Below are 72,089 nucleotides of genomic sequence, written 5' to 3' on the forward strand. Positions count from 1 at the left end.
TTAATATTAACAAGAAAGAATTAAAAATCAATTCCCAATCAATGGCGCCAAAAACTTGTTGATTTCTTACGTAAGTGCATGCATCGCAAACAAGTAATATAATGATAAAGTAGAGTATCGTTCTCGCAGAGAATTGTTTTAATTCTTATTTGTTGATTACTAAAATTAATACACCCTAATTTTATTCAAACAATAAAAATTAAATTTAACAAACTTCAAAACTAAAAGTAATCTAAAATTACTAAGCAAAATTACTTTATTAAACTTGATTGACTACCAGACCTAAGATTATAATTTCCCTCAATACTTCATCTGAATATTCTCTCTCTCTCTCTCTCTCTTTTTCTCTCTCTCTCTCTCTCTCTCTCTCTCTCTCTCTCTCTCTCTCTCTCTCTCTCTCTCTTAACTTAGTTTAGTAGATTAAGTTGCTAACCTAGAGTCCTAATTTATTTACAAGTCTCTATCGAGTTTCTTATAAAAATATCTCTCCCAATTAACTTACTATATGTCTATGCAAATAAAATTGAAGAAAGACTAATTCATTAAGTTTGTGCTCTAATCCTGACTATGTATGGCTTATAGGTGCATGTCTACCCTACATGCAAATCAAACCACCTAATCAACTATATACATTTGATCATACGCTATTCTATTCAAAGTTTACCTAAATCTCCTTTGTCAAGTTTCAACCTAAGTTTCTAGATCAATCTAATTAGTGATCAGGCAATTAGAAGCATTAAGTGCTTGTTTGGCCTGGCTTTTTTTCAGTTTATCTATCTCTTAAAAGTAAAAGCCAGACCAAACATAAATTTTGAGAAGCTCTAAAAAAAAGTAGTTTTTTTTTTAAAGAATAAAATTTTTAAAAAAAGAGCTTCAGGAAAAGCTTTTATGAGGAGCTTTTTCTTCTCTTCTTTTAAAAATACAAGAGAATTTTTATTTTTGTTTCAAAAATATCCTCATCTGTTAAAAATAATTACAATATTACCCTCTCAAAAAATAGAAATATCTTCTATGATAATTTTAACAAAAATTATAACTTATAAAAAAGAACTTATAAAAAGAAATTTACCAAAAAACTTTAACTTAATTTTAAAAGCTATTATTTTTCATAAGAGCTTCATAATAGCTTTTAAACTAGAAAAAAGCCAGGCCAAACAGGCTCTAAGAATATAATAGAATAAATAATTTAAAACCATCAAAACATAAGCAAAAGAGAGATAAATAATTCAAACTCTGTATTAAGTTCAATCATAATCTTAGATAACTAAATTAATTCACCATAATGTCACAAATCATCATCAAATAAAGTTGAAATATTGAAACCAAACCAAGAAAAATAAAAGAATAACAAAAAGAATAAAGAATCCTAAGAATTGCAATCTTGATCTCTAAATCTTTTTGCATCACTCGATTTCTTCTTAGCTTCATAAAGACTTTTTCAATGATTTTGTGGGTAAATCTTAGCTCTAAATCTAGCATTTCGTGTCTTTAAAAGTCCTCCAAAGTGTTGCTTTTATAAGGCTTTGAAGTTGGGCCAAGTTAGGTGAAGAAAGAAGTTAATTCTAATCAGGATTTCCTCATCAGACTATATGAGCCACAGCCTACCTCCACCAAGGTTGCGACCTCGACCATTTAATTGTTAGTTTAAGCCCGACAAGCCAATCTGTGGTTGTATGGGAATTGCAATTTTGAGATATTCATGTATGACATTTTGTTATTCATAATAACATTGAGGTAGTTCTTTATCCATAAGTTTGTAATTTAATTACTTTTTGTACTTATGTAGATAAAGCCCATGGAACTATATATGCCTTGCAAAGGAATTGTATTGGGATACAATTGTGAGATCCTTATGCATTAAAGCATTGTTCTTAAAAGTTTCTGATCATTGTATTATTGAGACAAGGCATCAATAATGCTCAAAGATTGGCACATGTTATATTCCTTACTTGTGAAGTAAGCAATCGTTCTCATAGGTTGAAGTATAGAGATACTTGGAACTAGCATGTGGGTGCTTGTCGTGGGAGAGCGAGTTCACTGAATATGACCCGCCATGAGAAATGCATTTGGTACCTCACTCAAGTGTCTATGCAATACTTCTCATGTGTCAGTTGTGTAACTACTCCCTAGACTTGAGACACCAGGTTGTCTTGTATGTGGAGTACTATGCTTTAATTTCATCCTTATGGGTGCCTAATCAAGGATGCCAAAACAGAATGTTTTTTGGCATAGTATGAAGCATATGAAGGCAAATGAGTAGTTAAGATAGGAATCATCACCCCAAGTGATTTGAGGGGAAATATCTCATTAGTTCTTGGTTGACATTAGCTTAATCAAATCCTTGGCCAAGGTACTTAGGAGATTTGAAATGAGTTTCATAAGTCTCTATAAAACTAATGATCTAACTGCAAGAACAAATATGGAGATCAATAAGAGTAGGCACTGCACCAAACTCTTATCATCTTCGGGATATATGATGAGGGAATGAATTACACTAAAAGGTTGTCAAAAAATCTTTTGACTCTTCTAACAATTGGGTGGCCATGATGCATTGATAGATGTCAATCCTGGTCTATGGAATTGAATTAGTTAATTTAAAATTGAATATGATTCATTTAAATTAATTAATTAATAATATTATAATTCAATTCCATTGCCAATATGTTAAGAACCTAATGGGTCACACACAAAGGTTGCAATTTGGATTAAATTGAGAGTGTGATGATTTAAGTTAGACTTAAATCAAATTCTAGGTTTTAACTACTAAGGACCTAATTAAAATAGTTTAATTAGGTGTTGGTTAAATATTATATTTGTTATAATATTAAGGACTTATTTTGCAAATTTTAATAAGTTAAACCTAGATATAAATAGTAAAATCTGACCCTATAAACACATGTCATGACATACATGCACTGAGTAGCATGTTATTATGCTAAGAAAAGCACCTAATAATAGATGAAACTCGGTATTGTACCTAATGGTACACTCGAGTTGATTTAACCTCGAACTAGTTCAAATAGGAATTGTAGGATGAAATTTAATATTTTATAGTCAAGGAATGACTAAAAATGATTGTTCGGAGTTCGAGGGTTCATTTGGGGTAAAATCGAAAATTTTGATGTTTAGGGGCAAAAGTCGTCATTTTACCACCTAAGATAATAATTTGATCAGGGAGTGAAATTTTTTATCAAGATTAACTATTTGGAGTATAATTTAATGATAAGAAGTGAAAAAGTTTAATTCTGGTGATTTTTGAAGTGTAGGGGCAAAATCGTAATTTTACCACCCGCAGACAAAATTTAAGATTTTGAGAGAATTTAGATCAAATTTGACAAATTAGAGAATGGTATGAGTATAAGGGATGAAAAATATGTCTATGGGCAATTTTTCAGTTTTTTGGGCAAAAATGTAATTTTTCACTTTTACGGGGGCAAAAGTGTAAATTTCAAAAATTACTCCACCGAGACTTTGGATAAGTCTGAGAATTTTATCTAAGCTATGGATATGTGGGACAAGTGTATGGTGAAAATTTGAAAACAAATGGATGAAATTTTAAAAATAGGCCAATGGGAAAGTGACACGTGGCATTTTTTTAATGAAATAATATTATTTTAATGAAAAGTCAGCCCATTTAAACCCCATTTTAAGTGCTGGTCGGCCATAAGGAAGAACAAGAGAGGAAATAGAGAGGAAAAGAAGAAAAAAAGAAAAACCAAAGAGAAACAAGAAAATTCAAAGGGGAAATCGCGAATTTCATCCATTTACGCGTCTAACGGTAAGATTTTTCGATTTTAGCTTGATTTCTACCTTTCTTATGCCTTTATTTCCATTGGGCATGCTTGAGGAGAGAGATCAAAGAGTGACACCATGTGCTGGCCGAAATTCAAGGGGGGGAATTTTAGAATTTTTAGGTTTTGATTTTTAGTTAAATTAATAGTTTTAGTTAGTTAAATGTGTATAGAAATTAAATTTGGCAAGAAAGCATGAAATTTTCACAATACCCACTCTTGGCTGGATGCTCAATGTTGTACAATGATGATGAATTGATTTTATTCTAAGGGAAATGAAGAGAAAATGATGAAAAAAGATTAAACGTGATAGAAAAACAAAGTAGAAAATTAACCGAGTTAATGTCCCATTTTTGGCCAAATTTTCCAAGAAAAAGAGTGAGCTGATTTTGGTGATTTTAGAGGGATATTGGCTGATAATTAATGGTTAGAAATGTTGGAGAGAAAATGGGACAATTTAGAGCTAAAATGGAGCGCGTTAGCAATTTATCGGGTAAAGTGCAAAAAATAGGTTAATACCGCATTTAAGCCGTTTTTGGCTATTGCATTTCATATCATGCATTAGTATAGGATTTAAGTCAAATATATAGTGATTTAGCATTAATGTGATGAATTGAGTAAATTTTTGCAATGTCTAGGAGGAGAGCCTTCCGGTAAAGGTAAGGAAATCGTACCCGACGAGTAGTTATCGGGGCACCTAGAAAGCTTTTAGTTTGTACAAATGGTGAGTAAACTTATTATTATTGTAAATTATCTAGAGTTTATTTTTAAATGCCCTTTATGTATTTTATGAAATGAAAACGAGATTAAAACGAGATTTTTGATGTTTTAGGAATAAATGTGACAAATAAAAATATATTGTATTGATTATGAAATTGAGTAATTGGAGGCTGCAAATTGACTTGAAAAATATATATTTTCCTAGGAATGGCTTATGAGAAATGAGTATATGTGGCTATATTTTGTGAGTGCATTGGGAAATTTATATAAGTTGTTTTTACTATGCAAGCTGGATAAATAAATAAAAGCCACGTTATCCTGTCGAAATTTTATTAAAATTGGTGGGTTAGTCACTGCAGTGACGAGTTTCCGTGGACTGCCTATTAGAGGGCCACTATAAACCCAGTTATATAGTTATTCCAGTTGTAGAGGCGAGGAGGGTAACTCCCGGGGTAGTATTAGAGCTCACTTCACGTCGAACCCCCACGTGAATGTGTAACTCGGCCAACGCCAAGGGACGGCTTGTTTTAAAAATAAAAATATGTTTCACGTGTGAATATTTAACACCCTTGGCGGACTCGGTTAGATGCCTCGGCCAAGGTATCCCCGAGGATTAGTTTTGGCTTGAGCCTTGTTTTAATAAAAGACATAAGCCTTAACAACTGTTTTGGTAAATTACAAATATTTTATGGTTTAAGAAATAAATTGAAAACATTATGAAATGGGTTGAAATTTGTTGTTTAAACTTGCCTCCATTTTACTCGCCTTTAGATATTTATGATAATGTCTGTTTATTCATTGGGATTTTATAATCTCACCACCCTCCTTTCCACCCATTTCAGGTTCAGTATAAACTGTAGATAGCTGATCTCATCGAGGACTACCATTGGATCTGCGTTTTCCAAATCGTAGGTTCACAGTCCTCTTTACTTTTGTTTATTCGGGGGCCCTCTTGTTATTGTAAATTAAATTAAATATTTTGGCTTACTGTATTTCAATATGTATAAATTTATTTAGCTTTTACGTTATAAAAACTATTCACGTATAACTCTATAAATATTGTTTTATAAGAAAATAGAATATTTCCCTTAATATTTCTTTTATTTTCTTATCATATTCAAATAACCGTAATTTCGTTTTAAATGAAGATTTTAGACTTTTAAACTCATCTTGAATATGAATTATGTGTTTTGTACTTGTATATTACGTTTTAGCCAGTTTCGAAATTTTTGAGAAAAAATGACCAAAATACCCCTGTGTGGCGAAAATTTTTTTTTGATTGTATTTTATCTAAAATAGTGTATATTCTCTAAAAACTTGATATTTAACAACGATTGCTCACAGGAAAGGAAAGAAACTGATATGTAAGCCATTCGGGGTTCTGGTTGGCATTTCGGATAATGAGTGCAATCGGGACGTCGCGGCGATTGTCATGGGCCTGAAGGAGGTTCCGAGTCGTGACAGAAATATCACGTTATAGCCATTCTTTTTTTCTAAAAAAGGATAAGGAAACAAAAAAAGGTTTTTTCTCTTGAGTGCTGCACTCTTGAGAAGTTTTTTTTTTTTTATTTTGAAAAACTCCTCCTTTGATTCTTTGCTGGAAATCAAATAAGAAAAGAGGACAAATCGTTATCCACTTGCTAGCACAAGCCCGTGGCATAAAGCTCTCTCCTTGAGAAGGATCCGTTGCAATCGTGTGTGCATCATTGGAGGCCAAGCGATTAAGTGGCTGGGATTCTTTCACACCAAAGTTGTTCATGTTTTATCACCAAAAGGAATCCATTTGATTACGATATCACTTGGAAATGTGCATTCTTTTTTTGATTTTATGTGGTACATAACTTTGCATTAAACAACCAAGGTGATCCAAAAGTAGGAGGCATGCTTTTTTTTTATTTTATATCAATTTTTTTATTCCGCTGCTTTGATGCTCTAATCATGCCTTTCCTAGCATTAATTTGCAAAAATCGTGATCTCTCTAGGGCTACTATAGTGTTTCAATTTTGACAAGGTTTTTTAGCACCTTTTAGGTGAAATGGGCAAAGTCATAAATATGAAAGTTGTAGTTTTTTCTCTTATCTTTCCAATGGTTCAAGAATCATCTCATTTGAAGTTTTTTAGAGAAAGTAACTGTCAAAATACATAGACATGTGTAGTGGAAGTCTGATAAATCAATAATAACTTATCTTAAACACATAACCATCAATTTAAACACACGATTAACTAAGATTATATTGACTCACCTAATTAACTAGCTTAAAATAATTGCATAAAACTTAATTAATTTCTATACATTAGTGCAAGAACTAAGCTAAATTACTATCAAAATTAAGTTCAAATAACTCCATATCATAAAGTTATCATGTTGCATCTATATGATAAATAGTACCCGTAAATTAGAATGAAAAGAAATATATGATAAATGTAAAGCATCAATAACACAAAATGAATTGATACAAAACTGATCCTATCATTTGAAAAAAACTATGAATATTGTTTCATATTGTTCAATCTCCAAATAACAATATTGGACCATGTAATTGTACTTTTGTTTTTTAATTGTGTTAATCATACTATAGAAATAAAGTTTAATGTTAATATAAAAATCACCCTATACAAGGAAAAACAACTTTCTGTCAAATTAACAGTTTCAATGTCTTGGTATACTATTCCTTCACATTACCAATATAACATGTGCACCTTCGTTCAAGAGCATAACTATAAATAAACCAAACAAGCATGTGAAAGTGTCCCAAACAAATTTGCATGTACATAAGAAAACAATGGCAAAATAAAAAAAAAAAAGGGTAAAATCATTCACATAGAATAATGCATCTTAAAAATAGAAAAACACACAATGACAACTTTGAAGTTACACCTCACAAATTGTACTTAATTGCAAACTCCTCAATAGTTGACGAACAGAACTTAACTACTATCAACAGTAACTCAAACAAATTGCAACAATAAAAGAACAAATTGAAATGATGCAACACAAATTTGGAAACCTTTACCGCAACTGTTTGAAGAAGAGACAATATGAAAGTTAAAAAGAATAATCTATGTTAAACACCTAAATACTGACATATATAATACAACCAAGTCAAATATAATATTGTACAAAGCTAAACCTAAAGCATCGAACCAACAAATACGAACATGAGGATGCTATTCAAAACCTAAACATGTAAAAACAAAATCAAACAAACAAATATATGGACATACTGTAAAGAACTCAAAACACATAAGACCATCAAAACAAAATCAACCAAAGTAAAGATAAAAAAACATTATCTTACTGTTTCAGTAACTTTAAAAATATAAGACAACACTAAAAAAAAGGAAAAAAAAAAACTGAAATATGGACAGAAAATATCATCAACCAAGGAATATTGACAGAAAATATCATGCAAATCATAAATCCAAAACCCTAAACGAATTGTAAAAAAATCATAACACGCAGGATTATCAAATCAAAATCAATAAAAGTAAACATAGAAAACATTCTATCACTGTTTCAATAATTGTAACCACGATTTGGTTACATCCTCTCCAAAAATGAATCGATCATCTCCCAAACCCTTCCAAAAATGAATTCAATTGTTGAATCGACAGAAGAAAAGGAAAAGAAAATAGCAAAAAAACCAAGTGAAATGAACTGTTCAATCAACAAAATGAGAGCAAAACAAAATTGGCAAAAATCCCCAACGACAAAACCAGAGTGACAGCTTTGGCTGAAACCAACAAAACCCCGAAAAAACAAAAACAATAGAAGCTAAGGAAGAACAAACGACAAAAACAAAAATGATGTCATCATCTCCCAAGCAACCAAAACCTTAACCCAAAACGCTGTCATTTTAAATGAAGTGGGCAGGAAGAAACCCAAACCAATCGAAACAACATTGTTTTGATCGACTGAGGGGAAAAAAAAGCTTCGAGACCCCCTCATTCAATTGGAGGACCAATGGAGGCCAACTGCAACAATAACTCCGGAAGCTACTTTTATATATAGTATTAAATATCAAGCATTACAAGTTACGCACCTTGAATAAGATGGTGAAAGGACACAAGTAACGCTTACAATTGAAAAATCAAAACTTCAAACAATTCCTACACTTAACACCATGCCTAAACTTTTTCTTTTCTTCTTTTTTTTTTCGGTTTTTGCCAAGAAAATGTATTATTTTATAACTTGCTTTACATTTCAACTATTTTTCCATTTTTAATTAATTAGTATTTTGTGCCAAATAAATTTTTTTAATGAAAGTGATTAATGGAATTAAACTTTTTATCTATACATCATATAATTCTTATTTATTAATTTATTATTATAATTGAAAATTATTTAAAATGATAATTTAAAAATAAAATAAATAACGATTTTTTTTGTCAATAAAATTTTTTACGCACATCCATACGTTTATATATAATATACTTATTTCATGTGCTATACTTGTTTTTTATTTATTTTAAAATATTATTTATCTATAAATACATATATTTATAAAATATAAAAGTTGAAATTTTATAATATTCATTTATAAATTATTTAACACTATTGGAATCAAGAAAAATATTTTTTTATGAAAGACATTCAATGTTATTCATTTTCTTATTTACAATTTAGATAAATAATATTCATAACGTAATAGTATTTATTGTCACGTCTGTTTTTACATGAATACTTACTTTTTATTTATTTTCAAATAACAATTATATTTAAAATACAAATGCTTCTAGAGTATAAAATTAATTCTATAAACAAAAGACAAATATAATTAAGAAGATTATATATAAAAGGCAATCAATGTTTCAATATATAAAATTAAAATTTTATTATATTAATCCATAAATTATTCAATACTATTAGAATGAAAAGCAATGGTTTTTGCTTTTAAAAAAAGTAATGGTTTCTAATGAAAATCATTAAATGCAATTATAATTTTTATTTTAAAATTGGAATATTTATAATGAAAGTCATTCAATATGATTAAAACTTTTATATATTTACAAATTAGAAAAATCTTATTAATATTAATAATTAAAAAATATTTAAATTGAAAATTTAAAAGTACAATGAAAGAATATGACCATTTTCGTCAATAAAATTTTTTTTCTATATCCATACTTTATGTATTATAGATATAGATAAAATTTAAAGTATAAATAATTGGAACTTTTAATATTAATTTATAAATGATTCAATATAATTAGAATTAAAAATATTTTTTAATGATTCAACGTAATTAGGATTCTTTTCACAAATTTGATAGATTTTATTTTATTTCTATAATAAAATTATTTTAATGAGAATTTAAAATATTAATATTTGTTATTACATGCAATGGGCGTGAATACTTAATTTGTAATTATTTTTTAAAAAATAATTATACAAGCATACATTTTTCTAAAGTATAAAGTTTGAAATATAAATAATTAAATTTTTATAATATTAATTTATAAATTATTTAATATTATTAGACTTAGAAAAAACATTTTTCAATAAAAAATCATGCAATTAAATGAAACTTTAATGGAGGGGATGGATATTCAAACTTCAGTCTATAAAGGGCACGTTTGGTTCGCCGAATAGATAGGAATATAATAGAATAATTATTACGTAGGAATAGAATGAGGTGAGAATATAATAGAATAAATATTACATAGTTTGATATAATAAATGGAATAGAGCAGGAATAATTATTATGACTGATTACTGTGTTTGGCTAGTAGCAATAACTTTGGAATAAAAAAAGAATAAAAAATAAAAAGATAAAAATACCTTTTATTATATATATAATTATTTATTTTTATTTTATATTTTTAATATTAATAATTTATAATTAATTAAAATATTAATAATTAATAATTTAAATATCAATATTTTAGTATAATTTAATTATTAATATTTTAATTAATAATTTTTTTATTTATAATTTAATATTATTATGATTAAAATATTAATATTTTTATTTTTTATTTATACTCATTAAAATTTTAATATATTAATAATTTAATAAATAAAACATTAACAGTTTAAAATATTTATATTTTAATATTTTAATCATATTAATATTAATAATTTTTAAATTATATATAAAATATTAATATTTTAAATTTTACAAATAATTTTTTTTTTATTCTATTTTTTCTCTTTTTCTTTTTTTCTTCTTCATGGGCCGGTTGCCGGAAAGGCGACTGGTGTAATAAAACACCGATCTGGCGTACCAGGTGGCCGGATTTGGCCACTACAATGCCAGATCGACGCTTCTCCGTGGCTGGATCTAGTCGTGCAGTGCCAGATCCAACCGTGGGATTTGGTCGAGAAGCATCAAATCCAGTGCTTCCTGCGGCCAGATCTGGCCGTTGAGTGTTAGATCTAGCTAGATCTCGGTTGAATCTTGTCGAAAAGGACTAGATCGACGCTTTTCAACCATATTCTGTAGTGAAACCGTCGCTGCCATCGCTGTCGTCGCCACCAACGTCATTGTAGCACCTTATACCTTGATATGGTGGCTAACAATGCTAGTTTTATATTATTTATATTTATTTTATATTTTTATAGGAGTAGGATCAAAAATAATTTCAATTGGTGAAGAAAGGTGCACAATGGACTGTTGCTCTATTTGCATATGTTTCAATTTTTCAAGTATCTCCCACTACACAAGTCCAAATGACATGATTTTTGGACCAGTAGAAATCTAAGAGGCAGGGCTACAACTTTTATGTTGGCCATTTTGCCCAATTTTGACAAGAAGGTGGTCAAAATCTTTGTCGAAGTGAAAGTATTGCACTAGAATAACAGAGTTGGACAGAACCTTAAGCGCTGCGACGCTGGAAACTTAGTGTCGCGGCCCTGACTATAAATTCCACCAATAACAAGTTTATGGGACTTTGGAAGCTAGGGCTTTTGGGAGGCTATTCAAGGGACATTTTTAGAGGATTTTGGACTTTTTCTCAGTGTCAAAAGAATAAAAAGATTGCACAAATGATAGGAGTAAGATAAGCCACCTCGTTCAGGGCATTATTGTAATTGCATGAAAAATTAGATAAGCTTTGGCAATAAATATCATTTTTCAGCAGCTTCTTCTCATTTTTCCAGCAGCTTCCACCAGCTTCCAGCAACTTCTTTTTTCTTCCTCCCCACCCAACGCCATATTCACCTTTACCACCATGAAAATGGAGTTTTTCAATTTCTTTTCCTTATTTTCTTCTTATTTTCTTTCTTTTCTTACTTCTTTTGTCACGACCCGGAACTCCCATCGGGCCTGTGACAACCGTCGCGGCGTCTCGATAGGCACTCATTACCCTGAATGCTGATCGAAACCCCGCAAGGTTTAGCATCAGCTTCCGCATCTCTCCGGTGAGCGATAGTTATTAAATATTGCGTTTCAAGAAATCATAAGTCGTTTTCAAATCAAAACAATAAAATATTATTTTTTGGCTCATAGGGGCATTTTCATCATTTTTCTTCAATAATACTGAAACTCGCCAAAAACATGGTGTAAAAGCTTAATATGTTCATACATATTTTAAATCAGATAACTAAAGTATAAAATTACTTTTACAATGACACGTGGGCCCCCAACTAACCAATAAGATGCGAGTCTGTGAACCTATAATTTTGATAATGCAAGGTTAACTGAAGTCTTTGATGCAATCGGCTATCTACAGGCTATCCCGAACCTAAAATGTGGGGAATTGAGGGTGGTGAGATTATAAAATCTCAGTGAGTAAACAGACACCATCTAAACTATCTAAAGGCGAGTAAATGGAGACAATTAAAAAATAATTAACTTCAACAAATTTTTCACATCATGAATATTCATTTCAACCAAATAATCAATATGGCTCATGAATTACTCAAAACTTGGCTCATGCCAAATCTTGTACTCGGTGACACCTGGATCAGGGGTATCCAACCGAGCTCGTCAAGGCTGTTAAAAATTCATATTTCGCATAAATCATATTTTTATTTTGAAACATAGTCGTTCCTTGACGTTGGTTGAGTCTCACTCTCACGCGATGGTCCACGTGAAGTGCACTAAAAAAGCCCACCTCAGGAGATCCCTACGCGCCTCTACGACCGAGGTGAGAATATAAAGGAGTTTATCGTGCCTTTCTAATAGGCTGGCCCATGGAACCCCTCACCACTGCAGTAGCTAATCTTTTATCTACCACCTGATTTATAAAATCATTTTCTGCATGACATGTCAATTTATCGCAACCTAGCCTCTTAAGGCTAAATACATAGTACAAATAATTTTAACACCAAAATCAGTTTAGCCATTCATGCTCATTTATTGTCATAAGCCATTCAATTTAAAATCATAAATTTACAACACAAGCAGGCAATCTCCAATTACTCTATTTTCAAAACCAGTATTCAATTTTCCAGAAAATTTATAAAATCATTTTATAAAATCACAATTTCTTTTAAAACATAGCAATCTACCATTTAAACCCATTTTTCATAAAATCACACAATTGTATAAAACTACTCTAGATAATTAAGACGATAATAAGTTTACTCACAGTTTTTGAAAACTAAATTCGGGTACTCCAACTATTACTCCTCGAGTGCGATTTTTTTGCCCTTGCTAGAGGATTTGTCACCTTGACAAATTGTACAATGAAGAGGTTTACTGTCACGACCCGGTACTCCCCTCGAGCCCGTGACAACCGCCGCGGTGTCCCGGTAGACACTTATTGCCCGGAATGTCAACCCGAAACCCCGCAAGGCTTTACTATCAGTTTCTCTGTTCCCTTGTGAGCAAACATTGTCAAATATCGTGTTCTAAAATATTTTAAGCTGTTTCCAACTTTAAACAAATAAAATATTAATTTTTCGTCTCACAAGGGTATTTTGGTCATTTTTCTCAAAAATTTTAAAACTGGCTAAAACGTAATATACAAGTACAAAACACACAATTCATATTCAAAATGAGTTTAAAAGTCTAAAATCTTCATTTAAAACGAAATTATGGTTATTTGAATATAATAAGAAAATAAAAGAAATATTAAGTAAAATATTCTATTTTCTTATAAAACAATATTTATAGAGTTATACGTGAATAATTTTTATAACGTAAAAGCTAAATAAATTTATACATACTTAAATACAGTAAGCCAAAATATTTAATTTAATTTACAATAACAAGAGTGCCCCCGAATAAACAAAAGTAAAGAGGACTTTGAACCTACGGTTTGGAAAATGCAGATCCCACTGTAGTCCTCGATGAGATCAGCTATCTACAGTCTATACTGAACCTGAAATGGGTGGAAAGGAGGGTGGTGAGATTATAAAATCTCAATGAGTAAACAAACATCATCCTAAACATCTAGAGTTGAGTACATGGAGACAATAAAGTAAATCATCATAAACTGGGTTATAGCATTAGAACACATTTTGTTCAAAACACGTAAAGAGGCTTATGAATCTCATAAAAATCTAGGCTTGTGCCATAAATCCATTCTCGGGGACACCTTGGCCGAGGCATCCTACCGAGATCGCCAAGGCTATTAAAATTCACATTTCACATAAATCATGTTTTTGTTTTGAAAACATAGCCGTTCCTTGGCGTTGGCTGAGTTCCCCCTCACGTGGTGGTTTAGCGTGAAGTGAACCCTAAACTTTACCCCAGGAGATACCCTACGCGCCTCTCCGTTCGAGGTAAGAATATAATGGGGTTTACCGTGCCCCTCTAAAAGGCTGGTCCACAGAAACCCCCTACTGCAGTGATTAATTAATATATAATCCACCATATAATAAAACTCAATAACATGATATGGCAATTTTGTAATTCGTAGTATTTCAAGGTAACCAAACAATTCGCATTTCAATACAATTGCCAACTAGCCAATCATGCTCGATTTATCATAAGCCAGTTAATTTAAACAATCAAATTGCCACAATTAACAGTCTCCGTGTACTCTATTTTTCAAAATCACTATTAATTTCAAAACAATTTATAATTTAATTTCATTGAAACTCATTTATTCATAAAACATGAAAATTTATCTTTTTAAATTCCTTTTTCCATAGAATTCATGAAAGCATTTAAAAACCACCCTAGATAATTAAAATGACAGTAAGTTTACTCACAATGTCTAGAATGCAGACTTTCGAAGCACTCTGTCTACTGGTCCTCGGATGCAATTTTCTTGCCTTTATCGGAGGACTCACCACCTTGACACAGTACAAAATCGAGAGTTTCACCAAGTTGGTACTAAATCAAAATTAAACTAATTTAGACTACCAATGCATGATATGGAATGCAAAAATGCACTGGTAACTATCTAAACCCGGTATTGGCCTAATTCGTCTTATCACCCGATTAAATTCCTAACGGGTCCGTTTAAACTCCAATTTAATTCTTTTCAGTTTCTATACCTCAATTGCACCCAAATTAACTTAATGTCCCTCAGTGTGGTGCAAATTATCAGTCCCAACAGCAAATTACGAAAATACCCCTAGTGGGTAAAAATTCGTATTTTTGCTCCGAAAATTCCCATTATTTTTCTAGGCTCATAATTCATCATTCCTTAACCAATTCTCCTAGAATAAAATCAAACTCATCTTCACTCACTACATGGTAAATTCAGCCATTAATGGTTGGGGGAGAAAATAAATTCTTTTCTTGTTGTTTTGTTTCTAAATATGCTAAACTAACTAAAAACACTAACATAAATTAAAATCAAATAAATCCAACAACTTTCTCTCTCCTAACCCATTTTTCCAGAATTTAATTCATCATGAAAACATGTAATTTAATCATGGAAAATAAAGAGAAATGCTTGGGAATAAGAAAACTCAAGCTTAATAGAAAAAAAACTCACCTTTTTCACTTAATTTCCTTGAAAATTCACACTTTTTCTTTGATTTTTTCTCTCTAGGGTTTTGTTTTCTGTTTTCTCTCTCTTCTTGCTGGTTTGGCCGGCCATGGGGTGGAAGATGGGCTGATTTTTTGCCTTTTAAAAAGGAAAATAATAAATTAATAAAGGCATGACACATGGCATCATGTCATTGGCCCGTTTTTAAAATTTTAAAAATTTAAACATTTTATCTCCACCACATGTTTAGTCAAGGGTCAAAGATGAAGACAAGGAAGACCATGTGCTGGAAAAAATATCCTGGTGGTGGAAAATTACAATTTTGCCCCTGAGGTGGCAAAATTACCATTTTACCCCTATACTCCAAATTATACCGAAATTAAAATTTTTCACTTCTAAACCTCAAATCATACTTCAATAAGTCAAATTATACTCTAATAAGTCAAATGGGGTCAAAAAAATCTTTTCTAAAATTCCCATTTTGTCCCCAGATGGCAAATGACCATTTTGCCCCTAGTTAGTGAAAATTCCGATTTGACTCCAAATTGATCCTCAAACTCCAAATTACCATTTTAAGTCATCCATGAACTGTGAAACTCTTAATCTCACCTTAAAATTCCTATTTGATCTAGTTCGAGGATTAAATAAACTTTGTTGTACCTCTAGGTACAATACCGACTTTTGTAAATTTTTCGGGACTCTCCTAGCATGCAATCATGCTATCATCACATGTATGTCATGAATAGTATTTTATAAGGTCGGCTTTACATTTACTACTTTGGTACTAAACCAAAATAAACTAATTTATACTACTAATGCATGATATGAAGTGCAAAATGTTTAAATTTTGCCTAAACGAGATGTTAGCCTATTTCGGTCTTTTATCCGATAAATCGATATACGCATCCATTTAAACTCCAAATTAATTTTTTTCAATTTCTATACCTCAATTGCACCCAAATTGACTTAATGTTCCTCAGTGTGGTGCAAATTATCAGTCTCGGTAGTAAATTACGAAAATACCCCTACTGGGTAAAAATTCATATTTTTGCTCCGAAAATTCCAATTATTTTTCTAGGCTCATATTTCATCATTATTCATCATAATTCCTCAAATAAACATCAAGATCAGCAGCCAATATTCCCCTAGAAAATTCAGCCTAATGGGTTTCAATGGGAGAAAATTATTTCTCTAGCTTATTTTTGCTATATTTCAATATAACCTAAATAAAATCACTTAATTCAATTAAAATCAACCAAAACTCAAGTTCAAAACTCATCCATGGAGGTTTGGGCAGCATGGGTGTCCATATCCACTTTCTAATTTTGCATGGAAATGAGAAAAAAATGCATGGGTAGTGAAAATCACAAGGAAAATCAATGAAATTTACCTTTTTAATGCTTGATTTCTTGATTTCTCTTGATTTTTCCCAAATTTTTTCAGCTAGGGTTCTTATTTCTTTTCCCCCTTTTTCTTTCCTGGTTTGGACAGCTGAAGAAGATGAGAATTCTGGAATTTTGAGATTTTTAAAGGCTAAAATAATATAATATTATTTTATTCATTTTTTTTGTTTTATTAATTCCTTAAATTCTAGCCATCCATTTATTTCCAAATTTTCACCATACACTTTTCCCACATATCCATAGCTTAGATAAAATTCTCAGACTTATCCAAAGTCTTGGTGGAGTAATTTTTGAAATTTACACTTTTACCCCCGTAAAAGTCAAAAATTACATTTTTACCCCAAAAATTGAAAAATTGCCCATAGACATATTTTTCATCCCTTATACTCATACCATTCTCCAATTTGTCAAATGTGATCTAAATTCTCTCAAAATCTCAAATTTTTGTCAGCAGATGGAAAAATTACGATTTTGCCCCTACACTCCAAAAATCATCGGAATTAAACTTTTTCACTGCCAAACACTCAAATTATACTCCAATACCCAAATCATACTCCAATAAGTTAAATGGGGCCAAAAAAATCTTTTCTCAAAATTTTCATTTTGTCCCCAAGTGGCAAATGACCATTTTGCCCCTAGATAGTGAAAATTTCGGTTTGAATCCAAATTGATCCTCGCACTCCGAATTACCATTTTGAGTCATCCCTGAACTATGAAACTCTTAATTTCACCTCAAAATTCCTATTTGAACTAGTTCGATGCTTAATCGACTTAATGGTACCATTAGGGGCAATATCATCTTTTAACGATTTCTCGAACTTCCTAAACATGCAAACATTCTATTGAGCATGTAAATGACATCGTAATTATTTTATATAACAGGGTTTGACATCTTTCTTTTCCAAACTTCTTGGGCACTAAACCTAAAGTTTTAAACCCCAATTTTCAGCACATATAAACCCTATGAGGAGAAGAAAGAAAAAAAAAGGAAAAAAGAAGAAAAGCTTGGTTTTGTAATTCAAGCAAGCTAAGGTAAGGATTTTGTGTTTTTAAACTTATGGTTGGTTAAATTCTTGGAAAAATGATGTGTGAATCATTTTGTGGCAGCTATGGTGACCATGGGTGTGAGGAAATTATGAATTTCGTTGGGTGAAATTCAAGCTAAAACCAAGTGGCAAGCTTAATGCTACAATTTGAAGCTTATAATTGGTCTAGTATGGTGAGAATGATTATGTGCATATGTAGTGTTATTGTGATGTCATGGGTATGGTTGGAAGGCAATTATATTGATTGGAAGTTTGGTGTGTAGATATGTTTTGTTAGGAAAGGTTTAAAAGGTTATGCATGTTGGTGTGCACGAATGAATATTAATGTTATGCTTGATAGCAACATGTAAATGAGGATGGTGGTACATGTAGCCTTAGAAAATGTTGATGGAAGTAAATTTATAGTTGCTTCCATATGTTAGGTAATTGTTGTGAAAATGATGGATAAACTTGATAAATATCCTTAGACAAGATTTATATATGTGCTAGAGTCATAAATGAGTTACCGATATCCATAATCTAAAGAATTACGCAAGTAAAGATAAAGGCCACTTTGGTAAAAAATGTGTCAAGATATAAGTTAGTTGGATGAGGATTCATGATTGAAGGAAAAAGAGAAGTAAAAATGAGGTACACTAAAGATATTAAATTTGGATTGTTGCTAGGAAGTACAAAAGTAAAGATAATGCACAGTGGTGGCGTGCTAGAGGGAATAACGAGCGATCGGCAAGTAGAATAGCTAGATACCCCTCCGAACAAATAGCAATGTAATATCCTACTATCATAAGGTGAGTGAACTTGCATTTCAAAATGTTTTGGGGAAATGTTTACGTGTTTCAATGAATCATTTAGAAATTTCATCGGTTTTTGCTTTAAAATTTCCTAGGAACAAGCCGTTGATAAAATGTTTGATGTTGTGAAAAGTGAAATGTGTAAAAAGATGAATCCATATGTTTTTGTATAATGTTTATATATATATATATATATACTATGTCATAAATGGTACCATTGTGTGACAAATGCAACCGTGCATGTACGGGGTAAGTGTGCACTTGCCGGTGATGACGATGGTGAGGGAGATAGATGAGATGTTCGGCTATGTGCACGATGTGGTGGGATACACATGAGCTAGGTGAGATGGGATGTCCGGCTATGTGCATGATGTGGTGGGATGCACATGAGCTGGGTGAGATGCACATAATGAATCTTGAAAATTTACTGTTTATTTGCAAATTGATTTTATTACAACGAGAAACATTCTGTTTATACTGCCTTGCTTGGATAATTGTTGGAAATTTCCTCTCTTTCTAATTTCATACTAAATATGGTTCCTTGATCATTCAATGATTTAATAACCAGGGGTTTAATGGAGGGATTTTAATAAGAACTTGAACTAAGTTGTATTGTTTTCAAATAAGTGCATCATGATTATCAACTTTTCTTACCGTTGCTTGTTCCCTTCCTATGTTCACTCACTGGGTTTATACTCACTGTTTTTAAACTTCATGTTTTCAGATTCGGAGGTAGTTGAGACCTAAATTGAGTGTCAATGTATGCTCGTCTTCTTGGTAGGTACTATGGCATCTCAGTAGTGGTACCTTTACTTAAAGTCACTCCGCTAACAATTAAGAGTCTTTTGTCCTTGCACACGCATATGTAATGTAAACTACTAAGAGTCATGTTATAAATGAAGTATGTATATGTTTGATCAATAATGATGCCCTTATGAGATGGCAATGAATGACAGTACTTTGAGGTAATACAAATATGAATATTCAGTTGTTATAAAATATTACTGAAACATTCATCGTCGAGAATTACAACACATAGGTTTAAAAATGATGGATGGAATGAGGAACAGGATCTCATAAAGAGGCTTGCTTGGGCCTAATGGGCTACGCCTATTGGGTCCATGCACCAGTCATGGCTCGGGATTTGGGTCGTAGTAATCATCTCTAATGTTGAGTGATAGTTAGAGAGAAAATGAGAGAGGAAAGAATGTGAGAAGAGAGAGAAAGAATAAGGGAAAATGAGAAGAAAAAAAAGTATTTATAAGTCTAGGATTGTAATATTTTTAAGTTATAAGGGGCATTTTAGTCTTATTACATTTTAGAGCTATTCCCTCAATCATGGAATAGCAAAACCCACGGGGAAGCTCGGGTGTAGTTATGCTTGAGTTTTACCCCATTTCAAAGAATAGCTATTACTAGATAATAGCTATTCCTTGTGGCATTGCTGTACCAAACGGAGGTAGAGCAAAACCATGGGAATAGTCAGGGAATAGCTTAGCTATTCCTTGTACCAAACGTGCAGAAAGGGGTTTGGAATATGGCTCGGCATTGGAAGAGGTCTAATCGCATTTGCACGTTCCTGGTTCAGTGTCTGCATGAATGTACCCTTACAAACAAGGAATGTCATAAGCGTCATTTATCAAATGATCCATTATGTACCCTACGTCGGTAGGAGGAAGAGTCTATGATGCATTTATTGTGTGATTGTCCATTTACAAATGCTATTTGGCTACTCCTATTACCTTAATGACTTCATGGCTTTTTTTATGAATCAAGAATAGTTGATTGGTTTGCTTTCGATCTCTCTCTGTGCAAACTAGTGATTAACGATGTCCCTTGGGCAATTATCTTTGGTATTACTTGTTGGTACATCTGAGGCAGCTCAATAAATCAAAAGTCTAAAGCAAAATATTCAAATGAGGCTTTTTTTATCAAAATTAAAAAAATTATTAAAATAAAAATAATATAACAATATAATATAAATTCTAAATTAAAGTAAAAAAATATGTAAATATTAGAATAATAGTACCTAATTGTTGAATGCTTATTGCAAACCGCAAATGAAGCTCACAACTTTATAAAGATAATAAAAAAATAGACTTCTTGTGTATTCTTTGAAGAAAAATTGAAGTTAAAAGAAAGAAAGACCAAATGAGAAAAGAAGAATTCAAAAGTATATATTATACATTGAAAAAAAATAATTGGTCTTATATATAGGAAAAAATAGCTGTTGAAAATTATTAAATGAGTTGATTAGAATTAAAAAAATAAGTGAGAAAAAAATAGTTGTTGGAGATAATTAAATATATATAACCGTTAGTTGATTGGAAATAAGAGAATATAGTTAAGAATTAATAGCATTCTAGAAATAAAAGAAGTGATAGAAGCCCCGAGCATTTGGCTCATTGGTTAGTGCATGATCTCCCTACTTAAAGAGTAAGATTCGAATCCCCCCTTCCCCAATTATAAAAAAAAAAAAGGAAGTGATAGAAAATTAAGATTTATTATACATATAATTAAAAAAGTGAAAGAATAAATAATTTTATTAATTATTTTTTACTTTTATATTTTTTTAATTTTTATATATTTATAATATAATTAATTATATTATAATTATTATAAAATTATAAATTCTCCCTAAATTTGGGGCCTCTACAAATTGGGGGCCTGAAGCCCTTGCTTGGGTGGCTTTACCCAAAAGCCGGCTCGAGGTAGGTCTTCAGCTTCCCCAACCTCCTACATTCCTCTAACGTCGCCGTCGCCACCATTCCCATTACCGCCTTCCTTCTACCACCTCTCCATCGGTTCACATTCCACCTTATGTCTCAACTTCCAATCAAGGGCTTGGCATCCACGCAAAGGCAGCTCAATAAGTTTAAAGGCCTAAAACGAAATATTCAAGTGAGGTTTTTTTTATTAAAATTAAAAAAACTATTAAAATAAAAATAATATAACAATATAATATAAATTCTAAATTAAAGTAAAAAAACTCTGTAAAGATTAGAACAATAATACCTAATTGTTGAATACTTATTGCAAACCGACAAATGAGGCTCATGACTTTATGAAGATAATAAAAGAACAGACTTCTTGTGTATTATTTAAAGAAAAATTGAAGTTAAAGGAAAGAAAGAGAAAATGAGAAAAGACGAATTCAAAAGTAGATATTATACATTAAAAAAAATTGATTTTAAATATAGGAAAAAAAATAGCTGTTGGAAATCATTAAATGAGTTGATTGGAAATAAGACAAATAAGTGAGAAAAAAAATAACTGTTGGAGATGATTAAATGAAATACCCCATACTTTGATATGGTGATAAATAAAGTTGATCGAATGCAAATTGAGGTCAATTAAAATGTTTAAAAGTGATAAAAGATGAAAGGAGTAGTTTAGGATAAAATATTTCGCAAGTGAAAAAATAACAATAAAATAATAATAATTTTATCAAAGGAGAATTTGTGAGATAAAAAGTGATTTGGAAGTCAAGTGAGGCATAATAAGGTATTTTGGGTACCAAGGAGACAAGATAAAATTTTTAGAAAAAAATAATATTTTATAAATAAAATAATATTAAAATATTAATATTTAGCCAGATGTCAAAGTCAATCAAGAAGAAAGATCATATGGTTGATCCAAGTGGGGGAGAAGATGACAAGCCCGACTCTATAAAAATATTTATCATGACATACATGTGATGGATAGCATGTTTGCATGCTAAGAGAGTCCCGAAAAATTTACAAAAGTCGGTATTGTACCTAGAGGTACAATAAAGTTGATTTAAACCTCGAACTAGATCAAATAGAGAATTTACGATGAAATTAAGAATTTTAAAGTCCCAGAATGGTTTAATATGGTGGTTCGAAGTTCGAGGATCAATTTGGAGTCAAACCGGAATTTTCGCTATCTAGGGGCAAAATGGTCATTTGCCACCTGGGGATAAAATGGGAATTTTAGAAAAGATTTTTTTGGCCCCATTTGACTTATTGGAGTATAATTTGACTCATTGGAGTAAGATTTGAGGTTTAGAAGTGAAAAATTTTAATTTCGGTATAATTTGGAGTAAAAAGGTAAAATGGTAATTTTGCCACCCCAAGGGCAAAATTGTAATTTTCCACCACCAGGACATTTTTCCAGCACATGGTCTTCCTTTATCCTCATTTTGACCATTGACTAATTGTGTGGTGGAGATAAAAAGGATTAAAATTTTTAAAGTTTTAAAAACGGGCCACTGACATGATGCCACGTATCATGCCTTTATTAATTTATTATTTTCCTTTTTAAAAGGAACAAAAATCAGCTCATCTTCCACCCCATGGCCGGCCAAACCAGCAAGAAGAGAGAGAAAATAAAAACAAAACCCTAGAGAGAGAAAATCAAAGAAAAAGTGTGAATTTTCAAGGAAATTAAGTGAAAAATGTGAGATTTTTTCTATTAAGCTTGAGTTTTCTTATTCCCAAGCATTTCTCTTTATTTTCCATGATTAAATTACATGTTTTCATGATGAATTCAATTCTGAAAAAATGGGTTAGGAGAGAGAAACTTGTTAGATTAATTTGATTTTAAGTTATGTTAGTGTTTTAAGTTAGTTTAGCATATTTAGAAACAAAACAACAAGAAAAGAACTTATTTTCTCCCACAATCATTAATGGCTGAATTTACCATGTGTTGAGTGAGGATAAATTTGATTTTCATTCTAGGAGAATTGGTTAAGAAATGATGAATTATGAGCCTAGAAAAATAATGGGAATTTTCAGAGCAAAAATACGATTTTTTACCCACTAGGGGTATTTTCATAATTTGCTACCGAGACTAATAAATTGAATCTCATTCACAGTCATTGAGGTAATTTAGTTATAATTGAGTGTATAAAGTGAGAAGAATTGATTTGGAGTTAAATTGGAGATAATAGGTCGAATTAGGTCAACACCGCATTTAAGCGGTAGTCGGATAAGTTGTATATCCCATCATGCATATATACCGAGCTTGAATTGATTTTATAATGGTCAAGCATTGATGTGATGAATTATGTATTGTACATTGTGGATAGGTGGTGAGCAAAGTACACTGGTAAAAGTATAGAAATTGTGCTTGGAGACTGGGATTAGGAGTACATCGACTCCTAGAACTGTGAGTGAACTTATTATCATCTTAATTATCTAGAGTAGTTTTATACAACTGTGTGATTTTATGGAAAATGGGTTTAAATGGTAAATTGCTATGTTTTAAGAGAAATTGTGATTTTATAAAATGATTTTATAAATTTTCTGGAAAATCGAATACTGATTTTGAAAATAGAGTAATTGGAGACTGTCTGCTTATGTTGTAAATTTATGGTTTTAAATTGAATGGCTTATGACAATATATGAGCATGAATGGCTAAACTGATTTTGGTGTCAGAATTATTTGTATTGTGTATTCAGCCTTGAGAGGCTAGATTGTGATAAATTGCCATGCCATGCTAAAATGAATTTTTATTGAATTGGTGGAGTATATATTAATTATTTACTGTATAGGGGGTTTCGTGGACCAGCCTATTAGAGGGGCACGGTAAACTCCATTATATTATTACCTCGAACGGAGAGGCGCGTAGGGTATCTCCTAGGGTAAAGCTTAGGGTTCACTTCACGCCAAACCACCACGTGAAGGGGAACTCAGCCAATGCCAAGGAACGGCTGTATTTTTCTCAAACTAAAAATATATTTTAAGTGTATACAAAATTTTAACAGCCTTGACGGACTCGGTTGGATGCCCTGCGCAAGGTATCACCGAGTATGAGTTTTGGCACGAGTCAAAGTTTTAAGAAATTCATAAGCTAAGTTGATTACTCGATTTATATGGATTGATTTTATTTGGTTGAAATGAACTAAAGGTAATGAAATTACAGTATGATGACTTATTTTAATTGTCTCCATTTACTCGGCTTTAGATACTTTAGATGGTATCTGTTTACTCATTGGGATTATAAAATCTCACCCCTTCTTCCTATACATTTTTCAGGCTCAGGATAGTTTGTAGATAATCGAGTAAGATGAGAACTAAGCTCGGAACTGCATTATAGAAAGTAAGAGTTCACAGTCTTACATCCTTTTGGTCAATTGGGGCCCACGTGTCATTGCACACTGACATTGCGTGGCCCAAGTCCAATTAAGTTAAGATAAGTTAAGTTAGGTTAGATTGAATAGAATGTATGCATCTACATATAGAAATCTACCTACTTTTGATATGCATAAATAATTAAACAATTACTATTTGATTGCATATAGGTTTTGAGGTGCACTGGTGACATACACACCATGTCTAGAAGAGGTGGTAGTCTCGATACCTCTCATAGTGATAGCGAGGGATCTCTAGATTCTACGGCTAGAAGCAAATGGCCCCCTAATACAGGTGATTCGGAAGGTGGTCCATTCCAAATTCCTAATAACAGAATTCCTCTGAACTTAGCAGAATGGGTTCATAATAAGGAAAGCTTTGAGAGTAGCCAGAATTTTGAAAGTGAGAGTAGCTCTAATATTCTGAAAACTGAAATAGATTGCCTTTTGAAACAATCCAAAGAGTACCATAAAGAACATACGAGGAAGGCAATTATAAGGGGAGATATTCGTCTTAGGAAGGGGGTGAGCATTGTACGATATTTTCCTCCCGATTGTGGAAGAAATGCTGCACCGATAAGTGATGAGGAACGTAGGAGAATACAACAAGCCTGGATTGAAGAACAAAGGAGAAAATCTCAAGAGGAAGAGGATCCATTGATGTGCCCGGATCAGGACAATGAGGAACCTAAAGATGTTTAATACTTTAGTTGAAGTTGTATTGTCATAAATCTAGGCAAGTGTCGTTTAAGGGAAAATGTAGTAGTTACTGTGTAAAGGAGTTAGGAGTGGCTTTTATTTTGTATGACTCGAACGGAATGTAAAATAGCAGTTTAAATAATTGGATATGTATGGGAATCTTTTAGTATAACAGAGATAAATTGGTGATATAATTATTGAGGAAAGTTATAGAAGGAAGCAATAAGGTTATAAATGACATTCGGAATGAATAATGTGATTACATTAATGATTGTAATTTAAGCATGAAGGGGATTATTCAGTGATGTTATGACACTATGAGGCAATAGTTGGGCTAAATATAACCCAATGAAGTTAAATTATGGAATATGGGGAATATAAAATTTTGATTCAGTAAGAATTGCGAGAATAAAGTGAGGAGAAAGCTGGGCTGTCTTCATAGTTAATTATACCGAAAGTCAATAAAATTATTGGAGTATGAGACAAAGAAGATAATTGGATAGGGATGACAATATATTTGAGGAAAGTTGTAGATAGTAGGCAACTTATTTGTGGAGTGGTATATGTATTTTGAATTTATTACACTGTACGGAAAGGATATTTTGAGGTGAAATTTTATGAATGTTGATAAACGTCAAAAGATGACATGAGATGGAAGTATTAATCTGGCTTAATGTGTATGACAAGAAAATAGAAGGTACCTATACTTATGAAACTCATGATATATATCTAAAAAGGAAACCACTGGTTGAGAATGATTGATGTGGTGACTTTGAATGCAAACAAATAGCTTTGATGAGAAAATTTTCAATAGCTACAGTACTTCAACATTGACTGTTCAACGCTGTAATGCTCCGAATACTTCACGCTTATGATGCATGAGTAAGATGGGAGTGACACGATAATGTGCTTACAAATTGAATTTTGGTTGTTGGTCATTGTGTTTTGTTATTTGGGAGTCTTAAATATTCTGGAGAATGTTTACCCAAATGAATTGAAAAACTTCTTTATTGCCTTGTATATAGGCATATAATTAAAAGAAAAAAAAATTGAAAGATTCTTGAGATAACTATTTTGAGATTAGATACCAAGTAATGAAAGTGTGAAGGAAGAATTACGAGACTAGTATAGAAAATCAGTTTATATAGAATATCATTACGAGAATTTGTAATATTTGTATTGATATAGTAAAATGACAAGGGTTAGTAACAACATGAGGCTAATTGTGTGACACCCTAGAAACCTATGAAGACGAGTTAGGGATTGAATGGATGAGTACGTATTTATATATCTTTAAAAGTAAGTGTTTTAGGAATACATAAACATCTTTGAGAAGAGATTCTAATCATACATAGCAAGTATGAAACGTAAAATTTTTAAAACTTGCTAAGAAGCCTAACGGCTAAATCACAAGTTAAGGGATCACATGCTATGAGACATAAGTTTAAGATAGATATTCCCAAGGAAATACTCAAGAGAAGTTTTGCTCTGGATCTCGTTAAAGCAAGCACTAAGTTATGTGATTATAAAAAGGAAGCTGTAAGCTGAGAGTGATATTAGTATTAATATTGAAAAATACTTGAGGAGAATCTAGTTTTAAGTTTTACAATTTCAAGTACAATTTATAAATTAGTTAAGGAAGAATGATGTTATGTTCATATGAAGGAGTGGAACAAAGGATGATAGAAGTTGACCTTGAAAATGAAGTCAGATAATGAAACTTTCTTAATATATTATGGAAATTGGAATTCGAAAATGCTTAAGGCATACATGATTCAAATGGGTTCGAATCTTAAGTGACAAATCAATATCGTAATGCAAGAAAGATACAAGGTAATATAGAGGCATGAAAGATGATTAAGGACAAAAGGATGACTCTTAGGAATTGTGGTATTGCATGAGATGCAATGATCAAGTTGAGATAAATCTTTGAGGCATCAATAGGATTATAAAGCATACACGCATAATAGATTATAATTCAATGGAGATGACATTGTGATGAATGATATATAGTATAAGGAAACTCAAACATATGGTTGGAAATGATATGAATGATATAAAGATATATACAAGTATAATAAGAAGGTTGACATGCACTATAAGAATTATTATATTGAAACTAGGATTGGGATACGGATGAATAAAGGGGGAATGTAGTCCAAAGCATGTGAACACATGGATTCCTATATATAAAGAGAGATGTTGACATTTGAAAATGCATGTATATATGTATATTTGAAATTGATAATTTTACTAACTGAAGTGAAGAATGGTTCTCGGTAATTGGGAGATTTTGAAATAGTGTCCAGAGAGGTTAGTGAGCTAAAGTGTTAATGGACATGTAATGAACGATTAAAGTTATGAATGACTTTGAAGGTAAACCTTGAATTATTTAAGTTTTTAATGGAACTCTATTAAAGGAAGGGTATGGACCAGTATAAGATGAATGAATTAAGGTTGAGAAATTTGGTATGGAGAAAATTAATAAAATGATGATTAGGTATACATAAGTAAATATGATATGTGATCGAAATCAGTATAATTGAGGTGAAGTTATGGTTCAAATTTAATAATGGTGATAAAGGCATGCTTAGTGTCTCGATATAAGAGATCATGGTTGTGAAAAGTATTACTGATTCAGTTCTAAATGATGATAATTGCCATAAATAAAACATTTAATTGAACTGAAGGTGAACGACGTAAATAAATTGAATGTCCCTATAGAAGGAACAAGGAGTAAGATCATAGAAGGAAATTGATAACGCAACATCGACGGGAATTCGATGACGAATTCTATTTAAATGGGGGAGATTGAAATACCCCATACTTTGACATGGTGATAAATAAAGTTGATCGAATGCAAATTGAGGTCAATTAAAATGTTTAAAAGTGATAAGAGATGAAAGGAGTAGTTTAGGATAAAATATTTCGCAAGTGAAAAAATAACAATAAAATAATAATAATTTTATCGAAGGAGAATTTGTGAGATAAAACGCGATTTGGAAGTCAAGTGAGGCATAATAAGGTATTTTGGATACCAAGGAGACAAGATAAAATTTTTAGAATAAAATAATATTTTATAAATAAAATAATATTAAAATATTAATATTTAGCCGAATGTCGAAGTCAATCAAGAAGAAGGATCATATGGTTGATCCAAGTGAGGGAGAAGATGACAAGCTCGACTCTGTAAAAATATTTATCATGACATACATATGATGGATAGCATGTTTGCATGCTAGGAGAGTCCCGAAAAATTTACAAAAGTCAGTATTGTACCTAGAGGTACAATAAAGTTGATTTAAGCCTCGAACTAGATCAAATAGAGAATTTACGATGAAATTAAGAATTTTAAAGTCCCAGAATGGTTTAATATGGTGATTCGGAGTTCGAGGATCAATTTGGAATCAAACCGGAATTTTCGCTATTTAGGGGCAAAATGATCATTTGCCACCTGAGGATAAAATGAGAATTTTAGAAAAGATTTTTTTGGCCCCATTTAACTTATTGGAGTATAATTTGACTCATTGGAGTAAGATTTGAGGTTTAGAAGTGAAAAATTTTAATTTCGGTATAATTTGGAGTAAAAGGGTAAAATGGTAATTTTGCCACCCCAGGGGCAAAATTGTAACTTTCCACCACCAGGACATTTTTTCAGCACATGGTCTTCCTTTATCCTCATTTTGACCATTGACTAATAGTGTGGTGGAGATAAAAAGGATTAAAATTTTTAAAGTTTTAAAAACGGGCCAATGACATGATGCCACGTGTCATGCCTTTATTAATTTATTATTTTCCTGTTTAAAAGGCATAAAAATCAGCTCATCTTCCACCCCATGGCTGGCCAAATCAGCAAGAAGAGAGAGAAAACAAAAACAAAACCCTAGAGAGAGAAAATCAAAGAAAAAGTGTGAATTTTCAAGAAAATTAAGTGAAAAAGGTGAGATTTTTTCTATTAAGCTTGAGTTTTCTTATTCCCAAGCATTTCTCTTTATTTTCCATGATTAAATTACATGTTTTCATGATGAATTCAATTCTGAAAAAATGGGTTAGGAGAGAGAAACTTGTTAGATTAATTTGATTTTAAGTTATGTTAGTGTTTTAAGTTAGTTTAACATATTTAGAAACAAAACAACAAGAAAAGAACTTATTTTCTCCCACAATCATTAATGGCTGAATTTACCATGTGTTGAGTGAGGATAAATTTGATTTTCATTCTAGGAGACTTGGTTAAGAAATGATGAATTATGAGCCTAGAAAAATAATGAGAATTTTCGGAGCAAAAATACGATTTTTTACCCACTAGAGGTATTTTCGTAATTTGCTACCGAGGCTGATAAATTGAATCTCATTCACAGTCATTGAGGTAATTTAGTTATAATTGGAGTGTAGAAAGTGAGAAGAATTGATTTGGAGTTAAATTGGAGATAATAGGCCGAATTAGGTCAACACCGCATTTAAGCGGTAGTCGGATAAGTTGTATATCCTATCATGCATATATACCGAGCCTGAATTGATTTTATAATGGTCAAGCATTGATGTGATGAATTATGTATTGTACATTGTGGATAGGTTGTGAGCAAAGTACATTGGTAAAAGTACAAAAATTGTGCTTGGAGACTGAGATTAGGAGTACATCGACTCCTAGAATTGTGAGTGAACTTATTATCGTCTTAATTATCTAGAGTAGTTTTATACAACTGTGTGATTTTATGAAAAATGGGTTTAAATAGTAAATTGCTATGTTTTAAGAGAAATTGTGATTTTATAAAATAATTTTATAAATTTTCTGGAAAATCGAATACTGGTTTTGAAAATAGAGTAATTGGAGACTGCTTGCTTGTGTTGTAAATTTATGGTTTTAAATTGAATGGCTTATGACAATATATGAGCATGAATGGCTAAACTGATTTTGGTGTCAGAATTATTTGTATTGTGTATTCAGCCTTGAGAGGCTAGATTGCGATAAATTGTCATGTCATGCTAAAATGAATTTTTATTGAATTGGTGGAGTATATATTAATTATTTACTGCAGAGGGGTTTTGTGGACCAGCCTATTAGAGGGGCACGGTAAACTCCATTATATTATTACCTCGAACAGAGAGGTGCGTAGGGTATCTCTTGGGGTAAAGCTTAGGGTTCACTTCACGCCAAACCACCACGTGAAGGGGAACTCAGCCAACGCCAAGGAACGACTATATTTTTCTCAAACTAAAAATATATTTTAAGTGTATACAAAATTTTAACAGCCTTGGCGGACTCGGTTGGATGCCCTGCGCAAGGTATCATCGAGTATGAGTTTTGGCACAAGCCAAAGTTTTAAGAAATTCATAAGCCAAGTTGATTACTCGATTTATATGGATTGATTTTATTTGGTTGAAATGAACTGAAAGGTAATGAAATTACAGTATGATGACTTATTTTAATTGTCTCCATTTACTCGGCTTTAGATACTTTAGATGGTATCTGTTTACTCACTGGGATTATAAAATCTCACCCCTTCTTCCTATACATTTTTCAAGCTCAGGATAGTTTGTAGATAATCGAGTAGGACGAGAACTAAGCTTGGAACTGCATTATAGAAAGTAAGAGTTCACAGTCTTACATCCTCTTGGTCAATTGGGGCCCACGTGTCATTGCAGATCAAAACTTATATTTTGGTTATCTGTATTTTTATTCATACAATTTTTACTTTACTTTCATGTGCGAAAAATTATTTACGAATATTTCTATAAAAATTTATTTTATGAGAAAATAAAATATTTTATTGATTATTTTTGAATAGTACTAGTTGTTAACAATTTGCTTTCAAATGAACGTTTTAGATACTTATTTTGTTTTTAAATCATTAAATATATATTTTCTGCTTACTTACTACATTTTTAGCAAATTTTGAGATTTTTGACAAAAAATGACGAAAATGCCCCTGTGAGCAAAAAAAAACAATATATTATGTTATGATTTGGAAATGATTTGTAATCCTTCGTATTTTGATTATTTGATAACTATTGCTCATCGGGGAAGTGCGAAAGCTGATACGAGAGCCTTGCGAGGTTTCGATCGACATTTTGGGTGAAGAATGTTTGTCGAGGCTTCGCGGCGGTTGTCACGGGCTCGATGGGGAGTTCCGGGTCGTGACAGATTAAATACATATGACCATTAGTTGATTGGAAATAAGAGAATATAGTTGAGAATTAATAGCATTCTAGAAATAAAAAAGTGATAGAAAATTGAGATTTATTAGGCACATAATTAGAAAAGTGAGAGAATAAATAATTTTATTAATTATTTTTTACTTTTATATTTTTTTAATTTTTATATATTTTTAATATAATTAATTATATTATAATTATTATAAAATTATAAATACTCCCTAAATTTGGGGCCTCTCCAAATTGGGGGCTGAAAACCCTTGCTTGGGTGGCTTCACCCAAGGGCCGACTCTGCGGTACATATGAAAATGGAGGAATATTTTTGTTTTTTAAGGTAAGTGGATCTCAATGGAGGGGCAACTAAATGCAATCCTAAGCTTTGCGTATCCGTAAACAATTCCTGTTATTTATATGTGGATTTTGGATTAAATGTGATCAGGAAAGAAAGATTCTGGTAATATAGACAGCTCTTCCACTAGGCTGGTTGCCATTGAATTCAGATGGCACGTTTAGAAGGCCAGTGAGGTTGTTTACTGCAGGTGGGGCGATTCAAGATTCTAATGAGGAATGGTTCAATGGTTTTACCATTAGCCTTGGAAGATGCACATCATATCGAGCTAAGTTATAGGGTGTCTATAGAGGACTTTGTTTTGCTTAGGAGTTGGGCTTTCCAAAATTTGATTTACAAGGCGATAGTAAGTTAGTTGTGCAAGCCATTACTTCTTCTAAGATTATCCTTGCTCTAATTTGGACTTAATCCAAATCATTCATCAACTTCTTCAGAGGCAATAAGAAGTTAATATGCGACACATTTTTAAAAAAGGTAATATGATAACCAATTGTATAGCTAATAAAGGTTTTGACGTAGATAATGATTATGTTTTTTATGATGTTCCTCCAGTAGATACTAGGAAGTTATTATTGAACATATGTAAGGGATTTGTTTTTCTCATCTGATTAGAGTTTAATGAATCTTTTCTTCCTTAAATTTTTTTTATTTACAAATTGATAAATCTTATTAATATTTGTAATAAAAAATTGAATTTTAATTTTTGTGTGATACTGTTACCTATAATTGTAAATATTATTTATATAATAATTGAGAATTATTTAAAATGATAAATTATAATTTAGAAATATAATAAGTAAAAATATCCGTATTTGTGAAAAAATAATTTTTTCAAACATTTATACTTTTATAGATAATTATGAATAATATTGATTTTCGTGAACTAAAAGGTTTACTAGATAAAATGTGAAGTATGGATATACATGATTGAATAGTAACTTTCCAAAAAAAACAGAAAGAGCAAGCCATGAAATCCAATGAAGGCTAATTTTTAATTGAACAAAAAAGGTTGGTAAAAAGTTGGAAAGGGTATTTGATGACAGCACATTAGGCCAATGATTAAATGAAGGGTTTTTGTGAGCTTTTGGAATTAAAAAGAGAGGCTGAAAAAGCTAGTAATCCCGCTTTATTCCCAGGCGTGGTAAAAAAGCTCCTGTTCTGTTCCAACCCATCATCAAACACAATCATGGAGGTCATGTATCTCACAGCACCCCTTTTTCGCTTTTATGGGCTCTACTCCTACCGCTATCATTGCCCTTGCCACCTCATTTAACCTCTTTCTCTATCCTTGTTTTTCACCTTTCAACACAAGCCATACTGCCCCTCTCCTTCCATCTACCTTTGAGCTCTGGCCCTTTAGCGTTAGGGTTAGGGTTCAGCCTGTTGGCTTGCAGGCAAAGCTACGTAACCCATATTTTTTTCTAGGTTTGCAACTTTTTGGTCATAATTTGTTTTGACTTTAATCTTGGAATCTTGAATTTTCCAGGTCTGTTGGGTGGTGCTATCAAGAAGGCTGATAGCTGCTTTCAAGGCTTTTGGTGCTTTGTTTCATCTTGACCAAGTCTCCACCTAATTCCGCCCATTGGAAGCAAATTCCTAATCCAAGATTCTTTGCAATTTTGTCAAAAAGACAGCATTTAAAATATTGGGATTGGAGGAGAAACGAGGGGCTAGCATTTGCATTACGCAAAGGGTTAATTACATGGCAGGCGGTGTTTGGGCCAAGGTTCAACAAAAAGTCAGTTATGGATTCTGTGAAGGAGTTCGAAGTTGATAACAAACACTTGAAGCTGAATATATATATATATAGCAATCAATTTTCCCAAGCACTTAATTGTTTTTCAGCAACCAACCCATGATGAAACGGAGGAATAACATCAATTCATGGGGGGTCTAATTGTTTGACCACTTCAATCTCACTAATTGCAGCAACTTGCAACTTGCAACCAAACCAAATACTAGTATTCCTCCTATCTTCCAAATAAGATATGTTACCTAATAACATTAAATATAAGAATTGCTTAATCAAAACAATACTACTACAAGACCAACAGATACTTATTCAAATGATTACTGTTTGATTTTATTGTAATTATCTTGAATATATCATGAGAAACAAAATTTATTATGATTAGATAGGATCCCAAATCCTACTTAAGGTCAGGGGTATATGGAAAAAAAAAAATCCTTGTAGGCCATCTGTTGCAAATGAGATTATGACAAACTTCATTGTGCATTAATTAATTACTAAATCACCAACACTATGTATTCCAAAATTAGGAACTTGTTGTACTAAGTCTGGTGTCAAATTCATTGACTAGCAGCTCCATGGAAATGGAAGAGGACGGCAGTCACAGTAATGAAATGAAATTTGTTACTTAGCTTCTAGATGGAATGGCCCCTTTCTATTCAAATTGGTAAACCACTTTCAACAACTTGAAAAGATGGACGGCTGTGATTAATGCAATCACTCTGGACAAAACACATATGTACATCGAATTAATTACAATGATGATGACGATGATCCATATGTTAAAAATATAAATATGAGCTGCAATATTATATTTACAGATTTTAAATAGTATTTTTTTTTATAATTACCAGACATTATAATATTATATAATCATGTTATTGTAAGGCATCTGAACCTTTCTTAATTGGAAATTTCAAGTAGAGGTCAGTTTAGTAAAATTACCTTAGTAATCTCTTTCTCTCACAGCTCCGCAAATCATTTCCTCCAAATTCCTCACTGATTACCCCATTAGTCACGTTAATAATTAACAGTTAAATAATCATATCCAATCATCTAAATTCTAATAATAATAATACTAAAAAACATAGGAACACTATTAAAAAAGAAAGAAATTTTCAAAACACCCAGTTTTTCTCAACTGACCCCGCGTTTTCTTCCTTCTCCTCCCTCCCTTCCCCGTCGCCACCTCTCCACCAAACCCGAAACGCCGCCGTCTTTTTTCTTTTTTTTTTTTTAATTCTTTCTGTTATGGGAAACTGTAACGCATGCGTTAGACCGGACGACAGCCCGGAAAGTAAACCGAACCGGTCCGAACACAGCCAGAGAGGTAAGAAAAAAACCCGGGAAAGGAAACCGAACCCATACGCCGAGAAAGTCCCCTCGCCGGCTCCGATCCGAGTTCTAAAAGACGTGATTCCACTGAGTCACCGAACTCGAATAGGCGACAAGTATATCCTCGGACGCGAACTCGGCCGAGGGGAGTTCGGAATCACCTACCTCTGCACGGACAGGGAAACTCGCGAAGCGCTCGCGTGCAAGTCAATCTCCAAGAGGAAACTCCGAACAGCAGTCGACATCGAAGACGTCCGACGCGAGGTTGCCATAATGTCAACGTTGCCGGAACATCCGAATATTGTGAAGTTGAAAGCGACATACGAGGACAACGAAAATGTCCATTTGGTTATGGAGCTTTGTGAAGGAGGGGAATTGTTTGATAGGATAGTAGCGAGAGGGCATTACACCGAGCGCGCGGCGGCGAACGTGGCGAAGACGATAGCGGAGGTGGTTAGGATGTGTCACGAGAACGGGGTTATGCATAGAGATTTGAAGCCGGAGAATTTTTTATTTGCGAATAAGAAAGAACACGCGCCGCTTAAAGCCATTGACTTTGGCTTGTCTGTGTTTTTTAAGCCTGGTAAGTAGGAAGATTTTAATTTTTTTCCCTTTTTTTTTTTCAGGATTTATGTGGGTTTTTTATGGTTTGGCTTGTAAATTTTGGATTTTTTTATTTTTTTAAAATTGGGCTGTTAGAATTTTTCTTTTTAGTTTTTATTTTCACTTTTCCAGTTTCTGGTTAAAGAAGGGTTTTTGAATTCATTTTTTATTTTGCTTCTTAGATATTTGTTTAGGCGTTGAATCCTGAGTTTGGGTTTCGTGAGATTTGTTTATGGTTTGTAGCTTGATTGCAGGATTGATATTTCTAATTTTGGATTTATTTTTGTAGGGGAGAGGTTTTCAGAGATTGTGGGGAGTCCATACTATATGGCTCCTGAGGTTTTGAAACGAAATTATGGACCGGAGGTTGATGTGTGGAGTGCTGGAGTGATCCTTTACATTTTGTTATGCGGGGTTCCTCCCTTTTGGGCAGGTATTCCTTTTCTTACTTTGTGTTTTTTTATGGTTGTACAGTGGCAGTGACCACCCTCATCAAGCTTTTGCATTAAAATGTTTTCTTCTTTTGAATTCTGATTTCGATTTTCGTGTTGCTTTTTTCAGAGACTGAACAGGGTGTTGCACTTGCAATTTTGAGAGGGGTCATTGATTTTAAGAGGGAACCTTGGCCTCAGGTTTCAGAGAGCGCCAAGAGTCTTGTTAGACAGATGTTAGAACCAGATCCTAAGAAGCGGTTGACTGCTCAACAGGTGCTTGGTAAGTCCTCCAGTAGTTCTTGAGATGCTGGATTTTCTGTCAGTACAACCGTATTTTCGTATTTAGCTAAAAGTATTCAGATAGCATTTTGAGTTTCCTGGGGTGCTTGCTGCCTCAGTATTAGGAATTATTATTGTTTTAAAGATTGAAGTCAGGTTAAATCGTGGGATTCAATATGAATAACAAGAAAATCGGATTAACGATCACTACTTCATATTTAACTTTAATCAAGAGCAACTGAGAAATTTCTGAAATTAATAATTCACTGGATTGAGTTTTATTGGATTTTTAGTAAACATGCGTGTAAGATCATTTTGTCATTCATTCTAATACTGGAATGGCTGAATATTACCAGAGGCTAGACTTAAAAAAAGTTGTAGTTTCTTTTATTGCTTGTATTCTTGAATTGGGAAAACTCTTGAGTCAAACTGTCTTTCTGCTGCTTTCTTTCAGGCTATTTGTTTTGATCAATCTCTAATCTTCCTCAAGTCTGTGGCTATCCTAAGTTTATGTTTTTATATGAGGTACCCCATGGTTAAAGGTTCTTGCTTGGATGGTAATTCACCAGTAGGTTAAAGTCAAATACATGCTTCCTGAAGAAATATGGGAGCTTTTTTCGCCTCCGGTCTTGCCAATACCTGTCTGAGAAGTGCTAAATCTTGGTCATTTGCTTCAATTTTTTAGGTTTTATTTTTGACCAGTCCAGTTAGATATTTTCTGCTCAAATTTTTCCCCTTTCCAAGTCTGGACCATATTAGGGAGTTCTGGTAGTAGTTGTCTCCAACTTTAGCTTAGTTTTGCCTAATGTTCTTTACAACCTGCACAATTCTTAAAGCATGTGTAATCTTGAAACAACAAATCCCTTCCATAATGATTTCAAGCAGCATGCTCACTTTATACTATGCTGCAGAGCAGTTGGATACACGGTATTTGGCATCTGATAATGAATTATACATTGTTTTTTTGGTCAAATGCTGATTGTGGCAAATGTTGACATATGTATGCATGCATTTATCTAGTCTACATGTTAATAAACTTTATTTTGAAGTGATCAAGGAAATTTATCATGAAGTGAGCATTGGGGGGCAATATCATTCATATAGATGAGGTACTTAGTGGGGAAAGGCTTAGTTTGTTGTTGTTGTTGAAGAAAGAAATTCAACCTTTCAAATAACATCTGACATAGGAATAAGCAAAATTCATTAGATGCTTACTTGCACAGTAATATTTCACCTTTTAATATTTCTATCACCAGAAATCATTTATTTTAATAGGTAATATATTAGCATTGCTAGTTTTTTGAAATCCTCACAGGATCCTGTTTCTGACTTTCCTTTTTTAAAGTAGTTGTGTTGATTTTCACTTATTAATATCTTCCTTCTTTTTCCTTTCTCTTGGGCACAGAACATTCCTGGTTGCAAAATGCAAAGAAAGCTCCAAATGTTCCATTGGGAGATATTGTGAGAACAAGGCTCAAGCAGTTCTCTGTGATGAATAGATTCAAAAAGAAGGCCTTGCGGGTAAGGGTTTTTAGTTGGATTATGTGAAATTGTTTGTTCAGGACCAAAAATCATTGCACCACCATGCAATTCGCAAGTATCTGCTGGATGATTCAATTTTGCAAATGCTGCAGGTAATTGCAGAGCACTTATCTGTAGAAGAGGTTGAAGTAATCAGAGATATGTTCACATTGATGGATACCGACAATGATGGGAAAGTTTCATATGAGGAGCTGAAGGCCGGGCTTCGAAAGGTTGGTTCACAATTAGCTGAACCAGAGATCAAGATGTTGATGGAAGTGGTATGGGTCAATTCTTGCTTACATCGAATCTGAAGTTTCATTTTTAACTTTGAGTTAAGTGCACTCGTTTTGCTTGCATGTGACTTTTATCTTGCTTGAGCCCATTTATGTTACTTTCAAGTTCTCTGTTCTGCTACATGCTTCCTCTATGTAGCATGCTGCAATTTGTGCTGAACATCCTCTACTAAATATATATTTTTTCTGTGGCTTAAATATAAAGTTGTCAAATTGATCATATTAGCATGCTAATCGAGCAAATGGTAATTGTGATTCTACTTTTTGCATGTACTTCTTAGTCCCTTTGTAGTATGATCATTCACTCAGTTTCATTATGAGATTGCCATCATAGCTTTACTTTATATCAATTTATTTACTTATTGTCAAGTTATTTTTTATTTAAGGGATTTCACATTATGCACTATTGATTGTGTATTTCAATAATTAATTGTTGGAATTATTAGGAAAGTTATACTGTCAATGGTCCTTGGCTCCTTCTAGAAGCTGTAGTTTTATTTCTTGCATGAACCAAAAAATCAGCTCAGCTCCCTCCCCTGTCTTTTTGTTCTTGAAGAACCATTCCTTAAATCATCTATTGCTGAAATTTCAAATAAAAATCATCTATTGCTGAATAATTTACCATCTTTAACAATTATATTATTAAATTTTTATCGCAAGCACTACCTCTGAAACCAAAAATTTTGTAATTCCTTTTGGCCAATGATGTTGACCTCTATTTAGACATTCATGGACTGGTTTTATGTCTCAGAAGCTACATCCTCTGTGAAGTTAAGAAATGGGATTACCTAACGGATGTATTGCATATCTACGATGATTCGTAGAATTTATTTTCTTGCATATTTTTTGAGAAAGATTTACATATTTACTTGTTTGCAATGCTTCTTATTTATTGGTTTTGAAACTTTTCTTAAAGCCATTGTTGGGCTAACAATAGGCTTTAGAAATATTGTTTTCCTTCATTATTATGTTTGGAGAGCCAAGCCTAGAGAGTAAGCTTAGGTACATGATATCATGAATTCCTAATTGAGCTATTGCAAATTCAGTAAAAGCAACTTTTATCAGAGTTTTTATTTTTGGTTGCCATGTCATATATGATCTAGAGAAACATGCACCATTGCAGTAGAACTTGAGAGGTTTTCAATAACATATGTCAACTTAACTTTAGTATTAATCACTAAACTGGATAATTGTAGTTCTGTCTACACTGTGTTTCACACGTGTAAATTTTTTTTTTTGGATAGTTTCACATGTTTAGTTAACCGAAAGATCACAACTTAACATGATACATTATTAAATTTGATTACATGTTTTTTCTATAATCTCTGTGTTGATCCAATATTTATTTGTAATAGGCTGATGTTGATGGAAACGGGGTACTAGACTATGGAGAATTTGTAGCAGTGACAATTCACTTGCAGAAGATGGAGAATGATGAGCATTTCCGCAGAGCATTTATGTTCTTTGACAAAGATGGGAGTGGATATATTGAACTGGATGAGTTACAGGAAGCCTTAGCTGATGAATCAGGTGAAGCTGATGTTGATGTGCTGAATGACATCATGCGTGAAGTTGACACTGACAAGGTTTGACTTCCTAGCCAAACTAACTCGTATTGTTTCCTATGTTCAGGATGACTCCTATTTTGCGACAATTTTCTTTTTCATAAATATCACTTTCATGGTGCTTAATTGAAACAGAAATATAAACTCTGAGTAATTATTACTTTAGAAATGTGTCAAAATAGATTCTGTTAAAAAAGGTTCAAATTTCACTGCAATTGGGACTAGATGTTGAGGATTGTTAATTTTCACTAAAATTACTAGTCCCCTCTCTCTGTCATATATTTTCTTCTGTAAGTTTGCATTTTCACCATATTAGATCAGTTATCTCATTTTTTTGTCCTTGTCCACATTTATTCAGGATGGTTGTATCAGTTATGATGAATTTGTTGCCATGATGAAAGCTGGCACTGATTGGAGAAAGGCATCAAGGCAGTATTCAAGAGAGAGGTTCAAGAGCTTGAGTCTTAACCTGATGAAAGATGGTTCTTTGCAGCTCCATGATGCAGTTACTGGCCAAGCTGTTGCTGTTTGAGCTATATATGGGATCTATGACTTTGTTATGCTTGTGCCTGCTGGATGTTTCTCTCACCCTTTTGTTGTCGATAAATGATTGTATATCTGGAAAACTAGCAGACGGGTGAGTGGCATTTAGGTTTAACAATGAGCTCTTGGAGGCAGACAGAATATTCTTTGATAACATGTTGACATGGCCGGCTTTGGTTGGTGTTTTGCTGCATGGAAGTGTGGATTAATCCATTAGAGTGGTTAGCAGATGGTAGCAAGTGAATGCATGTCCATGTATATTTGTTCATGTCATGTGGTTTGATGATTTACTTGGTATTATTTTATTTCCATTTGTGCAGAATCTAGTATAGGGTTGTTTATAAGCAATGTGAGTCCTTGGAAAAATATTCCCAATGTTGGTTATCCCATCCATTTGTGGTCTAATTTTCTCATGTAAAAGCTCCTATTGTTTGTTGGAAAAGGAAAATGAGAGAGACAGAAGAAAGGGTTGTTACTTATTGATGTTGTGATCAAGATTTATCACTGAAATGTAGGTAGGATGAGACCAACAACCCATTTAGTGGTTGCCTTCAGAAACCATATCTAATTTAAACTTAAATATTGAGATAAATTAAAAGGAGAAAGGATAATTTTACTTTTAAATCTCATCCACTTACCATTAGATTAAATATGGTTTGTAAATCTTTCAATATGGTCAATCTATTATGTCAATTTTTTTAGCTTTTATCCTTCCAACCTGCTATAATTATCTTCTAAAACGACTTAAACTGATTTGAAAGTTTATCTGATTGATTTAAACATTCCCATTTTTTCTCTTTTTTTATTATTTACATCAAAACAATGTTATCTCTCCAATTTTTTGTTTGTCACATGTTTTCTTTATTCTATTAAATTTCACAACTAAATTTCCTCAAAAAAAATAAAAAAAACATGTCTCACGCGCTATACTAACTATTTGGTATCCTTGTTAAGATCACCATGGTGATCTAAATACATTTTGATCTTGGTATGTAAAAATACAAATGCAAATAGACACCCTTGATAACTCTCTCTCTCTCTCTCTCGTGCACACACACACACACATATATATATATATATATATATATATATATATATATATAATTGATAAAAAAATTAATTTTTTATATAAATTCAAACATACAATGAACAATATTGTTGTAGAAAAAAAAATGAATTTGTTGAAATAAAAATTTACACCGACTCAAAGTTGCTTCATTTTGTTATATCTTTCTCATTCACAAAAGTATCAATATACCTTTTATGTTTATTTTGATTAATTAAAGATAAGTTAATTTATTTAAAAAGATCTATAAATTTATAGGTTAGAAATATAAGAGTAACTCAATCTCATGCATATACTTTTTGGTGGAATTTAAAAAATATCTTAGTAGATCTTATTTATATCAAATGTTAAAGTTTTTACATGAAAACTATGATCTTTTCACCTTTGTAAGAAAAAATTCAACAAAGAAAAATTTGGGTTATTATTACACACATTTGTTGAAGATCTTGAAGATCAATTTTCGTACACAATAATATTAAAAAATTCTTTATATAATTTCACGTGCATTATTAAGTAATTTACACTTATTACTCATAATCACATATTTATATGTATTTCTATATGTTAAATGAAGATAAAAACCATTTACTATATGAAAGTTAGTTTAGATTCCCTTAATTACCCGCTCTCCCACATGTTTATTGCATTGTTGATTACTTAAAAAAAAAAGAAATTTAAGCATATTCACTATCAATGTTCATAATATTCACTAATATATGCTATTTTATGAACGTTAATTACAATTGAAAGTAGATTAATTGAGTTTTCTCTATCAAAGTTCAAGTGACATCTTTCCAAGTTTGGACAATTTTTCTCCCAAATAGTCTAGCCCATCAATAATTGAGAGCTTTTTCCTTTTTGGGTACGATATAGTTGATGTATGAGCTACAGTGTTATACCAAAGGACTTAACAATTTAAAGGCTAATTAATTGCAAACTAAATTAGCCATAACTTATGCAAAGAAATTAGAATGGGTTCTTTTTAATTATAATTTTCAACATTTTTATATTTTTGATTTGGAAAGTTCATACTCTATATTCAGGATTTAAAATATTCTATTAGGAGTATATTCTTCTAGCAAGATGTAATATATTAAAAGGGTTTATATTTGATATTCTGATAATGTATAGCTTCTATATTGTGATACTTTCAATTTTTATGTAATGGTAAAACGTAAACCTACTTGGTGAGTTTAGGAGAATCTATGAACATGACACTAGTAGCGAGATTTTCTTGGAAACCCAATGTTTTTTTAAAAAGGTTTTAAGCTAAATGAGACAAGGGAGGAAAGATATAGTCAAAAGAATGAATTTTTGCCAAGAAAATTATGTTCTGTTGTAAAAGTATCGATACCTTAAGAATAGGTATCAATACTTAAGAAGATAGAATACCTTGGAAAGTATTCTATGTAAAAAGTATCGATACTTAAAGAGGAAGTATCAATACTTATTGATACCTCAAAGGGATGTATCAATACTTAATGGTCAAATGCTTTAGAAAAAGCATGCCTGATGAAAAGTATCAATACTTATAAAAAAGAATGAATACTTGAGGTGAAAAGTACAAAAATAAAACCCCCTTGGGCTAAACGCCCATTTGTTTTTCGTTTATCATAGTGTACCTCTCTTCCTTCCCTCTCCCAAGTCTTTCTTATAACCATCCAAGAGTAACTTAAACTCAAGTTTTAAATTGATTAAGGTAAGGTTTGCAACCTTGCGAACACTTTTATCGATTGGTTTTTGAATTAACTTTTCTCATTAAGAGAATTTTTATTTTTCTCTTAGTTGTGAGGATTTTCAAATTGGTTTTCCTAATGTGTGCTCACCAAGGTAAGTGAAAGCAAGCATTAAGTATATGGTAATATGAACTATGGGTTATAGAAACTTCTGAGCTAAACTAGAGTTTGAGAAATAAATGTTTTTGTTGATTACATGTGTTGATTGGTTTAGGTTCCATTAGGCTCCCAAGTTTAATAGCTAGAAGAGCTTGGGTAGGTAACTTTGCATTATGTTGGTGGCATATAAGTTGGGTGGACTTGCATTGAAAAATGTTATACTATGAAAAACATGACAAAATATGTGTTTGAAATGAATGTGCTTAGAAAATTGTTTTTGTTATGGTTTAACCATCGAGGATAGGCACATGTGTATGTATATATGTTCTCATATAATGAACTTGCATGGAAACAAGCTTTTCAAATGGCGTAGTACGTTAATGATATATCAAGTTGTGTATGGTTGTGTTTTCAAAGGTAAATTCTTGATGTTTTATAAAGTTATGTGATGTTGAACATTTTAAGGATTTGTAAAATGTTATGTGGTGATGGCAATGAAACTTTGTGAGTTGTGGACTCCTTAATGGAGGGATTCGAAATGATATGTATGTACTGAGTGGCATGGTAGTAAAGCTACATGCCTAATGATTTTTTATTATGAGAACCGTGTAAAGGACTTTATAATGGCTTACATGAGATAAATGCTTTTAGTGGAGTAGCTTAAGTGAAGGACTTTTCCTAGTTACGACATCACTAGACATTGTACGTAATAAGATCATCCTAGCTAGCCTTGTACCTGAAGGATTGCACAAGCATTTATGAGGTCATTGACGAAATGGCACTAGACCGTATCATGAGGGTTAGCTACCTAAATATCATCCTTGATAGTTGGGAGTGAAATACACTATTCGTTGGCTTAAGGTCCATGAGACCAAGTTTACACATAGTGCTTCACTAGTATGTTCCACCTAGCTACATTTGATGAGTTATGTAATAATGTTGTCATGATTTTGATTTAAATGACAAAGTAAGTTTTCAAAGGGAATAGTGTGGAATAAAAATGTTTTGAAAAATGCTTTATGATTAAATGTATATGGTTGTTGTTAAGAATTTGGGAGAAATGTTTAAGTACTTCAAAACTGTAGAATATGAAGGAAGAATTGATGCTTTTGAATAAGGTATCAATATTGTTGGTCTCAATAATATGTGCTAGAGGGGGGTGAATAGCACAATTTGGCTCTTTCAAAAATTAGCTCTAAGTTGGAACAAATGCAAGTGAAAAGAAAGAATGAAAATAAGAACAAAAACAGAGTAGATAACATAACAGAATTTAGAGTGGTTCGGTCCAAGACCTACTTCCACTACCTTGATTATCCAACCAAGGATTTTCCAAACAATCCACTAGGAACTAGTGAAATTCATAAGCTTTCACCAAGCTTTACAATGGCTTTTACGAGGCTCAGCCAAAACCTTTTACACTAGTTTTTCCCGGGCTCAACTATAACCCAACACCTAACTTTTAAAGGCTAAGTTAGAACCTTAACACTTTCAAGCAAACGTAGCTTGAAACAACCACTTAGAGTGACTCCCTCTCTTTAAGAATACAAGAGAAGAGGTAAAAGAAAGTACCTATGATCAGAAGTTGATCTAAATGGTACAAGGTTGAGTGCAGAATACAAATACAAGAGATGGGTGTTTAAGTGCAGCAAGGTGTAGAGAAGATTTTCTAGTTTTTTAACTCTATATGGCTCAAATCTCCTCCAAAACTTCTAAAAACTAGTTTCTAACTATTGAGAGACCCTTTTATACTTGGAGAAACATCTATGATGGGAGTTTGACAGTTTTCTAGCAGTTGGAGACAATTGAGAGTCGGTTCTAGCCGTTACTCTGTCTTTTAGTGCAGATTTCAAACTTGCAGGGAGAATGCTCTTAGTCGACTAAGTCGTCTTTGTTTTCTGCTCCCTGTATCTGGTAGTTACGGCAATGTGCACTTAGTCGACTAACCCATTTCTTGGTCAACTAAGTTGGTTTTGTCTTGAAGTTTAGATTTTGGCAGTAGCTTTTTAGTTGACTAACTCACATCTTGGTCGACTAAGTTGCTTATGTTTCTCAGTATTCTTCAACCTGCCATTTCTTCAATTTAAATTTTAGTCAACCAACATTCTTCATTATTTAACCAAAGTCCTTTCTTTTTGTTGATCAATCGTTTTTCTTCATTTTCATGATTTTTGATATACACATATGAAAGATTGATTTATTATTTCCATATGACTTTTTGTCCTGCACACTTAGATAGAAATGTTTGACACAAATGAAATGGGAATGTTTTGTTATCATCAAAAACTAATGGAGCTAACAATCTCCCCCTTTTTGATTATGGCAAAACATTCCTTGGTTAACAGCACAATGTCCTTTATTCTTTTTAATTTCAGCAAAAAGTAAGGATTGCTCCCCCTAAGTGTGTGCTCCCCCTTAATGTATGCATATTTAGCTTATTCATTTCAGCAGATTTCATTCATGTCATATAGAAAATGACACCGTTCATTCAGAGTATATATATATGCAGATCTTTACGATAATTTGCAGCAGATGAATGTTGACAGTTTCTCATCAAAATTTTAGTAGTGTCTGTCATTAACATACTATTACCAGATTTTGTCTATACCATTCAACAATCATCAGATACACTATACTTAGCATCCATATCCATTAACAAACATAATTTACAGTAAAGATCGGTAATCAGTATGCAAATCTGAATATCAATGTAGTGATAGACTTTCATTAACAGTAATTAAAATGTCATAAATAGCAGAATATCAACAAGGATTCAATTATCAGCAGCAACATACTATAAACATATCAGCAAAATACCATAATCATTCATAAAAATATCAACAACAAAATTAAAGTTAAGTGTTCGATTGCCATCATGGCATACCCAGCAGGAAAACAAAAACAACAGTTGATATTTCTAAAATGCCCCTGATTCATTTTTACTTCCTTTCTTTCCTAAATTCCTGGTTCCTCCACCTTAACATTTTTTTTGATTAATTTCCTAAGGTTCTGCCATACTCTCCCGTTTTGTCAGCATCAAATCAAGGGGTTTCTAGTCATCTGAGGTATCAGAGGTGTGGATTCAATGTCATAAAAAGGATTAAGAGGAAAATGAGAAGGTTCTCGTAGAGGTGATGATTTTTTAGGGGAAGGTTCTGGTGAGGATTTGTCAAAGACATTGACTAGATCTTGAGAAGAAGATACTAGAGCTAGCTTGGATTTTTCTGCCAATCGAGAATACTTTCTTCTCTTAAGAAATGCTATCTTTGTGGCCATAGTTTCTTGCCCTTGGTTTGTGGCTTGGATTTTGCTGCAGTGGCTTTCTTCTCTTGTGATGATGCAGTGACTTTTTGTTTTTCTTTTTCAGATTTGGCTTTCATTCTGGGGGTTGGTGTAGATGTTGTTTGCTGAGCTTTTTCCTTAACTGCTTCTTTCTTAGCTTGTTCCTCCCTAGCCATTTGTTGGAAGACATCCATAATGGATACTTCTTCTGAATTTGGAGTAGAGGGCTGTTGTTTCTCAGATCTTGAACCAATTATTTCTGTTCCTTGGTCTGACTTGTCCTTGCTCTAGTGTTTAGATGATAGAGCCTTAGCTGGTTGATCAACACCAAGATGTGAGTCCTCTGTTTGAAGGATAGGATTGGCAGTTCTATAAGTGGAGCCTTCAACCTGAACACCATGACTTGCTTCATGAGGAGCAGACCTTTCTGCTTGCACAGCTGAATCCTCAACACCTTGCTGTGCTGGTGCAACACTTGGTGTTTTAGAGGAATCTGTAGCAGTAGGTTTTGATGACATTTTTCGTTTTCTTTTCAATTCTTTTCCTAGTTCAGCAAATATCTCTTCAATCCTCTACAATCTAGCTCCTTGATAAGTGATTCCATCTATCCTCATCAAGAGATTGAAAATCATTTCACTAGAGAATTGTGAGGATGGTGCCTCTGTTGGTGCTGGAATTGCAGAGACCTTGGGTGTTCTAGTAAATTTCTCTCCATCCAGCTTATAACCCATTTTAGGTAGACTACCTAAGTAGATAGCCTGGTCTCTACTCTTCACCATATCAACTTCATATCTTTTTGCCCATACACCTTTTTTGGCACTAAGGATGTGATCACATTTCCATAAGGCAGATTAATTTTCTCAAGTTTGCATGCTCATTTCATCTTTTCAATCATGAATCTGCCTACATTCAGAACAACCCCATTAAAAGCATATTCCATCAGCTAAAGATCTTGAAGGCTGATGTAACCTAAACTCCCACTTCTGCCCTGGATATTTGCTGTGACAAAATAGTGCAGAATTCTTATTTGGGGATTGGTTATCAAACCAGCATTGCTATTTGATGAGTATTTCTCTCTTCTCCTAGTGATGATTTCCCACAATGAGGATGGGTCATATTTCTCTAGGAACTCAAACTCTCCCACCTCACATTCAACTTTTAATAGATTTCCAAGATCATCAGCAGTAACCATAAACTCTTTACGATTCAAAAACACATTTAATCCATTTTCAATGTAATCATCATAATCGTCTAGTTCTTCTTCTCCTAAAGCTATACTGGCATAGAATTATTTCACTAAGCTAGCACTGTAGGATCTATTCTTAAATGTGATATACTCTTTCAGTTTCAAATCATCAAAATAATCTGACATGCTAGTCTGAATTTCTGGATTTTCACTAAAACTCTCCCAATCAATGTATTTCCCGCAGGTAATGGGAGCATTCTCAATTTTCTTAAACCTTTCTTCATGCATTTTATTTCTGAATTTGGAAGAAGAAGTAGTACCTTTCTTTGGTGTAGTATCCTTGTTCTTCTTCTTCTCTGATTTATGCTTTTTTTCTTTTTGTTTTCCAGATTTCTCAATCGTTTCAGCAGACACAAATTTCTATTTCTTCTTTTGCGTTTTAGTTTCTGATCCTTCTTCCAGTGGTCTTTTTCCTTTCTTCATTTCAGTAATTTCTCTATTTTGAGAGGTTTTTGCCATTTCTATTCTGAAGCTTTTTGACTGCGATTCGAGGTTTTTGATTTTGGGTGAGTCGGTGTCAGAGGTGAGAATGTAGAGAGATTGAGTTTCAGTTTCAGGGGAGAGAAAATGTAAAGAAAAAGGAAGTTGTCAGCAGTTTTAATTTATCACGACCCAATTTCTCGGGCCATGACCGACGCATGAGCTCAATGAGCATAGCTCACTAAGCCCAAGCAAGCCTATCCATTTACCTTTGCTTAAATAATTTATCATATCATGCATACACACACACACCTTTTCTCGGGTGTGAACATAGCCAAAACACAATGGCATTATCGATAATAATATACATGCACTATACCAGTCATGTAGTTAGCAATTTACATTGCATACACATATTCACATTGTTAGATTGTATTCACAATACAAAAGGACCCATGACTTCCAACGGAGACATTTACAATAAAAGAGATTACTATCAAATGCCAGACACATACCCAAGAGATGCACTATGGGGACTCCTCGATCTAGGGTCCAACAGTCACCTGATCTGAAAACATGAATTTTTATAAAACGTGAGTACAATACTCAGTGAGTGAATATTAGAAGGGAACAAGCAATCTCAACTAGGAAATTTGACAATCATGATGCACCGGTTGAAAATAAGGCCATTTTCATCTAACTACTATTCCAAACCTTTTTTCCCTTAAAACAAGCCATCCTACTAAAATAACAATAGCAACATGTAACACATGTAAACTTCCAAATTTCAACAAAACAAATGCTTACATATTTACATTTACAACCATATACCCATCATCAACATGCACACCATCCCATCATCATCATCTCATATGCAACAGCTTATGCGCATATAGCCGGGTCAACAACGGCTTATGTGCACTCCCACTCACACATAGCCGGGTCAGCAACAGCTTATGTGCACTCTTACTCGCATATAGCCGGGTCCAAATCAATATGCAAAGAAGCATCCAATGCATATCATGCATTTTATCATATTGTGATAACACATAAACCATTGTATAACACATTTTCACAATATAAAATCATTGTACTAAAAGCTTGTTCCCAAGGTACATTTTCTAAGACAAGTTGGATAGAATCTTTCATATTCCCCAAAACAAGTTTGAAATGCAAGTCCACTCACCGGTATCGAAAATTCAAATTTCGGGTGCACTCGGACTAATAGTCCTCAAGCGCAATTCCTTTGCCTTTTTCGAACGTATCACTACCTTGTCAAATAACAAAGTTGAGGAATTTACTATATTGTCCATAAATTGATATAAACTAATTTAAATTACTAATGCTTGATATGTAAATGCAAAAATACGTCCGATTATCGCTTAATCGCGGTATCGATTAAATTCGACCGATCACCCGATTAATTGGCGATTGTGTCCAAATCACCTCCAAATTAATCCATTTCTCCTCTAATACTTTAATTTACCACATACCATTTAAATAAAGCCAAATTCAACATTAGAACTGAAATACCCCATACTTTGATATGGTGATAAATAAAGTTGAGCGAATGTAAATTGAGGTCAATTAAAATGTTTAAAAGTGATAAGAGACGAAAGGAGTAGTTTAGGATAAAATATTTCGCAAGTGAGAAAATAACAATAAAATAATAATAATTTTATCGGAGGAGAATTTGTGAGATAAAAGGCGATTTGGAAGTCAAGTGAGGCATAATAAGGTATTTCAAGTACCAATGAGACAAGATAAAATTTTTAAAATATTAATATTTAGCCGAATGTCGAAATTAGTCAAGAAGAAGGATCATATGGTTGATCCAAGTGGGGGAGAAGATGACAAGCCCAACTCTATAAAAATATTTGTCATGACATACATGTGATGGATAACATGTTTGCATGCTAAGAGAGTCCCGAAAAAAAAAATTTACAAAAGTCGGTATTGTACCTAGAGGTACAACAAAGTTGAGTTAAGCCTCGAACTAGATCAAATAGAGAATTTACAATGAAATTAAGAATTTTAAAGTCCCAAAATGGGTTAATATGGTGATTCGGAGTTCGAGAATCAATTTGGAATCAAACTGGAATTTTCGCTATCTAGGGGCAAAATGGTCATTTGCCACCTGGGGACAAAATGGAAATTTTTAGAAAAGATTTTTGGCCCCATTTGACTTATTGGAGTAAGATTTGAGGTTTAGAAGTGAAAAATTTTAATTTCGGTATAATTTGGAGTAAAAGGGTAAAATGGTAATTTTACCATTCGAAATCGAAAATTTAATTTTTTGAAAGGATTTTGATCAAATTTAATTATTTGGAGTGTGAAATGAGTATGAGGAGTGAAAATTATGCATTATGGAAAATTTTTAATTTTTGGGGTAAAAATGTAATTTTTAAAAAGTTCGGGGGCAAAAGTGTAATTTTGAAAAATTTGCTCCACCAAAACTTTGGAAAAATCTGGAAATTTCACTTAAGACTTGGATAAGTCAAAGGGAATGCATGGTGAAAAAAATAGGACAAGTGGATGGCTAGAAAAAAAAATGAATTAATAAAATATTTAAAATATGAATAAAATAATATTATTTCATTAAACAATAAAAAGGCATAAAAAAAAATCAGCCCACCCATTCTTCTTCTTCAACATTCGGCCAAGCAAGAAACAAGAGAGAGAAAGGAGAAAACAAAACCCTAGAGAGAGAAAATCAAAGAAAAAGTGTGAATTTTCAAGGAAATTAAGTGAAAAAGGTGAGATTTTTTCTATTAAGCTTGAGTTTTCTTATTCCCAAGCATTTCTCTTTATTTTCCATGATTAAATTACATGTTTTCATGATGAATTCAATTCTGAAAAAATGGGTTAGGAGAGAGAAAGTTGTTGGATTTATTTGATTTTAATTTATGTTAGTGTTTTTAGTTAGTTTAGCATATTTAGAAACAAAACAACAAGAAAAGAATTTATTTTCTCCCCCAACTATTAATGGCTGAATTTACCATGTAGTGAGTGAGGATGAGTTTGATTTTATTCTAGGAGAATTGGTTAAGGAAGAATGAATTATGAGCCTAGAAAAATAATGGGAATTTTCGAAGCAAAAATACGAATTTTTACCCACTAGGGGTATTTTCGTAATTTGCTGTTGGGACTGATAATTTGCATCACACTGAGGGACATTAAGTTAATTTGGGTGCAATTGAGGTATAGAAACTGAAAAGAATTAAATTGGAGTTTAAACGAACCCGTTAGGAATTTAATCGGGTGATAAGACGAATTAGGCTAATACTGGATTTAGATAGTTACCAGTGCATTTTTGCATTCCATATCATGCATTGGTAGTCCAAATTAGTTTAATTTTGATTTAGTACCAACTTAGTGAAATTCTCGATTTTGTACTGTGTCAAGGTGGTGAGTCCTCCAATAAAGGCAAGGAAATTGCATCCGAGGACCAGTAGACAAAGTGCTTCGAAAGTCTGCATTCTAGACATTGTGAGTGAACTTATTATCGTCTTAATTATCTAGAGTAGTTTTATACAACTGTGTGATTTTATGAAAAATGGGTTTAAATGGTAAATTGCTATGTTTTAAGAGAAATTGTGATTTTATAAATTTTCTGGAAAATCGAATATTAGTTTTGAAAATAGAGTAATTGGAGACTGCTAGTTTGTGTTGCAAATTTATGGTTCTGAATTGAATGGCTTATGACAATAAATGAGCATGAATGGCTAAACTGATTTTGGTGTTATAATTATTTATACTGTGTATTCAGCCTTGAGAGGCTAGGTTGCGATAAATTGCCATGTCATGCTAGAATGAATTTTATTGATTGGTGGATTATATATTAATTATTTACTGCAGAGGGGGTTCCGTGGACCAGCCTATTAGAGGGGCACGGTAAACTCCATTATATTATTACCTCGAACGGAGAGGCGCGTAGGGTATCTCCTGGGGTATAGCTTAGGGTTCACTTCACGCCAAACCACCACGTGAAGGGGAACTCAGCCAACGTCAAGGAACGACTGTATTTTTCTCAAACAAAAATATATTTTAAGAGTATACAAAATTTTAACAGCCTTGGCGGACTCGGTTAGATGCCCTGCGCAAGGTATCACCGAGTATGAGTTTTGGCACGAGCTAAAGTTTTAAGAAATTCATAAGCCAAGTTGATTACTCGATTTTTATGGATTGATTTTATTTGGTTGAAATGAGTTGAATGGTAATGAAATTACAGTATGATGATTTATTTTAATTGTCTCCATTTACTCGACTTTAGATAGTTTAGATGGTATCTGTTTACTCACTGGGATTTTATAATCTCACCACCCTCATTTCCTCACATTTCAGGCTCAGGGAATTCCATAGTTAGCTGATTTTGACAAGGACTTTCATTTGGACTCGAATCGGTAAAAGCTGTAGGTTTCCAGCTTCCGATGCATTTTGGATAGATGTGGGCCCACGTGTCACTGTAAAAGAAATTTTATGCTTTGGTTATTTGCTTTATAGTATATATGAATATAATTATCTTTTATGCTATAAGAATTATGTACCGATAGTTTTATGAAAATTATTTTACAAGAAAATAGTTTATTTTATTGAATATTTTTATCATATTCAAATGGTCAAATTTTCACTTCAAATGAACGTTTTAGATACTTAATTTTTTTTCTCATTAAGTATATATTTTCGGCTTACCTACTACATTTTTAGCAAGTTTTGAGGTTTTCGACAAAAATGACGAAAATGCCCCTGTGAGCAAAAAAAAAAATGTTATGTTATGATTTGGAAATGATTTGTAATCCTTCATATTTTGATTATTTGATAACTATTGCTCACCGGGGAAGTGCGAAAGCTGATACGAGAGCCTTGCGAGGTTTCGATCGACATTCGGGGTGAAGAATGTTTGTCGAGGCTTCGCGGCGGTTGTCACGGGCTCGATGGGGAGTTCCGGGTCGTGACAAGAACCCTCACAGTTTCTTATAGAAAAATTCGGTCATTTGGTGCACTAGCACCGAAATTTTTTCTACATAACCGTTTCACCTTAATTCATCATTTTCCAAGCCATTTTCCTTGGAATAAAAACAATCCCCCATTGATATTCAGCCCTCATGGTTCGACCAACAAGGAACCCTAGAGAAATTGAATATTTCTTTTGTGTTTTTGTTCATAACCATGCTTAACTATCCCTAAACACTAACATAGTCTAAAATCAAATTATTCCAACAACAATTCCTCTTCCATACCCATTTTTCAGAATTGAATTCATCATGATAACTCAATATTCAACCATGGAAATCAAGAACAAAAGCATGGGTAAGCTAGGTATCAAGGAGAATTAAAGAAATTCTAACTTACCTAACTTGTTTCCTTGATTTTTTCACTTTTTCTTTGAATTTTCACCTAGGTTTTCTTGTTTTTCCCTTTGTTCTTCCTTTGTTCTTGTTGCTGGTTGCCTAGGCTGAATATGGTGAGAGAATTGGGGATTTAATGAGCTGATTTCTATAGAAAATAATAAAATAATCAAGCATGCCACGTGTCACATGCTTATTGGCCTAATTTTTTAACTTTTTGACTTTTTCTTCTTAATTTTCCACCACAAATATTCTGGTATTTATCCAATCCTACCACAATTAAAATCCCTTGGTCTTGACAAGTGCTGGGGCAAAAAAATTTACCGATTTGCCTCCGAGACGAAAAAATTATGATTTTGCCCCTATACTCCGAAATGTACCGAAATCATATTATTTTTACTTTTCAACCTCAAATAACACTAATATTGATCAATATTAACCAAATGGGGCAAAAATCGTTTTATAAAAATTCCCGTTTAGTCCTCTAGTGGCAAAATTACCATTTTACCCTTGTGCTCCAAAAATATCGGGAATCATATTTTTCACTGCTAAACATCATTTTATACTCCAATAATCATAATTATATTTCATATAATTATTCTTGGTCCAATGTGATCAAATCTTGGCTAGAAATCTCCATTTAATCATCAAATGGTAAAATGACCGTTTTATCCCTAATCGGTCAATTTTCTTAATGGACTCCAAATTGGACCTTGAACTCCGAATCACTATTTTAAGCCATTCTGTGGGTTTCAAAATTTTCAATTTCCTCTTAAAATTTTTATTTGAACTAGTTCAAGACTCGATTTAACTTAATTATACCACTCGATATAATACCGTCTTTTAATCGAGCTTGACAGGGTCTCACATAATTTCACTTGGAAAACCGTCTGCCTCCCCCTTAAAGATTGCCTCACTTTATTTACTTAAAAATTTTAAAATTCCCTCTACATTTTGGTTATTCTCCTAGGAAGTTTTTCTTTTTTTCTTTATTGCCTAGTACACATTAGTTTATTCTTTCTTCATTTATTTGACTGAGTCTTATTATTTAAGACTAACAGAGCACTTTTAATTGACTAAGTTTCACCTTAGTCGACTAAATGCATTCTGTTTTATGAGCATAAACCAAGATTTTTCTCACAATTTTTGTTGACTAATCATACCTAAATTCCTTCTAATTTCATAGAATCTATCTTTATTTAAGGGTTTGGTAAAAATATCTGCTAATTGATGCAAAGTATTCACAAAATCAATCTTAACATCACTTTTCACTACATGATCTCTTACAAAATGGTGCTTAATCTCAATATGCTTTGTCCTAGAATGCTGCACAGGATTCTTTGAAATATTAATCGCACTTGTATTGTCACAGTATATTGGTATATTATGCATTGATAACCCATAGTCCTTTAGTTGTTGTTTAATCCATAATATTTGGGCACAGTAACTACCTAGTGATACATACTCTGCTTCTGCTGTAGATAAAGCCATTGAATTTTACTTTTGCTGGACCATGACACTAGCATACTACCTATAAATTGGCATGTTCCACTAGCTCTTTTCTGGTCAGTTTTGCTGCCAGCAAAGTCAGCATTAGAATATCCAACCAAGCTAAGAGTTGATTCTCTAGAATACCATAATCCTAAAGTTTGAGTTTTTAAGAGATATCTAAAAATTCTCTTAACAGCTGTTAGGTGTGATTCTTTAGGCTGTGACTGAAATCTAGCACACAAACACACACTAAATTGAATATCTGGTATGCTTGTTGTTAAATAGAGTAGTGAACCGATCATACCTCTATAAATCTACATTCTTTCCTTTTTCATCTAGATCAAGTTTGGTGGATGGACTCATTGGTGTTGAGATTGGTTTCAGCTTTAGCATATCGAACTTTTTGAGCATATCTTAAGTGTATCTTTCTTGGTTGATGAAGATTCTTTCTTCACTTTGCTTAATTTGAAGACCAAGAAAGTACTTCAACTCTCCTATCATGCTCATCTCAAATTCACCCTGCATTTCTTTTGCAAAGTTCTTACATAAAGCCTCATTAACTGCACCAAATACAATGTCATCCACATATATTTGTACAACAATTAAATCATTTAAGTATCTTTTAATAAACAATGTAGTATCAATGCTGCCTCTATCATAACCTTTTTCAACCATAAATTTTGAAAGCTTCTCATACCAAGCTCTAGGAGGTTATTTCAATCCATACAAGGCTTTATAGAGTTTGTAAACATGGTCTGGTTTTTCAAAATCTTCAAAACCTAGTGGTTGTTGAACATACACTTCCTCTTGAATGAATCCATTTAAAAATGCATTTTTTACATCCATTTGGCACAATTTGAAATTCATGAAGCATGCAAAAGCTAACAACAACCTTATGGCTTCAATCCTAGCAACGAGTGCAAAGGTTTCATCATAGTCTATTCTTTCTTCTTGGTTGTATCCTTAGGCTACTAACCTAGCTTTATTTCTTACTACATTTCCTTACTTATCTACCTTATTTCTAAACACCCATTTTGTGCCAAAAATAGGGTGATTTGAAGGTCTAGGTACAAGTGACTATACATGATTTCTTTTGAATTGGTCAAGTTCCTCTTGCATGGCCATTATCCAACTTTCCTGATTTTCAGCTTCTTCAAAGTTTTTAGGTTCAATTTGTGATATGAAGGCTGAAAACTCACAAGTCTCTCTTGTTGCTTTCCTAGTTCTAACACCTTGAGAAATGTCACCTATGATTTGGTTTTGTGGATGGTCTTTTGTGAATCTCCAACTCCTTGGAAGGTCACTATGTTCAATTTCTGTTCTTTGCAAATATTCTAGAGGTAGAGTTTCATTTTCTCTTCTAGGTGAGCTCTCTTCATTATTCTTATTGTTCTCTAAGCTCATTTCTTCCATTTGTTTTTCTAGGATTTCTACATCATCATCATCAACATGAATTTCCTTTTGTAAAGCATTGGACTCATAAAAAACTACATGGATTGATTCTTCAATAGTTAAAGTCCTTTTGTTAAAAATCCTATAAGCCTTTGAGTTTAATGCATATCCTAAAAATATTGCTTCATCACTCTTTGCATCAAACTTTCCTAAGGGTTGTTTTCCATTATTCAACACAAAACATTTACAACCAAAACTCCTAAGGTGAGAAATATTTGGTTTCCTACCCTTGTAAAATTCATATGGTGTCTCAGATATCATGGGTCTTATTGAGACTCTATTAAGTATATAAGCTGCTATGTTCACTGCCTCAGCCCAAAAATATTTTGGTAGGTTATTCTCACATAGCATAGTCCTAGCCATTTCTTTTAAGGTTCGATTTTTCCTCTCTACTACTCCATTTTGCTGGGATGTTCTAGGTGTAGAGAAATTGTGATCCAACCCCTTTTCGTTGAAAAATTTCTCAAATTCATCATTTTCAAATTCTCCTCCATGATAACTCCTTATGCTAACTATGGCTAGTCCTTTTTCATTCTCTACTTTTCTACAATGACTTATAAAAGCTGATAGAGCATCATTCTTAGCAGCAAGAAAATAAACCCAAATGTACCTAAAATAGTCATCCACTATTACAAAGCTATAAGATTTTCCTCCTAAACTAGTTATGCTTATTGGACCAAATAGATCAATGTGTAACAATTCAAGAGGTCTAGATGTTGACACAATTTTCTTAGTCTTGAAGGATGTTCTAACTTGTTTTCCTAGTTGGCAAGCATCACATATTTTATCATTTTTAAATTTTAAATCCGGAAGCCCAACAACTAAGTTCTTTCTAATCAATTTTGACATAGTATGCAAGCTTACATGTCCTAATCTCCTATGCCATAACCAGCTGTCATTTTCAGCATTTGCAACAAGACATATTTCACTATTTATTTCAAGATCCTTAAGAAAAACAACATACATATTCTTCAATCTCTTTCCTATAAATGACACATTGTTTGTACCTATGTCTATTACTTCACACTTATTTGAATCAAAACATATTTTGAATCCTTTGTCACATAATTGACCAATACTCAATAAATTATGCTTTAAACCCTTCACTAACAACACATGACTAATTTGAGTTTGGAAGTGCTTACCAACCTTACCTATCCCATGAATTTTACCTTTTGAATCATCACCAAAGGATACAGTACCTCCCTTTTTTTTGTATAGTTGAGCAAATAACATTTCATCTCCTGTCATATGCCGTGAGCAGCCACTGTCCATGTACCAAGGCTGTTTTTTCTTGAGTTGAGCTCTTGAACATGTCTCCTTTAAGTGCAGCTCAACCTACAAAACAAATTTTCAATTTTTCTTTATAGGTACCCATACTTTGATAGGTCTTTGAGAGTTAGTTACAATATAAGATCCTTTAGGGACCAAAATTTTTCTAACTTTCTGCTAGTTACTTCTCTTAAAGTAGTCATATGACATATGTCCATGTTTTCCACAACAATAACATTTAGATGATGCATAAGCAGAATTCTTATTGTGGTATGCATTTCTTTTTGAAGATTTGAGAGCTGTGTTTTCATCAAACGTTTTTTGTAAAGCTTCTGATTTATTTTTTAGCTCTAGCTTTAAAACTTCAAAATCTGTTTTTGAGTGTTCTAACTCAACTTGCTTGAAATTTCTTTGCTCAAATACTAAATTGAACTCTTGTCTCACTTTTTCCAAATCATTTTCAAGATATGTAGCCTTTTTCTTTAGAATCTTGCATTTTGAAAAAAGTTTTTCAAATTCATCATAAAGACTATCATACTCATCTTGTAAATCATCCATGGAAATATCACTGGGGGATGAGGATACCTCGGTTTCATCATCTTGTGCCATTAGACAGAGGTTTGCTCTTTCCTCAGATTTTTCATCTTCAGCTTCAGAGCTTGATGTGTCACTGTCCGACCATGCAACTGCCACCATCGCTTTCTTAGATTTCTTGTTTTTCTTTAGAGTCTCATATTTTAGCAATGGACATTCGGACTTGAAGTGACCAGGTTTCTTGCACTCGTAGTAGATTAGCTTTTCTTTTTTGTTGGAATCATTTTTGTTTCTAATTTTCCATGAAGCACCTTGATTTTTTCTAAATCCTTTTCTAGCTAATCTCTGGTTTCTTCTGCCCATAAGCTTTTTGAATTTTCTTGCAACTAGAGCTAACTCATCATCATCATCACATGATAATTCTTCCAACTCTTCTTCAAGGATGTTGGCTTTAAGTGCAATGCTCTTTTTCTTTTCCTTTGCTTCCCTTTTATCTTCTTCTTCTTCCTCTTTAAGCTCCAGCTCATGAGTAAGGAGAGAGCCACAAATCTCATCTAAGGTAATAACATTTAGGTCCTTGGCCTCTCGAATTGTAGTTACTTTAGGCTTTTAATTTTTTGGTAAACTTCTAAGACGTTTTTTGACTATTTCATGCTCGGGTATTGGTTTGCCTAGCTGACTCAATTTATCTGTAATGTTTGTAAATCTATCTAACATGTTAGTGATGTCTTCACCAGGCTCCATTTTGAACATTTCATAGTTATGTGTCAAAAGGGCAATTTTGGACTCCTTGACTTGAGAAATCCCTTCATGGATTATTCTAAGTTTGTCCCACACTTGTTTAGCTGTTGTACAGCTTAAGACTTTGTTGAATTCAGTGGGGGTCAAGGCACAATGCAATGTATTGATGGCCTTAAAATTTGTTTGAACTTTCTTAGTTTCAACCTCGGTCCATTCTGACCTTGGCTTAGGCATCAACTCATTGGTAACAACATTCAAGGTTGAGGGAATAAAGGGTCCATCAGTTATGACGTCCCACATTTCATAATCTATAGCTCTAATATAAATTGACATCCTAGTGCTCTAATAAGGATAGTTAGAGCCATCAAACAGAGGTGATCTGTTTGTTGATTGTCCCTCAGCAACTATGGATTTTTGTTGAGCCATTTGGATCCTCCCAAAGGGTGTTAGACCTTAATAACGGGGAACTAGCTCTGATATCACTTGTTGGTCCCAATAATATGTGCTAGAAGGGGGGTGAATAGCACAATTTGGCTCTTTCAAAAATTAGCTCTAAGTGGGAACAAATGCAAGTGAAAAGAAGGAATGAAAATAAGAACAAAAACAGAGTAGATAACACATCAGAATTTAGATTGGTTCGATCCAAGACCTACATCCACTACCTTGATTATCTAACCAAGGATTTTCCAAACAATCCACTAGGAATAGATGAAATTCACAAGCTTTCATCAAGCTTTACAATGGCTTTTACAAGGCTCAGCCAAAACCTTTTACACTAGTTTTTTTCGGGCTCAACTATAACCTAACACCTAACTTTTAAAGGCTAAGTTAGAACCTTAACACCTTCAAGCAAACCTAGCTTGAAACAACCATTTAGAGTGACTCCCTCACTCTAAGAATGCAAGAGGATAGGTAAAAAAAAGTACCTATGATCACAAGTTGATCTAAATGGTACAAGGTTGAGTGCAGAATACAAATACAAGAGATGGGCGTTTGAGTGCAGCAAGGTGTAGAGAAGATTTTCTGGTTTTTTAGCTCTATATGGCTCAAATCTCCTCTAAAACTTCTAAAAACTAGTTTCTAACTATTGGGAGACCCTTTTATACTTAGAGAAACATCTCTGATGGGAGTTTGACAGTTTTCTAGCAGTTGGAGACAGTTGGGAGTCAGTTCTAGCTGTTACTCTGTCTTTTAGTGCAGATTTCAAACTTGCAAGCAAAATGCTCTTAGTCGACTAACTAATATCTTAGTCGACTAAGTCATCTCTATTTTCTGCTCCCTGTATCTGGCAGTTCTGGCAGTGTGCACTTAGTCGACTAACCCATTTCTTGATCAACTAAGTTGGTTATGTCTTGAAATCCAGATTTTGGCAGTAGCTTCTTAGTCGACTAACTCACATCTTGGTCGACTAAGTTGCTTCTATTTCTCAATATTCTTCAGCCCGCCATTTCTCCAATTTAAATTTTAGTCAACCAACATTCTTCATTATTTAACCAAAGTCTTTTCTTTTTGTTGATCAATCGTTTTTCTTCATTTTCATGATTTTTGATATACACATTTGAAAGATTGATTTATCATTTCCATATGACTTTTTATCCTGCACACTTAGATAGAAATGTTAGACACAAATGAAATGGGAATGTTTTATTATCATCAAAAACTAATGGAGCCAACAGATATTTGTTCTTTAAGGTTGTTTTTAAGAATGCTTTTGGAATGAAAGTATCAATACTTTTGGCAAAACTATCGATACTTTCAAGACAGAATAGGCACAAGGGATATTTTATGGCTAAAATATCGATATTCGCAACTTGTTTTCTCAAATATGTGGATTTTCAACTTGTTTTACCTGTAGAAGCCTTACTACCTCAAATTAAAACATAAATGTGCATAGAAATGATTTGGAAATTGTACGCACATTCATGGACTGGCTTTAAACTGAAATTGCATAGTTTCAATGAGAAATTGCATAGGTTTTAATAGGCTCCCTTGTCCAATTTGCTTGTTCCTTTCTTATGTCCTTTACTGAGTTTATGCTTACCATTTTCAAATTACATGTTTTGGTTTCTCAAATTTGAAGGTAGCTGGATCGTAGATTGAGGAGTCTTACCCATACCCATATCCTTCAACTGGTAGGTGTTATCATGGCATTTAGTAATAGTCATTTCCACACCTAAAGTAACTCTGTTGTACGATCATGGGTCCATGTGTATGTGATAAGAGTCTTGTGCAAACATTGATGTAGCCCGAGAATGGATTGTGCATATATATTGTTAGCTCACCAAATACTGCCACCTTATTAATGAAGTAAAACTAAAAATCTTTAAGGGTTTAAAACTAAATATTAAAAATTTCCTTTAAAAATAAAAAATATCTTTTTTCTCTCTTCAACTCCATCATCTTCTTCTTCTCCTCTTCTTCTTCTTTTAGGTTTGATAAAATTGTGCAACTTCAAGAGTAATAAGATAATTAAAATTGTCAAGGTAAAAAAAAAATAATTTTTTTTGAAGTGCTAAGAACAAGTATATGAAATGTTTTCAATAACAACACAAACAGGGGCAGATTCTCCTTTGTTTTGAGCACCCCTAAATTAAAAAAAAATTATATCGTATAAAATTTTTAAAATTTTTCATATATTACCTTAATGGTTCCCTCAAAATAATTTTTTATTTAATAATTAATGCAAATAAAGAATAATAAAATGATCCCATATGTTTCACCCAACTTTAAAGTTTTTTTGTTTTCTTATTTCAATTCATATTGCTATTTTTATTTATATTTGTTTATTTTTTATTTCTATTATATTTACTCTTATGTTCTAAGTTTCTATAGATTTTCTTGTCTAAATTCCTACGAACCATCAACCATATTTTTTTTCTTTTTTTTATTATGTCATATATGAGTTTTATCTTCTTCTTGCTATGTTTTTTTTTTTGGTTATGTAGATTTTATTTTCTATGATTTAATTTTTAAAATTTAATAAATTATTATGTAGTTCTCAAAATATAAGTTGGACTGTTACACTATTACTTAAAATTTCATCAATGTATCAATTTTTTATTAATCTTGATCATGTAAGACTAATTTATCTTGAGTACATCTTTTTTATGTTCTTTACATCTTATATTTAGTTAAAAGGAAATTATCTTAAATATATAATCTTTAAAAAATTCTGATTATATAAAAAAAAATTATTGATCCTTTATATCGTATTTAACTATTTATATTTTATACATTATAATTTTATATTTAATATAATAAGTTTAAATAGAAATAAAATAAGAATAATGGATGTTGACTGCATTAATTTTTTTTTATTTTGATTAAAGTATGACTAAGTTGAAAACTGTAAAGCCCGACCTTATAAAATACTAGTCATTACATACATGTGATGATAGCATGATTTCATACTAGGAGAGTCCCGAAAAATTTACAAGAGTCGGTATTGTACCTAGAGGTACAACAAAGTTAATTTAATCCTCGAACTAGATCAAATAGGAATTTTAAGGTGAGATTAAGATCGTCATAGTCCAAGGATGACTCAAAATGGTAATTCGGAGTTTGAGGATCAATTTGAAGTCTAATAGAAATTTTCACTATCTAGGGGCAAAATGGTCATTTGCCACTTGGGGACAAAATGAGAATTTTCGAAAAGATTTTTTGACCTCATTTGACTTATTGGAGTATGATTTGAGGTTTAGAAGTGAAAAATTTTAATTTCGGTATAATTTAGAGTATAGGGGTAAAATGGTAATTTTGCCACTCCAAGGGCAAAATTGTAATTTTCCACTATCAGGATATTTTTCCAGCACATGGTCTTCCTTTATCCTCATTTTTGACCTTTGACTAATCATGTGGTGGAGATAAAATGTTTAAATTTTTAAAATTTTAAAAATGGACCAATAAGAAAATGCCATGTGTCAAGCTTAGGATAATTTAATATTTAACTTAAAAATCAGCATAAATCAGCCCATTACTCTCCAAATATTTGGCCAAGCAAGGAAGAGAGAGAAAGAGAGGAAGAACAAACCCTAGGTGAGGAATTTCAAGAGAAAAAGTGTGGAAAATCAAGGAAAACAAGTGAAAAAGGTAGGATTTTTCAACTTAAGCTTGAAATCTATTTTCCTTGAGCGTTTCTCCATATTTTCCATGCTTAAATTACATGTTTTCATGATGAATTGTTGGCTGATCAAAATGGGTTAGGAGAAAGAAAGTTGTTGGATTTATTTGATTTTAAGTTATGTTAGTGTTTTTAGTTAGTTTAGCATATTTAGAAACAAAACAACAAGAAAAGAATTTGTTTTCTCCCACAACCATTAATGGCCGAATTTACCATGTATGAGTGAGGATGAGTTTGATTTTTATTTTAGGAGAATTGGTTAAGAAATGATGAATTATGAGCCTAGAAAAATAATGGGAATTTTCGGAGCAAAAATACGAATTTTTACCCATTAGGGTTATTTTCGAAATTTGCTGCCGAGATTGATAATTTGCACCACACTGAGGGACATTAAGTCAATTTGGGTGCAATTGAGGTATAGAAACTGAAAAATATTAATTTGGGATTAAATTGGACGCGTTAGTAATTTAATCGGGTGATAAGACGAATTAGGCCAATACCGAGTTTAGATAGTTACCAGTGCATTTTTGCATTCCATATTATGCATTAATAGTCTAAATTAGTTTAATTTCAATTTAGTACCAATGTAGTGAATTTCTCGACTTTGTATTGTGTCAAGGTGGTGGATCCTCCGATAAAGGTAAGGAAATTGCATCTGAGGACCAGTAGACAAAGTGCATCGAAAGTCTGCATTCTAGACATTTTAGTAAACTTATTGTCATTTTAATTATCTAAGGTGGTTTTTAGCGGATTTCATGAATTCTATGGAAAAAGGAATTTAAAAAGGTAAATTTTCATGTTTTATGAATAAATGTGTTTCAACGAAATTAAATTATAAATTGTTTTGAAATTAATAATGATTTTGAAAAATAGAGTACACGGAGACTGTTAATTGTGGCAATTTGATTGTTTAAATTGATTGACTTATGATAAATCAGGCATGATTGGCTAGTTGGCAATTGTATTGAAATACGAATTGTTTGGTTGCCTTGAAAGATTGCGAATTACAAAATTGCCATATCATGTTATTGAGTTTTATTGTATGGTGAATTATATATTAATTAATCATTGTAGTATGGGGTTTCTGTGGACCAGCTTTTTAGAGGGGCACAGTAAACCCCATTATATTCTTACCTCGAACGGAGAGGCGCGTAGGGTATCTCCTAGGGTAAAGTTTAGAGTTCACTTCACGGTAAATCACCTCGTGAGGCGGAACTCAGCCAACTCCAAGGAACGACTATGCTTTCAAAACAAAAACATGATTTATGTGAAATGTGAATTTTAATAGCCTTGGCGGTCTCGGAAGGATGCCTAGGCCAAGGTGTCCTTGAGAATAGATTTATGGCACAAGTCTAGTTTTTATGAAATTCATAAGCCTCTTTACATATTTTAAATGAAATGTATTCTAATGCTGTGACCTAGTTTACGATGATTTATTTTATTGTCTCAATGTACTCAACTCTAGATATTTATGATGATGTCTGTTTACTCATTGGGATTTTATAATCTCACCACCCTCCTTTCCACCCATTTTAGGTTCAGTATAGGCTGTAGATAGCTGATCTCATCGAGGACTACCGTTGGATCTTTATTTTTCAAACCGTAGGTTCACAGTCCTCTTTACTTTTGTTTATTCAGGGGCCCTCTTGTTATTGTAAATTAAATTAAATATTTTGGCTTACTGTATTTCAGTATGTATAAATTTATTTAGCTTTTAAGCTATAAAAATTATTCACATATAACTCTATAAATATTGTTTTATAAGAAAATAGAATATTTTACTTAATATTTCTTTTATTTTTTTATTATATTCAAATAACCGTAATTTCGTTTTAAATGAAGATTTTAGACTTTTAAACTCATTTTGAATATGAATTATGTGTTTTGTACTTGTATATTACGTTTTAACCAGTTTCAAAAATTTTAAGAAAAAATGACCAAAATACCCCTGTGAGACGAAAATTAATATTTTATTTATTTTTAGTTGGAAACAGTTTAAAATCTTTTAGAACACGATATTTGACAATGGTTGCTCACAAGGGAAATGAGAAACTGATAGTAAAGCCTTGCAAGGTTTTGGGTTGACATTCCGGGCAATGAGTGTCTACCAGGACACCACGGCGGTTGTCACCGGCTCGAGGGGAGTACCAGGTCGTGACAATTCAATTGGTATCAGAGCTTTTGATTTTAAAGATAAGAGTTTTTAGTTTTAAAGTTGTTTTAAAAATTTACAGTTTCAGTGTGGCCCCGGATTAAATTAGGTTAGGTCGAATAGAATGTATGCATTTTCATATAGAGCCTAAGGTTACCTAAACTTGCTCGTATTCTTTTATAGATTATAATGCCTCCTCGATGCGGACGCCCACCTCTCACTAGATTGGTTGGGAGGGGAAGAGGTCGTTCCCAACGTCATCAGCCAGATACAGTAGAGGAGGAATCAGCTGCATCCACCATTCGGGCAGCACCTACTGCTGAGCAGGCCGATAGTCCTCCACATCCTCCACCTCCTCAGCCACCTATTTGTATTCCCGCCATGCCTACCGAGGTCGCACAGGCATTAGCAGCTTTCTTTACCGCAATGGCTAGTCAAGCTCAAACTAGTCAAGTTCCACCTATAGTACCTCCAGCTACTCCTTTTGTTCCACCACCGGTACAGGATGTATCTATTTCCAATAAGCTAAAAGAGGCTAGACAGCTCGGTTGTGTGTCTTTCAAGGGTGAGTTGGATGCCACTATGGCAAAGGACTGGATTAATCAGGTTTCAGAGACTCTCTCTAATATGGGATTAGATGACGACATGAAGCTGATGGTGGCTACGAGATTATTAGAAAAGAGGGCTCGTACCTGGTAGAATTCGGTGAAGTCCCGTTCCACTACTCCTCAAACATGGTCCGATTTTCTCAAGGAATTCGATGGTCAGTATTTCACTTATTTTCATCAGAAAGAAAAGAAGAGAGAATTTCTAAGTTTGAAATAGGAGAATCTAACTGTAGAGGAGTACGAAACTCGTTTTAACGAGTTGATGTTATATATGCCGGATCTGGTGAAATCTGAGTAGGATCAGGCCAGCTATTTCGAGGAAGGGCTCCGTAATGAGATTAGAGAGCGGATGACAGTGACTGATAGAGAGCCACATAAGGAGGTGGTACAGATGGCTTTACGGATTGAAAAGCTCACGATTGAGAATAGGAGGATTCGGACTGAGTTTGCAAAAAAAAAGAATCATGGTATGTCTTCTAGTCAGCCAGTAAAAAGAGGCAAGGACTCAGTGACTTCAGGGAGCACTACTTCTGTTTCCGTGACATCTCCTCGACCTTCATTTCCACCATCACAGCAAAGACCTTTGAGGTTTAGCAGATATACTATGACTGGTTCTGGGAAGAGTTTCGGAGGTTCTGACAGATGCAGAAATTGTGAAAATTATCATGTTGGGCTATGTAGGGGGCCTGCATTATGTTTTCATTGTGATCAGCCGGGTCATATTAAGAGTAATTACCCACGGTTAGGACGAGCCACTGTAGCTGCATCATCTCCACCAGCTCGCATTGATATGCAGATGAGAGATTCTTTTGGGTTACCACCGAGACAAGGAATAGCCATACGGTCTGGTGTGGAGAGTAATACCCCGACACATCCACCTTCGAGACCACAGACTCATACCTTGACAAGAGTTTTCGCTGTGACAGAAGATGAGGCACGGGTCTGACTTGGAGCAGTGACAGGTACTATGTCTTTATTTGATAAAGATGCTTATGTTTTGATAGATTCTGGCTCAGATGGATCTTATGTGAGTACGACATTTGCATCAATTGCTGATAGAAACCTGTCACCATTAGAGGGAGAAATTGTAGTGCATACCCCTCTAGGAGAACAATTGATTAAAAATACTTGATATAGAGACTGTGGGGTAAGGGTAGGTGAGGAAGAATTTAGGGGTGACTTAATTCCTCTAAAGATCTTGGATTTTGATTTAATATTGGTTATGGACTAGTTAACTACACATCGAGCGAATGTGGATTGTTTTCGAAAAGAAGTTGTTCTTCGAAATTCGAAGGGAGCAGAGATTGTGTTTGTAGGGGAACGTCGAGTATTACTGTCCTGTGTAATCTCGGCCATCAAAGCTTCGAAATTAGTGCAAAAGGGTATCTTGCTTATTTGGCATACGTGATTGATACTTCAAAGGGGGAACCTAAGTTAGAGGATGTCCCAATAGTAAGTGAGTTTCCTGATGTATTTCCTGATGATTTACCGGGACTACCTCCTGATCGAGAGCTTGAGTTCCCTATTGATTTACTTCCAGGTACCGCACCTATTTCTATTCCTCCATATAGAATGGCTCCGGTAGTGTTGAAGGAACTGAAAGTCCAGTTACAAGATTTGGTGGATAAAGGTTTCATTCACCCTAGCATTTCTCCTTGAGGAGCACCAGTTCTATTTGTAAAGAAGAAGGATGGCACTCTTCGATTGTGTATCGATTACCATCAGCTGAACTGAGTGACCATCAAGAATAAATACCCTTTACCCTGGATAGATGATCTTTTTGATCAATTACGAGATGCTATGGTATTCTCTAAGATTGATTTGAGATATGGGTACTATCAGTTGAGGATTAAGGAGCAAGATGTACCCAAGACTGCCTTCAGGACGCGTTATGGGCATTATGAGTTTCTGGTGATGCCGTTTGGTTTGACTAATGCCCTAGCAGTTTTTATGGATCTTATGAACAGGGTGTTCCATCCATATCTAGATAAGTTTGTGATAGTGTTCATAGATGACATCTTGATTTATTCGAAGAATGATGATGAACATGCTGTCCATTTGTGCATTGTGTTGCAAACTTTGCCCGAGAGGCAACTCTATGCCAAATTCTCTAAATGTGAATTCTGGTTGAAGGAAGTGGTTTTCTTTGGACATGTGGTGTCCGGAGTTGGAATTTATGTCAATCCCAAGAAGATTGAGGCAATCTTGCAATGGGAGCAACTGAGAACGGTAACTGAGATTCGTAGTTTCCTTGACTTAGCAGGTTATTACCGGAGATTTGTTCAAGGATTTTCTTTGATAGCAGCTCCTCTGACTCGTTTGACTCGTAAAGGAGTTAAGTATGAGTGGGATGATGTTTGTGAGAATCGATTTCAGGAGCTAAAGAACCGGTTAACCTCCACTCTCGTTTTAACACTTCCTGTTAGTGGAAAAGAATTTATGGTATATAGTGATGCATCTAAGTTGGGATTAGGGTGTGTATTGATGTAGAATGAGACAGTAATAGCTTATGCTTCCCGACAGTTGAAAAAGCATGAGACGAATTACCCTACTCATAACTTAGAGTTAGCAGCAGTAGTCTTCGCATTGAAGATTTGGAGACATTATTTATATGGTGAGCGTTGTCGAATTTTTACTGATCATAAAAGCTTGAAATATTTGCTCACCCAGAAAGAGCTTAATTTGAGACAAAGACGATGGTTGGAGTTGATTAAGGATTACGACTTGGTGATTGATTAACATCCGGGAAAGGCAAATGTTGTAGCGGATGCTTTAAGTCGTAAATCCTCATCTTCATTACCAGTACTTCAGAGTTCTTATTTTTCGATATTGCTTCAGATGAAATCTCTAGGGATCCAGTTGAATAATGGTGAGGATGGAACCCTACTTGCTAGTTTCATCGTGAGACCTTCATTGTTGAATCAGATCAGAGAATTGCAGAAATCTGATAATTGGCTTAAACAAGAAGTTTAAAAGCTGCAAGATGGAGAAACTAGTGAGTTTAGACTCAGCGATGATGGTACTTTGATGCTTAGAGACCGAATTTGTGTCCCTAAGGATGACCAGTTGAGACGAGCTATTTTGGAGGAAGCTCATTCTTTCGCCTATGCTTTACATCCCGAAAGCACCAAGATGTATCGGACTATTAAAGAAAGTTATTGGTGGTTGGGTATGAAATGAGACATAGCAGAGTTTGTAACGAAATGTCTCACATGCCAACAGATTAAGGCGGAGCATCAAAAATCGTCAAGTACTCTTCAACCTTTACCGATTCCTAAATGAAAGTGGGAACACGTGACTATGGACCTTGTATTGGGTTTGTCGCAGACACAAAGTGGGAAGGATGCTATTTGGGTGATTGTGGATAGATTGACTAAGTCCGCCCATTTCTTGGCTATCCATAGCACGTATTCTATTGAGAAGTTGACAAGACTTTATATAGATGAGGTTGTGAGATTGCATGGAGTTCTAGTTTTTATTGTGTCAGATCGAGACCCTCGGTTTACTTCTCGATTTTGGTCGAAATTTCAGGAAGCTCTTGGAACTAAATTGAGATTTAGTACTGCTTTTCATCTGCAGACAGATGGTCAATCTGAGAGAACTATTCAGACCTTGGAGGATATGTTACGGGCTTGTGTCGTTGACTTTATTGGGAGTTGGGACAGACATTTGCCATTGGTGGAGTTCGCGTATAATAACAGTTTTCAGTCTAGTATTGGGATGGCACCATACGAGGCTTTGTATGGAAGGAAGTGCCGAACTCCGCTCTGTTGGGATGAAATAGGTGAGAGAAAATTGGTGAATGTGGAATTGATTGATCTGACAAATGATAAGGTCAAGGTTATCCGAGAACGGTTAAAGACAGCTCAAGATAGGTAGAAGAATTATTCGGATAAACGAAGGAAAGATTTGGAGTGTGAAGTTGACGATAAAGTTTTTCTTAAGGTTTCTCCTTGGAAAGGTAATAATTTGAAAATTCCAAGTATTAAATCTTATTTGATTATGCTATTGTGATAATTTGTGGTATTTATTGGATAATGAAAGATGTGATTTGATTCGCGAAGAAGGGAAAGCTCAATCCAAGATACATTGGACCCTTTCATATCATTGAAAGGATTGGGCCAGTGGCTTACAGACTTGAATTACCCCCAGAGTTAGATCGGATTCCTAATGTCTTCCACGTCTCGATGTTGAAAAAGTATGTTCCCGATCCCTCTCACATTTTACAGACACCTCCCATTGAGTTGCATGACGATTTGAAGTTCGAGGTGCAGCCTGTACATATTCTAGATCGAAAGGATCGAGTGCTAAGGAATAAGAGCATTCCAATGGTGAAAGTATTGTGGAAGAATGCTCGAATGGAAGAGATGACGTGGGAAGTCGAGGGCCAGATGAGAAACCAATATCCACATCTTTTCTTCGAATCCGGTAAGTGAAATTTTGAGGTCAAAATTTTATTTTAAAGGGGGTAGTGCTGTAAAGCCCGACCTTATAAAATACTAGTCATTACATACATGTGATGATAGCATGATTTCATGCTAAGAGAGTCCCGAAAAATTTACAAGAGTCGGTATTGTACTAGGGATACAACAAAGTTAATTTAATCCTCGAACTAGATCAAATAGGAATTTTAAGGTGAGATTAAGATCGTCACAATCCAAGGATGACTCAAAATGGTAATTCAGAGTTTGAGGATCAATTTGGAGTCGAATCGAAGTTTTCACTATCCAAGGGAAAAATGGTCATTTGCCACCTGGGGACAAAATGGGAATTTTAGAAAAAAAATTTTGACCGCATTTGACTTATTAGAGTATAATTTGACTTATTGGAGTATGATTTGAGGTTTAGAAGTAAAAAATTTTAATTTCGGTATAATTTGGAGTATAGGGGTAAAATGGTAATTTTGCCATCCCAGGGGCAAAATTGTAATTTTTCACTACCAGGATATTTTTCCAGCACATTGTCTTCCTTTATCCTCATTTTTGACCTTTGACTAATCATGTGGTGGAGATAAAATGTTTAAATTTTTAAAATTTTAAAAATGGACCAATAAGAAAATGCCATGTGTCAAGCTTAGGATAATTTAATATTTAACTTAAAAATCAGCATAAATCAGCCCATTACTCTCCAAATATTTGGCCAAGCAAGGAAGAGAGAGAAAGAGAGGAAGAACAAACCCTAGGTGAGGAATTTCAAGAGAAAAAGTGTGGAAAATCAAGGAAAACAAGTGAAAAATGTAGGATTTTTCAACTTAAGCTTGAAATCTATTTTCCTTGATCATTTCTCCATATTTTCCATGCTTAAATTACATGTTTTCATGATGAATTGTTGGCTGATCAAAATGGGTTAGGAGAGAGAAAGTTGTTGGATTTATTTGATTTTAAGTTATGTTAGTGTTTTTAGTTAGTTTAGCATATTTAGAAACAAAACAATAAGAAAAGAATTTATTTTCTTCCACAACCATTAATGGCCAAATTTACCATGTATGAGTGAGGATGAGTTTGATTTTTATTCTAGGAGAATTGGTTAAGAAATGATGAATTATGAGCCTAGAAAAATAATGAGAATTTTCGGAGCAAAAATATGAATTTTTACCCATTAGTGGTATTTTCATAATTTACTGTCGAGACTGATAATTTGCACCACACTGAGAGACATTAAGTCAATTTGGGTGCAATTGAGGTATAGAAACTGAAAAAAATTAATTTGGAATTAAATTAGACGCGTTAGTAATTTAATCGGGTGATTAGACGAATTAGGCCAATACCAAGTTTAGATAGTTACCAGTGCATTTTTGCATTCCATATTATGCATTAATAGTCTAAATTAGTTTAATTTCAATTTAGTACCAATGTAGTGAATTTCTCGATTTTGTACTGTGTCAAGGTGGTGGGTCCTCCGATAAAGGTAAGGAAATTGCATCCGAGGACCAGTAGACAGAGTGCGTCGAAGGTCTGCACTCTAGACATTTTAGTAAACTTATTGTCATTTTAATTATCTAAGGTGGTTTTTAGCGGATTTCATGAATTCTATGGGAAAAGGAATTTAAAAAGGTAAATTTTCATGTTTTATGAATAAATGTATTTCAATGAAATTAAATTATAAATTGTTTTGAAATTAATAATGATTTTGAAAAATAGAGTACACGGAGACTGTTAATTGTGGCAATTTGACTGTTTAAATTGATTGGCTTATGATAAATCAGGCATGATTGGCTAGTTGGCAATTGTATTGAAATACGAATTGTTTGGTTGCCTTGAAAGACTGCGAATTACAAAATTGCTATATCATGTTATTGAGTTTTATTGTATGGTGGATT

General features: G+C 33.2%; 1 protein-coding gene and 1 long non-coding RNA gene across 2 annotated transcripts; one reads left to right on the forward strand and one right to left on the reverse strand.

Annotated features, from left to right (window-relative positions):
* Window positions 1–13,587: 13,587 nt before the first annotated feature.
* On the reverse strand, window positions 13,588–15,467 carry LOC148763684 (uncharacterized). Its single transcript, XR_016025518.1, has 3 exons — window positions 15,351–15,467; window positions 14,617–14,700; window positions 13,588–13,781 (listed from the first exon to the last, which is right to left on the reverse strand). It is a non-coding gene; the product is annotated as an uncharacterized LOC148763684 (long non-coding RNA).
* A 19,234-nt stretch (window positions 15,468–34,701) lies between these two features.
* On the forward strand, window positions 34,702–40,685 carry LOC18604578 (calcium-dependent protein kinase 10-like). Its single transcript, XM_007037127.3, has 7 exons — window positions 34,702–35,548; window positions 35,858–36,001; window positions 36,130–36,282; window positions 37,687–37,802; window positions 37,916–38,083; window positions 39,454–39,684; window positions 40,022–40,685. Exons 1-7 carry the CDS (start codon window positions 34,882–34,884, stop codon window positions 40,193–40,195), a joined length of 1,653 nt encoding a protein of 550 aa, XP_007037189.1. The 5' UTR covers window positions 34,702–34,881; the 3' UTR covers window positions 40,196–40,685.
* Window positions 40,686–72,089: the final 31,404 nt, after the last annotated feature.

This window comes from Theobroma cacao, chromosome 3, assembly GCF_053813885.1.
Source record: "Theobroma cacao isolate CCN51 chromosome 3, ASM5381388v1, whole genome shotgun sequence".
Classification (NCBI taxonomy): Eukaryota; Viridiplantae; Streptophyta; class Magnoliopsida; order Malvales; family Malvaceae; genus Theobroma; species Theobroma cacao.

Coding starts and splice junctions, on each gene's coding strand:
- LOC18604578 (XM_007037127.3), top strand. CDS start 34,882: ATGGGAAACTGTAACGCATGCGTTAGACCGGACGACAGCCCGGAAAGT. Junction 36,002..36,129: donor GGTTCCTCCCTTTTGGGCAG/GTATTCCTTTTC, acceptor TGCTTTTTTCAG/AGACTGAACAGGGTGTTGCA. Junction 36,283..37,686: donor GACTGCTCAACAGGTGCTTG/GTAAGTCCTCCA, acceptor TCTTGGGCACAG/AACATTCCTGGTTGCAAAAT.